The sequence below is a fragment of the Myripristis murdjan genome, chromosome 3, assembly GCF_902150065.1.
Source record: "Myripristis murdjan chromosome 3, fMyrMur1.1, whole genome shotgun sequence".
NCBI lineage: Eukaryota > Metazoa > Chordata > Actinopteri > Holocentriformes > Holocentridae > Myripristis > Myripristis murdjan.
This window is the reverse complement of record NC_043982.1, coordinates 11,253,075-11,323,679: the sequence shown is the minus strand read 5'-3', so window position 1 is coordinate 11,323,679 and position 70,605 is coordinate 11,253,075. Positions and strand designations below refer to the sequence as shown.

The 70,605-nt window shown below is 41.4% G+C and overlaps 5 protein-coding genes across 10 annotated transcripts in view; 2 read left to right on the top strand and 3 right to left on the bottom strand.

Moving 5' to 3' along the window:
• Positions 1–10,754: 10,754 nt before the first annotated feature.
• On the bottom strand, positions 10,755–26,417 carry rbm26 (RNA binding motif protein 26). 4 transcript variants are annotated; one of them, XM_030081529.1, is made up of 22 exons: positions 25,972–26,417; positions 25,614–25,732; positions 25,001–25,137; positions 24,750–24,841; positions 24,269–24,561; positions 23,282–23,563; positions 22,841–23,083; positions 22,055–22,195; positions 21,796–21,936; positions 21,388–21,499; positions 21,097–21,256; positions 19,863–20,072; positions 18,805–18,906; positions 18,190–18,258; positions 17,878–17,976; positions 17,614–17,688; positions 16,388–16,555; positions 13,805–13,909; positions 13,279–13,482; positions 12,906–12,992; positions 12,524–12,637; positions 10,755–12,050 (listed from the first exon to the last, which is right to left on the bottom strand). In XM_030081529.1, the coding sequence occupies exons 1-22, from the start codon at positions 26,028–26,030 to the stop codon at positions 11,961–11,963; spliced, it is 3,102 nt and encodes a 1,033-aa protein (XP_029937389.1). In that variant the 5' UTR covers positions 26,031–26,417; the 3' UTR covers positions 10,755–11,960. The 4 variants fall into 4 exon arrangements, with proteins under 4 accessions (XP_029937389.1, XP_029937399.1, XP_029937407.1 ...); XM_030081539.1 differs by having other exon boundaries at positions 18,805–18,903; XM_030081547.1 differs by lacking the exon at positions 18,190–18,258.
• Positions 26,418–35,038: 8,621 nt separating this feature from the next.
• Positions 35,039–44,807, bottom strand: cyp27c1 (cytochrome P450, family 27, subfamily C, polypeptide 1). The gene is made up of 9 exons (XM_030048559.1): positions 44,341–44,807; positions 42,431–42,621; positions 41,767–41,966; positions 41,055–41,264; positions 40,157–40,320; positions 37,565–37,731; positions 37,223–37,301; positions 36,768–36,971; positions 35,039–36,570 (listed from the first exon to the last, which is right to left on the bottom strand). Exons 1-9 carry the CDS (start codon positions 44,629–44,631, stop codon positions 36,442–36,444), a joined length of 1,635 nt encoding a protein of 544 aa, XP_029904419.1. The 5' UTR covers positions 44,632–44,807; the 3' UTR covers positions 35,039–36,441.
• A 3,800-nt stretch (positions 44,808–48,607) lies between these two features.
• Positions 48,608–58,422, bottom strand: ercc3 (excision repair cross-complementation group 3). The gene is made up of 15 exons (XM_030048340.1): positions 58,224–58,422; positions 57,514–57,713; positions 57,124–57,360; positions 56,965–57,014; positions 55,609–55,744; positions 54,986–55,156; positions 54,615–54,819; positions 53,455–53,769; positions 52,985–53,169; positions 52,050–52,252; positions 51,847–51,943; positions 50,821–50,938; positions 50,554–50,672; positions 49,598–49,747; positions 48,608–49,476 (listed from the first exon to the last, which is right to left on the bottom strand). Exons 1-15 carry the CDS (start codon positions 58,249–58,251, stop codon positions 49,339–49,341), a joined length of 2,352 nt encoding a protein of 783 aa, XP_029904200.1. The 5' UTR covers positions 58,252–58,422; the 3' UTR covers positions 48,608–49,338.
• Positions 58,423–59,284: 862 nt separating this feature from the next.
• gpalpp1 (GPALPP motifs containing 1) lies at positions 59,285–62,921 on the top strand. Its single transcript, XM_030048717.1, has 7 exons — positions 59,285–59,512; positions 59,658–59,790; positions 59,874–59,978; positions 60,061–60,307; positions 61,413–61,577; positions 61,709–61,810; positions 61,947–62,921. Exons 1-7 carry the CDS (start codon positions 59,428–59,430, stop codon positions 62,163–62,165), a joined length of 1,056 nt encoding a protein of 351 aa, XP_029904577.1. The 5' UTR covers positions 59,285–59,427; the 3' UTR covers positions 62,166–62,921.
• Positions 62,922–64,300: 1,379 nt separating this feature from the next.
• The window catches only part of LOC115357019 (general transcription factor IIF subunit 2-like), an 8,707-nt gene continuing 2,402 nt past the window's right edge, over positions 64,301–70,605 (top strand). The window contains exons 1-8 of one of the 3 annotated variants that reach the window (XM_030048343.1): positions 64,301–64,433; positions 65,164–65,237; positions 65,587–65,605; positions 66,915–67,053; positions 67,228–67,239; positions 68,851–68,910; positions 70,344–70,425; positions 70,592–70,605. The exon at positions 70,592–70,605 is cut by the window's right edge and continues 86 nt beyond it. In XM_030048343.1, the coding sequence (XP_029904203.1) occupies positions 64,368–64,433; positions 65,164–65,237; positions 65,587–65,605; positions 66,915–67,053; positions 67,228–67,239; positions 68,851–68,910; positions 70,344–70,425; positions 70,592–70,605 (466 nt within the window). In that variant the 5' untranslated portion in view covers positions 64,301–64,367. The remainder of the gene's footprint in view (positions 64,434–65,163; positions 65,238–65,586; positions 65,606–66,914; positions 67,054–67,227; positions 67,240–68,850; positions 68,911–70,343; positions 70,426–70,591) is intronic. The other 2 variants (XM_030048344.1, XM_030048345.1) reach the window with 2 other exon arrangements.

Below are 70,605 nucleotides of genomic sequence, written 5' to 3'. Positions count from 1 at the left end.
TCTCTCAGCTGACCATTTCAATTTGCCTTTAACATCTCAATATATCTGACACATGAGCAGCTACTGGCCGAGTTGCACTGCACATTAACTGCACTTTCACCCCACATCTCCGTCCAGCCAGCCATAATCCCACATTACTGCACCTCTCAGTGCCCAGTACCTGTTCTATTACTTGATTTTTTTATGTCATGCCTTAAATTACAACGTTAACAGGATGGCGCTGCTTAGTGGTTTAACACAAACCTGCCATTCTAAGAATATTACAGCCGTTTGAGGAGGAGGTTTATGTGTCTAGGTAGCAGGTGCTTCCACACTTTCCTCAGTCACTGTTAGACGTTTAATCTCTTCTTTCCCCTATTTACTGTCCACACACTGTCCAGGCCACAGCGTCTCATAACTATTGACTTTTATCAAAGGACCCTGAATAGACCCACATTGCGAAGAATGATGGTTCAAGTCTTTGTCTTGGGGACAGAGATTCAGTTCAGTTCCCAATTCACTAGTTGACAATTCGATTTCAGAACTTTTATTTATTTTTATTTTTTTTCAATTTGATTCAAGTTTGTAAACCACAATTCAAGTCAACAGTTTGTTTCAGAACTTTTAGCCAAATTTTGAAATCCATTAAATGTACTCAGTGCGATAATATAAGACTGTCCTTTTCTTCTGAGATGTGAAAAAACATCAGAAAAAGGAATTTATTAAACCTTATTTATCATACAAAAAACACTATTGACCAAATTAAAGTTTCAGTTCATAGTAGTTTGTGTTAGATCACAACAGTTGCAATCACCTTTTTTTTTTTTTTCTAAGTATCAAAAATGATTCAATTCAAAGCATTTCATATCAATTCAGGCCAAAATAGGTGGTGTTTTATTTATTAATTTTAACAGACTGATGCAGTTGAATAGTTGGCAGAATTTATAATCAATGCATCAGTGCAATCAATGAATTGTTACACCCCAAGTAATCCAGGATTGTCATATCTAAAGCCCTTTAAAAAATAACAAAGAAAAAAAATGTTATGAAACAGGCTTCTTTCCATTTCACCAACATGTTTAATATTTTTACTATGAGGAGAACTCAGTATTCCCGGAGTACTCAAAATGAATTGCATTCTGGATTATCATGTAATTATGAATCTTTCCAAACTCTGATAGAGGAGGAAAATTGAGCCCTGAATATTTCATAATGCATAGCACCATCTTTGTAGAGGAAATCATTTAGGGATAGCATGCTAATTTGCAGAATGGATAAAGGTTCATTGTGTGGCACCAGAGTGCAGTAATTGGAAATCTCCAGTGATTCAAAGGAGTCGTTCAAAGATGAGCATTTCTACTCTATCAATGTGCATTCAACACATCATTAACTCTCAGTCAGGCACCTACAACCGATCAGCTGTCAGCCAAACCTTTCAAGCTGCTGCCATGTAGGCTATTTGTACCAGATATCAATCACACATGATTGTTCTGACAAATGTGCACTTTGTGTTTTTTTTTTTTTTTTTTTTTTTTCCTGCAGATGAGCCCTGGCACTCCAGCCTCCAGCTTCTGCTCATGCACCCCAACGGCCAAGCAATGGTAACTCCTCAGTAGACTACCTCATGATTTTGTTTTCAAAGGCAAAACTGAAACATTTATTAAAGCAATTATGGGTTTGTCACAAATATTTTGGCAATGTATGTCATAAAAATGATATTCAAAAACTATCAGACAGTGCAGTCATAACAGTCTTAGCGCACACCGGTATATAACATCAGGATAACAAAGGACAACAAAACAACCAAACAACTTAAGGCTGGATAAATTAGATACTTATAAGCACACTCTGACTGAGTATGCTTATAGAGACTATTCTTACCGCTCCAAGAAAACATATGAAGAAATGCCAGTTTTGAAAAATGTCATCTTTAAAAGGCAAATCTAAATGTCAGAGAGACAGATACTTTACACATAGAGAGCGCTGCCTTCTGGGCGTAACACAAAAGGCGTGAGAATAGCATTTTTCCCAGTTGAAATGAACTGCAATTACCAAGCATCAAACACACAAAGAAGTATACTTGTGTTTACCATAGCCTGGAGTGCAGCGTGGCCGCTGTGTTCACAATATTACTCAGGAAATCAGAAATAAAAGAAAAAAAGGAACCACAACAAAAGCAAAAAACGCATTAATTCAATGGTGCTCGGGGAAAAAAGGAAGATTTTTGATGCTCTGTATAGTACAATCTGAAATCCATCTATAAACACAGCTAAGTGTAATGGACCTAACACCAATAGAGTAAATCCTGACTTACCATAATAAGACATAATAAGACAATTCATAGTCTATGACAGTGTCAGTACTCATCACTGGGTGGGTGAACTCAGTGTAGTGAAAGTTATGAAACTATAAAAATGTCTCTTTCTTCACAGGAAAAAATGGGTAAGATAAGACATCGATTAGACCTTTCCTATCATTTCAAGCTGCAGTTTGGTGAACTCAACACAACTGGGCAAGTGTGAGAGCCTGTGACCACCTATTTTAGTGTGCGCATTTGTTTGTGTGCTCCTCTGTTTATTTGTGTATGGATGAGGGAGTTGCATTGGCAGGGGTCACAGCTCTTGCCCAGAAGACAACAGGGATAAAGCAAGTGGAGCAGCAAGCCCAGGAAAGGTCTAAATTTTGCATGCTGGTGAATGTCAATCTCATGAATAAGCAAAGGAGAAATAAAGGTTTCCTCGGTCCTTGGCCTGTTTTCAAGTTTGTCTGTATAGGGAATGCCTGCACTTCTCAGTGGGGAATAGGAGCCAAACCTTGAGTGGCTGGTTTAGCCCTTTTTTCAATCACCTGTGAGCCAGCTGCAGGTAAGTAGCAGAACATAATGGAAAATAAGAAGGGGATAAAGGAAGACAGGGAAGATGGGGACCAAGCAGAGATGAAGGAAGAAGGTGAGATGGGGTTAAGTAAAAAAAAAAATACACACACACACACACACACACACACACACACATACATAGTGAGAAGATGTTGAAAGAGACAGACTTGCCTGTCTGCTTTCCATTACACTTGTCCCAGGCAGGTGTTTCTATATTGATGGTTGAGGTCATGTGTCAGGTCAGGGAGAGCTAATCTGAGCTCCGTGGCTGGAGGACACCTTCACCCCACAGGGCATTTAGGTCTCACTTCAACCAAAACCGAGAACCACCGGGCTCTTCTCTTAGCATGCAAATGAGACAGGAACAAATGTCCCGTCACTTCTGGGGCTCCATGTCCCAAAGTGCTTAACACTCTTCTTGTCAACCCCCCCGACTCCAGCTGCTTCAGCTCTGCACCCCCTTTCACCTCCCTTACTCTTTTTCTCCCTCTTATGTTCTTTAAATGAGCTTTCCAACTCCACTTCTTTCTCGCAATTCAATTTTACAAGGCCATTATCCCGGGTGTAATGTGGAGGTTAAATATATCGGGGCAGACGTTATGTGAAAATAATTAGTGCTAATGAATAATGCACTCATTCAGCTGATGAGGGATGGTTGTCAGGGTAATGGAGTGCAAGGGAGGGGCCCCTCTGACAAATGAAATTAAAATATTTAAACACTGTTTTACGATATTACCGGGCCCTCACACTATTTCCCCATTACCTACAATGTGTGCTACATGGAGCAGGCTGGCCTCGGTATGACATGACAGTCATGCCATTAGTCATGGGCAACATCTATCTCGCCAAAGACAGAACTCAGATACGAGGGAGAAATGTCACACCCTGCCACACTTTTTCCACTGTCATACACCACAGCCAATAATCCCCACCCTGGTAATCACTTTGAGGACATCAGAGACACCGATGCTATCGACAGCCTCTGTCTGTCCGCCAGACAGAGGCTGGCGTTCCCTTTATTTATTATCACTACACTCATTCAGCATCTTACGATCTAATTCTGCAGCCATCATGTGACAATGAAGGATGCAGGTTATAAATCCACTGGTTTACGGTGCCCTCCCAGCCAATTGGCCCTCTTGAATCAATAATGGTGGACCAAGCTCTCTGTGACTGATAAACGGTGCAGCATCAACACCAATTCATTAGATATGATGGCCAGAGGAGGGTGGGGGAAAGTGCCTTTGACATGGAGCAAAAAATCAACTCATCAACTCATTTTGTCCCACACAAACACTCCATAAGGTTTGACGAATCTGAACTAAGTGGAGCAAAAGATAAAACACGTCCTATTGAATCAGTGGGAAGCGATGCACAGGTACAAAAATGTCATATTCGCTCTCAAAATGTTAGAAATCATGTGAAGGTTTAAGTCGGGGTTATGACCAGTTTTCAGAGGACAATGGGAAACCATCATCAAAAAGTGACATCTTAAGCTCTCACCCTGGAGCTTAGCGGAGACAGCCAACATACTGTACTCAGTTATGTCTGACAACTTTTATTAGTCTCATATTTTGTAGACTGCTGCCATACACATTTCACTTGTAAAACAGACCTAATTATGGGGCCCAAAGTATGAAATCCACACATCAAACAGTAACTTACAGTAAAAGCTTCTCCATGCTCACTCTCTCTCCACGTCCTCTCTCTCTCTCTCTCTTCCCTCCCCTTCCCCTCCACACCAGAAACACTGATTATAACAGGGACATTAAAAGGGAATTACAGCGAAACAATTTACACTTAATGTAGCAGTCATATGAGCAGGGAAGAAGGATGGACAAAGATATAGCTGTATTAATAATACATGCTTTAATTAAGCGACTGGGAATGCATAGAGCGGGATCAAGGCACAAGGAGAGACAGGGAAAGAGCGAAAGAAAAGTGGTGAGGAGAAAAAGGATGGAGAGAGAGAGAGAGAGAGGGGGAGAGAGAGAGAGAGAGAACAAGAGTTGGAGTAAAAGAAAAGGGAATGACAAGCCAAATGACAAAGAAAGGCTAGAACAGAGTGGAGGGGAAACGTGAGGAGGGGAAGGCTTGGAATATGTTGCTGTGAGTTTTCTGTGCACCATGATTCATGGGCAGTAAATATGCAAAGCCTGATGGCCATAAGGCAATCAGAGGAGCGCCACTCATCTACATGTTGCACAGTGGGCCATAATCCATCTGAGGGGCAAGGAATAATGATACCAGGAAGCAGGAATAAGAGCAGGGTCTGTTTATTACAACCTCAGACAGATCCATAATGCATACAGATGTGAGGGAGGCATGCAGCAGCCTCTGGCCAGAGGACTCCACAGAACGCTGCAGATAGCAATATTGTCTGAGTATAATGAAAGACAATCTGATTTAAGCACCTATTAAGGCATAATTCTGGAGAATGCTGTGTTATAAAGTTTTAAAACCAGTGCTCACACTAAGGATGACTATCAGAGAGGGGACAGGAAAGGCAACTGCAGGGAGCTGGAGGTACAAGGAAGAGAGGAAGAGCTAATCTGACAGCCCAAGGCAACAACAAGGTCATCTGTATAATGATGGGAATATGGGAATATTCTTGCGTCTAGCAACATGTAAGGTTAAGAATAGGCCCAACCTCTACATAACAGGATATTGGTCATTTTTAAGATTAGCTTGAGCATTTGATGTTTTATGTGGCACTGGGTATGTTGTATATATGGTTTTGATTGATTTATGTTTATAGTCTATTGTAAAGCACTTTGCCACAACTCTGTTTGTATTTAAATGTGATATGGTATGGTAAATAAATGTGGTATGGTATGGTATGGTAGATTTGAGTATACATATAAAGCACCAAGCAAATAATAATAATAATTTCATGCCTTGTGTCATTGTGTTAACTTTCCATTATTTTCTGAGACACAATCAAGTATATATATATATATATATATATACACACACACACACACACACACACACACACAAAAGCACCCCCCTCCTCTTACTTTGCTGTCTCCTCACAGAGGACATTAACACCAGGAGCCTACTGGTACTGGTGTAAGTAATAAATTGTGTTGAACATTGATAAACTAATGCAATTACCTGCAGGGCAACCAAGTCAGCTAATTTAGAGATACCAGGTTTGTGTATGGGGTGTGTGGGGGGGCTCTGAATAGGCCCCAAGGGTGAAAGATGGCGCCTTTATTACATCTGAGAGGTCAGCTTGGTAGCACTGTATTAGGATTGATCTTTTGATCCCTGCCTGGAACCCCCCGTACTGTACCAACCCCATCTGGCCAAGAAAAAACAGCTTATCTGGCGTAAAGGGTTAACTCTGCCAGCCAGGCAGCCTAATTGAGCACCACACATCTAAACTACACAGCAGAAACAGGAACCTAGAGGGTCGTAACAAGCCAGGCGTGACTTATTCACATAATAAACCAAGCAGATATCTAAATGAGCCATTGAGCTAGCCAGAGGGAGGGAGGCCATTAGGCCGTGTGGACCGTGGGTACATATTTGTATATCTACAATTGCCCTATCATTTGCATATGTGGCTGGCTATAGAAATGTTAGTCGGTGCTTGTACCCAGGGGCCTAATGACAGAGCAGAACAACTTTGCACTTATTCACACAGTCGTAAACAAGTCAAAGTCACATTTGTTTTCTCAAAAAAAAAAAAAAAGTCTGAAAACAAACAGGCTACAAGTCAACAACGTCCCTCATACACACACCCACAAAAAACCCTAGGCTGTCGCAACTCCTACTGGCGAAAAAATCTGCCATGAATTTTAATTTTTGAAGTGAAGGTCATGGGTTCGTTCAAAGTACCTTTACTCATATCTACCTGTCTGTCAAAAACAGCTCACTGCTCATCCAGTGTGGTGCACTTCAGTCACTCTGTTGCTCAATCTTCAAGTGCCAAAACCAAGAATGTACAGCACATGTCCAAATTCATGACATTTAATTGAGAAATAAGCATTTCCTATTGGTTCAAACTAAAATGCCCTGAAAACATGGAGTTATATTAATAATTATGACTGGCCGTTGACCTCTGTAAAACACTCATCTATGGAAATTCCAACGTACAGACTAAGAATGGGTTCATTTTGCCAAACCACTTACTATAAAGTCAGTCGATTTGAGTTCTGCACTTCTTTTTCTCAATTGGACGCTTAGATTCCCACCTCAGAGCGTCTAGAAAAGCACTGAAACTGCATTTAGTGGTGTCCGTATTGAATTCTACAACTGGACCGATTGCTTATTGGTCCGCTCCCTGATACTGTTGAGCTCAAACAATAACAGAGGGCTGTCACTAATAAGCAGAGTCCTCTGGTAATGGGTCAAGGGTCAGTCTTTAATGTGACCTCTGACACATAATTAAATTGCCATCTTTAACCTCAGTTACAGCCTGTCACAGAGCATTGGATTACATGCTACAAATCACTGCACCAATCAATGGTGGGAGATAAGGTGGAGGGAGGGGCTTCGAGTGTCAAGCAATGTCTGCTGCTCCACTGTGCGGGGAGATTATCTTTAATGAAGCTGAACTGTACAGCGATCATGTTAAAGTATAGCCTAATCACATTTTGAATGACTTACTGCAGTAAGAAACTCATCCTAACAGGGGGACGGAGACTGCGCCGGGGCTACAGATAAGGCAATAAAGGTAACATCTCAAAAACCAACACACATACATCAGTGGGTTTATGTGAATTATGTGAGCAGGGACATTACTGATGCATGTGAAATTAAAGCTATCTTTTGGCATCCTGATTGGTCAGCTGGCTAGGCCTTAGACCATGTGCTCGTACCCCTTATGGGCAGAGTGTGAGCTGCAACATTTCTCATGCTCTCTCTCTCACTCTCTCTCCCCCTCACATCCTTTGTCTCACTAATCCAGTGTTTCTCAATCATTTTGCTGTCACTAATCCCCAAATAGATACACGCTAAAGCCACAAATGTCTCCAGACTGCACTTTTCCGAACCACAGCCCTACATTAAAGGCAGAAATATCCCAAACAAATTGCAAAATTCTGAATATATGACATAATAATTGAATCAGCATCCACCATCTCCAAGTGACCCCCGTGTTTACAGCTGTAAACAGAGTTAGTTTCAGACTAGCTGCAGCTCTCATGGCTGCATCATGACATGAGGGAGATTTATTGGGATCTGCTGGTCCTGGGAAGGCATGTCTTGGTTTATTGATAGCATCGCCGTGCTCGCTGTGTTACCTGGGTTCTGTGGTCCAGCAGAGGCCAGCAGGGTAGGTTAAAGGGCTGCATGAAGCATAACACAGCAGCATTTCTTTTCAACGCGCCCACTGAGCAGACAAACCAAGTATGATGAAGATGGCTTTAGAACAAACAAGAGCGGTTTCATCTTGCAGCAGAGCAATAACAGAGATTCCTTTTAAATAACACTAAATTTGACTGGTGAGGCTAACAACTGAGACTACATTCCTCACACAGCCACTGATTCCTCACCAAAACTGCAGCTGGTGTTACACAGGAAAAAAAAAAATGTGTCCCCAAACTCAAATGATCCTGAATGACTATGTTGATTATGATTTAGGGGCTGCTACTTTTGTTTCAAACTGTGCCTTGCTTTGTGGCCGGGGGCCTTGTGTTGTTTAAAGGGTTGTCGGGGTATAAATACTAAATTAATCATGCTTTGGCTCAACTTGCTAGGGACTGAAATTTGCTTATGGAGGCCCATGATCACATAAAATATTAATGGCTATACAGCGTACTGGCATTGTTGCGATGGGGGCAAGGCGTGTGAAACCACCGAGTGTTGGGAGGGGTCACTGTTTATTGGAGATTAGCGTAGCCTTACTTAGATCTCCACCATTAAACAGTAAATGGCAAAAGTGACCAAAAATTTGTGTAACCACTCTTTCCATCAATAGTGGAAGCACTTATGTTGCATGTCTTATATGACAAAACTGGTTAATTGGTACTTGGCTTTAATTGATATTCAGCAATGTTTTCATGTTGTGAACATATAATGATATTCAAATGGATATGAATAAATACATAAGAAGTGTGTAATGTTATGCCTTGTCCCAGTTTTTGCATGTCCATATGATTCACTTCTAGAGCCCTGGAGGGCTCCCAAAAAATAAATAAAAATAATTTTAAAATTAAAAAAAAACCACAACAATCACAATTATTGACAGATATTTTAGTGTTACTTGATTTTTTGAGAGATCACTCAAGATATTCTGTCAGATTCTTTTTTCTAACCCTAACATTTCAAAATAAACCAGCATTATTAAAGCTCGTTCCAAAATTTCACATCATTTGTCTCCCTGACACAAATCAGAATGCAAAGATCTACATAACAGATGACAGAGATGTCGTAAACTCATTAGCCCATATTCTCTGAGCTCACACAGCGTATATAAACATCCTCTCCCCACTGAGACACAAAGGGAGGCAGTCAGAGCGCTTGCAGAGACGTGGCAGTATGCTGGTCACATCGCCAGTCAAAGTGGCTGTGGCCTGCATGGGGTACGATCCCGGAGCCGTGTTCTCTGAACCACATTTATTAGTGCAGCTGTTCCAAGTGGTGCTATTAAACAATTGTCAGGAAACGGGGCTCTTGCATCAGTCAAAGCGGCGACATGACAGATGAAAGCTGCAGTAATGAAAGCTACAGGTTCACGTTCACGTCTGCCACGCCATTGTGCCGGTACGACTGCGAGGGCCCAGCTAGTTAGATCACAAATTATTCTCTCGTCCCCCTTTCTCTGGTGTGTTGAGTTTGATGAAGCCCCAGTAGGTAAATGACATAGCAGGATGGGGCATTTAACACTCCCATTGTGAGGGACGGAGGGATGTGAGAGGAGGTGTTTGGGTGGAAGGGCAGAAGAAAGGGGCTAAAATGATAAACAGCGGAGAGTTCACAACGGCAAATCTGATTTCTCACAATTATCCCTGTAAGCCTGACAAGCACCAGGGGTGGCCCCGCAACACTGAACTGGTGGACACTCTGATTGGGTTATTTGTCCTCTGTTATTCAAGACTGAGGAATTGTGGGAGCTGTGCTGTGGAGAGCCTCTCTGCAGGAGTACAGCAACCCCTTACAGCAAGTAACCCTCTTTTCAGCAGCACCTAAATACCACTACCCAAATGCACTTTTGGTTTGCAGAAACATGCACAGTTTGGTCAGTTTTACACAGTTTTATCCTATCTTAGGTAAGTAAGTAGGCAGTGGGAAGTCAAAATTCACTGAAGGAATTTTATCATTTTTTTTTTTTTTTTATAGTGCTTATTAGGCCGTACAATAAAAACAACATATTTAGCTTATTAGGCCGTACAATAAAAACAACATATTTAAAAAGTAAGATTTGCAGTGATGGTTCTGTCAAAGTGCACAACTGAGAACCAATTGCACAGATTCAAGCACGCCTTCAAGCAAGTCTGTTTGAATGAAATGTTTAAAAAGTTTTCATTTGAGAGTTCAATAGTTCAGTGAGTGCTAAGCACACAGTAAAAGGTAAGCCAAGCTGATACTGCTGTCTTGTTGAAATCACATCAAGTTCTCCCAATAAACTGACAAGCCCACTATGATGTAACAAGTTCACACACGTCTTGAAACTAATATTTCAAGGACTTAATACACAAGAAAATAAATGGCTAACTTCCCCAAATTCTACAGTGATCATTAATGTTTAATTTATATTTAATTGTAGACTTTGAGAAAGGCATCAAGAGGAGACTGTCTACCATGTCACACAGTGCAACAGAAAGGCTCGGCTTTCTATGGCTTGAATCCTCAAGGTTTTTTTTGTTTGGTTTTTTTTTGCAGACAATCTGTCGAGCCATTTGTTTGAGAACTGACAGGAAGCAAATAATTGTCAAGAGTGAAGCTGCAGTTCAGATCAATATTTTAATTTAAGTTACATGTAACTCATAAAAAAAACTTTGTATATTTGAAACAGGAGATTCAGACCAAAAAGCAGTTACATTGTTACAGCAATTAAAACATAATTACATTTCAATATCTAATGAAAGTCGTGGTTGTTTGAAGCTTGGTACAGGAGGAGGTGCTGTCACTGGATCCTGCTGACTTCTGGCTCCTGCAGCAGAATGAACAAAAACAAAAGTTTTACCTTTCATGACCTCCTTCAGTATGAAAATCAATATCAAGACTTTTCCTCATGCATGAGCTCTGGGCCTGTCATGGAAATTAAGTTGAATTTATTTAACATAATTTAACTTCAAGTCTTGCCAGTAATGCTAAATGGTTTTCTTACCTTCGCAAGGAAATCAATACTGAATAATACCTTAACTTACCGATCCACAAATGTGTGTGAGTGGGAATGTGTGTAAGGAATTTCGCTCTTTTGGTGAACAAGTAAAGGTTTTTTTTTTTTTTTTTGAAATGGTCTTTTTCAACTGTTTTGGATTGTTCTTTTTTAATTGCCACAACTTTTGTTACTTTTTTTGCAGCATTACCTTTTTTAAAGACCATTTCAATTCTTTATTTTTTTTTTTTTTTTACAATTCAAAGTAAAGCCAAGAATCGAGAAGCAAAGCCATCATACAAATCATTAAAACCCATACATAAAATATTTACACATGAGCAACAATCCATTCAATCTAATACTAATCAGCAAAACCTAAAGTCTTTACTTCAGTAATGTTACAACACAGGTTCTGTCATTTTATGTCAACTTAAATCAAGAGTTTGACATGTGTCATAAACTGATCAGTTGTCATGCGGCCAAGAAAAAAAAAACTGTTCTGTGAAACAAAACAACAAGATACAAGGTCTAGAACTATTTCTACAGTTTGAGAGCATTACAAAAAAAAAATAATAAATCACCATTGTTGAAATTGGAATTCACATTAAACTTAGTCAAACTTACACATGGTACTTTTGCCAGTACATATTTCTGCCAACAAAAAAATAAAAATAAAATAAAAATGGAAAAAATAACAACTGTTTAGTCTAGCCAAAGTGAAATGCTCCTAATCCTTTTAGATACACGCATTGAACTGAAAACATGTGACGTTGTTGCAACAGCTGCATGTTTTCCACACCAGCGCAGCCCAGGGAGGGGGGGTCTGACTGATCTTCATCTACGCCAGGAGCGAGACTCATTGTCATCTTCCTCCTCATCGTCATCCTGAAGCAAGGCATCATCACTGAGCGACTCGTCCTGGAACTGAAAACAGAGAAAAACAGAGACGGGGACACGGCTCTGAGTAAACAAGTGGCAACATAAATGATGCGACCTCTTCCTTTTGACTGTCATCTCCACTCAACTTGCACTACGGGGGAAATATGAACACACAAAACAGAAACGTGTTTGACTGAAACAACTAGGACTCGTGATTCTGTTGTTTTTGTCTTTTGTCTTACGCACGCGCCTTTTCTTTCTAAGAATCTCATCAATTAAGATCTCATCATCTGATGTTATGGGATGGTTGGCTGCGAGCTGGTTCGCACAAGCTAGTCCCAGTTAAGGATGCTAGTTTGAGCAGGAACCCAGAACAGATGTAAGTGTAAACCCCCTTTTTTTTGTGAGGTTATCGTGTCTGCGCAGAAACTGAGGCAGTATCAAGAGCACCGGTCAGCTATCAAAGTGTTTGTATTAAGTCAGCTTCAGTGCATTCAAAGTGAGAAAGCCCCACTCACCTCATCCTCCTCTGGTTCTGCTTCATCGGCATCCGCAGTGCTGAGGTTTATCACAGGCTTATGCCAGGCCAGACGCAAATTCTGGTTGTTCAACCTCACTCCATGAACTGCCGCCTAGAGGCAAATGAAACACAAAGAGCAAGATTTAGAAGAATTAAAATTTGAGAGGAAAAACTGATACAAAAATGTGTAGCTTTGTGGAATGCGTATACTGATGATAAAAAGGTCTTAAGGGCTACAATAGATTATATGGCTTTGTGCTGCTTTGAAAACAGGGCCTTATACTATTAGTGGCCAAACACACTGCACTATTTGATTCTTTTGAAGGTCAAGAAAAGCATTTAGTGTGTGTGTGTGTGTGTCTCTCAGGTGGAAAGCCCACCTGCTCTGCTTCAGCTCTGGTCCTGTAAGTGATGACTGCAGACAGGGCGGTTTCATCGATCTGGCAATCGTCAATCTCTCCAAATTGCTTCAAGATGAGGGAAACACAAACATTTTGGTCACCTTTTAATGTACCAGCAATGATCCAGCGGAGTTCAGTATAAAATGTCAGTCTTGCATCGCTGCTCTCAAGTCAAGGTAACTTTATTATCCCCAATGGGGCAATTTGTTGTGCTCTCACTTCTGATTTTATGATTTAGTTACTATACAACTATCCCACATACAAATACTAGCCAGAATTACCATCACCATATTGGTTCATATCAAGATATCAAAACTTTGCTTCCCAGTACGTCAGTTTGAAGGTGACTTACAGCAAAGTGTGGCAGCAAGTCTACGCGGTCTGCTTCAGTGAAACCAGAGATCTCCAGCGCTCGCGGTCGATGGTCCACGACTGCATGCAGCGGCACACCTCTTCCTCGCCCTCTGGAGCCCCGTCCCCGTGCTCTGAGGGAACCCCGGCCCCGGCTGTGGACTCCCCGGCCTCGTCCCGGTGTCAGCAGACCCCGTTTAGCAGCCTGAGTAAAAACAAACAGGGCGATGGATAGGGGTCCAAGATGGCACAAAGCTATGCAATTGTAATAATCACCGTCAACTTGCAATCATGCAGCACATTTCACTGTCTTCAAACACAATAAAAGAGGAAGATGTGAGCTTCTGAAAGCCCCTGTGCTGTAGCGAGTGTAACAGATTGTGCTACATCACCACAGCAGGAGTGCCACCAAGTGGCTGCTGTGTGTGTAGCAGGTAGAGCAGGTGGATTTTGAGTTTCAAGGCCCAATGTCACCAAATATGTTCAAAATGAGCAACTCCAACCCCTCTGTAACATCATGTCCATACCTCAATCTGCAGTTGGGTATACTTTATCTTCAGCAAAGCAGTGTCTTCCCCAGCCTGAGTCTTCTTGTACAGGTCCAGCTCTGTATCCAGGAGCTCCTTCTGCGCCTGAACACAGCAGTGTACAGCGGGGAAGATGAATCATGGGCCTGACACGTCTAATGCTTGTTATTTTATCTTTTTTTTTTGTTTTCCAATTACTGTAAATTTAGCAACTCAATTTGCTACCATTACAGCTCCTCTCAATCAGATTCCAGCAAATATATACAAGCTATAACTTTAATCAAAATGTGCTTAACCAAGACATCTGCCTCTACATAAGCCTCACCAAATGTAAAAGTAGTAAAATGTAAGTAATTAGGTTTTCAATTATAAAACTCTCAACAAGGTGACTTACTATGAAATGCAATATAACACAAAATAAGATCAAAACACACAGTACACAGGTATCAACAAAATCTATCAAAGACAGAATAAAAGCAGTGAAATCCAGAGAGCATGAGGTGAGTAAAATAAAGTTAATGATGAAACTACACATCATGAGTAAAGCAAGGGACTGCAAACTCACAAGCAGTTTCTTTGTAAGGTGGGTTAGTAGTTTACACTGGCATACGAGAAGACAAAAAACACAAGCCTTTGTTTCACCTCTCCTCAGCTTTTACTACTGTGGCAAATCAATAACCTCTTTAAACCCCATTTACCCTAATAAAGGCTTTTACTGAACAATGAACATGTGAATCAAAATTTAGACAATATAGTGAGTGTGGCAGAGTGAACATAGCGACATACAACTCATACTTTCATGATTTCAAAGCCCTACAAGACCTCAAATGCGTTTAATCGTCCCACTTTTCATGATGTAAATTAAAATGAATGGAGGCGAATGGCTGCTCTGTTGATTCACTCTGAAACATTAAAGCAATGATGAGAAAAAAATAACTCGATCCATCCATCGACTTTCTGTCGCTTATCTGGGAAATATTCCACCCAGCATGTCCTGGATTTGCCTGGGGGTCTTCTGCCAGTTGGTTGAGCCTGGAACACCTCCACAGGGAGGCGCCCAAAAAATAACTCAGCCATGGGACAAGTTTTGTGTAGCTAGAGGTAATACAGTGTCTGTGATCAAGATATCTCAAAACATTCTGAATGGGTTTACATGAAACTTTGCTGAAAGGTTGGTGGAGATAATTAAAATTTCAACCAATCAATCAAAAGATAACACAAGGACAAACAAACGCAGCTATGAACGTGTCCCAAGTATTGCATGAAATGACATACAGATCACACTTTCATTCATTCTAACAGCAAAACTATACCGGATCTGTTAAGCACTACAACACTGATAAGATAATAATAGCTCATCCATGTGGGATGTGTTATTGTAGATACTGAGATCATTTCCAACCGTCACTGATTAATGCTACTCTTGAAAAACTATTTTTATATCAGAGTTTTAACACTAGCGCCTATGGCACTTGCACATTTAATCCCCCTCCTCATGACGTGGTTAACAAAACATGGCAGCAAAGTGAATAAAGTGAATAGGGCTTCCCACAGCAGCTCAGAGCCACGCGGGTAAACACAGTGTGCATGACTGCAGAACAGTTTGCAGGGTAGTGCAGGGACGTCCAAGCCACTCTACTGTCACCACTCCTTTACAAAAAGCTTTTGATTGTAGATTAAACTCTGGCTCACACCACCTTGATACGAGAGGAGGTGCATTAGCACACAAAAACATCATATACTTATGCATCTACCAATTTCCCTACAATTATTTATTTGCTTACTTATTTATATGCTCATATTTTATTTCTATAAATCTATATTTAAGCAAGCAATTAAGGCTAATGTAAAATTCATGCTAAGTAAATCCATGCTAGTATTCTACTCCTTCCCATACCTCACACTCTGCAGTGTAAGTGTTGAAACTGTCAGGATACTTTTATACAAAACCCCATGGCCCAAAATAGTTTATATTCAATTTCATTGCTTTTATTGTTTCATTTTTATGTTTTTACTGTTTCTGCTTTTTATTGCCTATTATGTATTCTATTTGCATGCTTTTTATTGTGGTTTTCATTTTTCCCAGATGAATGCTTCTGCTGCACCAAACTATTTTCGCACGGGGAACAATAAAGTTTCCCCTTATCTAAAAGGCCTGCATTTGTTTTTTAAGGTAATGTCAAACGCATCTGAACAGAGATGTCAACTGTCCCAAAAGGAGTAACAAGACAAGAGTTATAGTTCATTAAAGAAAAACCTACAACTGTAGACCAAATACTAGCTCCGTCTCCCCGGCTCAGAGGGAGTGTTACACCATGTGCTTGTGTATTCAAGCATCTTTTACAAGGATTCGAGACTTCAAAGCAAAGCTGGGGAATGGATGCTGGCTATGTTTGCTTGGTGAGAATAGAGACTAGTGCACAGCAAGAGTGAGGTACAATCAATTTCTGTTGCAAGCCAGCTGAAACATCGAAAATGAGAGAGCCAATGTTACAAAATTAACAAGCGCACACACACACAAATGCTCACTGAGAAACTGTGATTGTGTGCAGGATGCATGCGCTGGCTGGGAGAATACAATACCTGGGCCTTGCTCTTGGCTGTACGCAGTGGGTTGTTGCTACTTGAGATTCCCTTGATCTCCTCCTGCAGTTTGGTTATGCTCTTGGTTAAAGTGGCCAGAGTATCCATAATCTTGGCTTTGTCCTCTCCTTTTATTGCTTTGTTCTTCTCAAGCTTGGAGATCAGCAGCTGTGGAGGCCAGAGGAGGAGCAGAGGTTTAGTCTAATTGCTTTTGCACTCTGAGACTTTTTCACGCACTCCTTCAAACAGATATGGGATGCCCTAACATGGGTGTGCCAAAACCCACGTTCCACAGGTTCAACTGGGAACATGAGGCCAGAGGCATTAAACAATGTTATGTCACAGGACGGCTCCCATTTGCCAATAAATACAAAAACAATTCCAAAGACAACTACTTTGGGACGTGGAAATGGCACAGTTGATTAGAATTATTATAACTGAGACAGTTTCCGTAATAAAAAGTTGTATTATGCCCACTGTATTTGTCTGTTCATCTGTCTGCTTTGCAGTCAACAGTGTGTTGTCACATCTTGCTGCAAACTAACTGTTCAGTGTGATAAATTGGCTCATTGTACCCACGGATTTTACGAGAGCAGAGACAAAAATTGACATTTCACACAATGCAACTGTTTTTTGAGTGTGACTGTCTATCAGCTGATGAAAATAAAGCTCATTTCATTCTCAATATTCATACAGCCTTTCTAGAAGTTCCTTTAATATAATTTTAAATCTAGGAGACAGTTTGTTGACAGGTGAAGCAAAGACTGAGGATCACAAAACAAAGGACCCACATTGCAAACACAGTGCTGAAACAGTTGGTGAATCTAGTATACACAAAAATAAAAACAAAGAAGGGGGAACTAACTATTTGACTTAGGAACTCTGCCCTCATATTGCCTAAGTGGTGACATCCAGCCTCTCTTAAAGCTGACTGGTGCTGCTGACCTGCATTCAAGCAGCTGAAACCTGTTGCCCATCTAGTCACCTTTGTAATTTCCTGCGGTGTTTGCTTTGTTAGCTCAGACTAGCACAGGCTCTTATTATTATGATTTACTCCAGAGAGTCAAACTGTGTAATAACAGTTAAAACACGCAATGTGGCCCCACACTGCACCGCTGGGAACACACAGAGTCACAGACACTCGTGGAGTCTTTTCTTGTGAGTATGCCATGAAAATGAGTATTTGCTCTGACATGTTTTGAGTCCTGTCTTCCTGAAGAGCTCACCTTCTGTGTCTCAATGTGCTTCTCCAGGATTTCCTGCTTCTTCTTTCTTACATCCTGTTGTAGTCTGAGGGCTTCCTGTGAGAAAAAGATATGAGAAAACTTCAGGCACTTGCTTCTCTCTTTCATCATGTGAGAACGACAGATGGCAGCTTGGCCCATTTTATATGATATCCCTTTAAGAAATTCTCCATTTCACCTGTGGCCTTCCTACTGAGTCCTTTAACTTCTCCCTTTCCCCACCAACTCCTCATCATCTGATCTCACCTGTTTCTTCTTCAGGGCCTCCTCTGTGGTCTTCTGGACTGCCTTCAGAGCAGCAGGATTGTATACAGTCTTGGTGAGGCCTGTGGAAGTCGAAAACACCTGAAGAGGAGAAGATCGTACAAGAGTCATCAAAAACGTAACATTTCCAACAAGTGACCCTGTTTAAATATACAGTTTCAGATGTGTTTACAGACGGAGCTGGGAGGAATATGGTCAAAAAAACGAAACAGTTAAGAAAAAGACAGAGGGAAGGAGAAGCCCTAGGCACTGTATGAATGTAAGAGAAGTGCTGCCATGTGAGCAGACACTTGCCTTCTCAACAGGGACTGCTGGTTTGGGAGAAAAACCCAGACGCTCCTTCACTGACATTTTGGCAGTATTCTGCACCAAAATACAAAACAAACCAAAAAACAACACATATTTACAGATTATATGCACTGTATATTCTGCAGATTCTTACAAACGCATCCTCAATCACTATCACCGAGACCAAGACTGACCACTAGTGGGAACAATGCTGATATTGGTATTTGGAAATCAAAAAAACGTCCCTGAACAAGGTATTGGCAGATAGTTTTCATTCATAAAAACACAAATCTGTGGCAAGAAATCACTACATTTGGTAACCAAATAGTTGTAAAAAGATGAACTCGAGGCTTTGTATCTTACAGCTGAACAACACCACTATCAACTTCTAATCAAGTTTACCTCCATCTGCTCAGCTGTGCTATCCTACCCTCCAACTCCAATTCATCTGCTGTGCAAAGTATGGTAATGAATGAAGTCTGTTGGAAAATTTAATCACAATTTTTTTACTTGATCTCAAGTGCAATACGCACTGTGTTTTTTGCGCGTCAGCCAAAATATACACCAATACAAATAAATCTGTGATGAGCTGATGTTGGCCGGCCGGTACGAGACACACACCTGAGTGGCTACGCTGGAATCCTGGGATGGCTCTGAGTTCCCGGGGAGCAGGGGTCCGAGTCGATCTTTGACAGACTGCTTCAGAGTTGTGGCTGAGGGCTGCTAAATGTCAAAACAGACATACACTTTAATTTCGATAATAAAAATTCAACTGCAAACCACTGAATATCTATGCAAACTGCAAAACTACTACTTTGTAACATTTCAATGGAGAAGACGCTATCTCTGTCTCTTCTATGATGGATTTGTGCCTGTATGACTGTTCAATGTCACGCAAAATTGTGAGCCTTAAAAGAGTTCTTTGACACCGAGTCACTAATAACAAAACCATCATTTACTTATGTTCAAGACAGAAGAAATGCTTTTGGTCAGACGCAGACTTTCTCTGTGGCCAGTTATCAACACCAGCAAGCAGCAAAATCTGCCCAAAAATGCAAGATACATTTCCAGCAGCAATGTTTTGTGTTGATTTTTCCTTAAACACATTTCTAGTCAATTAATTTTCATAGGATCAGCTCACTTCACTTACAAAACAAATCGCCATTTCAAGAACTCTTCCTTGAATCGAGTGCCACATTTCTGATACTGCAGGAGTGATCTATCTCAATCGCAAACCTGTCTTCCAAGTTTTTGTTCCAGCTGCTCCAATTAGGGGGGCCGCTCACTGTAGAATTGTTTCTTGTATCTGTGTCAGGTGGGTGCCTCGGCCCTTTAGCAGGATATCACACCCATTTAGGGGACTGGAGGTGTATACCACTTGATACGCTGGGTACAGCTTGTACTGCGATATCTTGTATATAGAGCATCTTTGTTTTCACCACCTGTTCAGGTAGATTTGTAGATCAGGTGTGCAATAGAGAGAAGCACTGGAACAAAAAATTGAGGACAGATTCAGGAACCACTGATTGATCTTACTTAAAGAGAGACGTTTTTTTCTGTCCACCTGCCTTGGTATTACCTCACCCCAGCAGCAGAACTCTGAAACTGAATATTTTAGGACTGAAATATGGCACTCAATGACTTATTAAGGTCAAAGTTATTCATGGTGTAACTTTTACCATGACTGGCTGTGCCTGAGGCTGTTGCTGTGAGTGCGTTTGGCTCTGCCCCTGTCCTTGACCCTGTACTTCACCCCCGTCCTCTCGGTACCAGTGGACCCTGATGAAGCGATTGTTGAGTACTGCCTCGGTGCTCTGCATAGCCCGCTTGGCCTCTTCTGGGCACGCAAACTGGATCAGCGCCCCCTCGGGGTCACTCTGGTAGGCCACCTGTCAGGAAGGGAAGAAGGATTTACTGTGAGCTATCAATATCTAATTTTTTTCAGTGATATCAGCTGTGGCTTGAATAAACTCTGGTGTTGATGCTGCAATTATCTTGCAAGATCATTAATTTTTAACAAGACTGGCGTAAAATTTGTAATAGGTAATGCGGTGGAGCCAAAAGCAAATGATTAGCTTCTATAGAGCCATCAGAGAGCAAGGCAATAAAAGAATTCCCTAAGACTTATGATTAGCTATGTTTAAAATAAGCTATGGCCCCAAATTTGGAACCCTTACTGATATTCAATATAACAAGCATAAATGTAAAGACTTAATTCTCATCTTTAATTTGAACTTTGCCAACTCAGTGTCAGATGAACACAACAGGAACTCGTAAAAATGTTTTTCAGTTTCTCTGACTTGTCACATTGATCGTGTATACTTTCAGGGTTTTACAGTGAGGTGTCAATAAAATAAAGTTGTATTGTTGCATCCTTACAGGACCATGAAGCTTAAATGCAGGTAGACAAAGACAACTAAACTTTCACTGACATTTTTTCCTGTTTCCTGCTTTTTGTCCTTTAATCACCTTCCTTTAGTTCAGGTTATAGTATAACTACACATCAAGAACACTTTTAACCATTTCTGCCCATTTCAAATAAGGCATTACTCAACAGTGTCAGGGGGAAACAATAGTTCAACATATATTGCTAAAAGATTCAGTCACTTATTCTGCATGCAAATTACTTTTCTTCACACACAATTGCTAACACAAGGGTAAAGCGTAATCTGAAAGGTCCTTTTCAACAAAAAAGTGCCAGATTTCAGCAGTCATCCTGTATGAGAGCATGTATAATGTCCATGCATTACATTACATTACATTAATCACTGCATCACACATGTGGGTTTCACATTTTAATAGCATGTGCTCAGCTTTAAGTCCCCTTGTAGTGACCAAGTATTTTTATTGATTTTAAGCCCCTATGAAATCAGCAAACTGTGAGTCTATACAGCATCACGTGGAGAAGCTGACCTGCAGGTTCACGATGGTGCCGAACTTGCTGAAGTGCTCATTGAGCTTGCTGATGTTGTTGAGCTCGGGGGGGATTAGCCGGACCAGCAGCTTGGTGTTGAGGGAGTTGAACGGGGCTCTCTTGTGGTAGCCCTGGTGGTTGGGTTTGCTGAAGTTGGGTCTGACAAGATAAGATTAATCATTAAAGCCTGCTAACCGAAACTACTCTTAAACATGTTTTGTCCAGTTTGCTTCAACTCCATGCTTTCTTCAACAAGAAATTCATTGGCGACAAATTACAATGCTTCTCACTTGTCAAACCAGGGTTTCTTTGCAGGCATACTTCCATCATGGGAGACAGCTGGTCTCTTCCTGGAGTCAGACTCCATAACAATCCTCATATTGCTGCTGTTTGAAATCTTATCTGCAATGGCAAAACATCATAACATCAGACTGACAACAGCTGCAACAGCCATCCAGAGCTGGAAGGGAGAAAGCAAAACACTAGAAACAAATAATTATGTGCATTCCACACCCAGCAGAAATTAGATTAGCATATAGTGAGAAACCACACTGTGACTACATAATGCATGACTGGTGTCTTGCATTTTCTTTCTTTGCTCACTCAGAGGTTAATAATGGACAGGGCAAGAGGGAAAGGGGACACCACAGCCTCCAGGGGTTCAGTTCTTTACTCTGAGGTGTGTGGTGATACGATACCTCTAGGCGGCTGGTCCACCTCCCCCATGGTGAGTCCTATTAGGTTGGGTCTCTGAGCATTGACCCGGTGGCGGTAGATCGGCCTGGAGGTACTGGTGATGCTGGGAGCCTCTGGATTGTACACATCTGTGTCGTAGGTGTCTGGTGAGCAGAGAGAGGATAGAGTAACTGTAGGGCGGAAAGACTGCTGAACCTGATTGTCACATTAAGGCAACGTGCGTTCATACAGCGGACCCACACAAAACCAAACAGCCATTACCGGAGGTGAAGAGCGGTGCTGAGGCCTGGGGGAGTGAGGAGCGCATCCCAGAGGTGACAATGGTGGGAACAGAGCTGGTGATGGAGTTGGGAGGAGCGTCCATGCCTGAGGCTTGCAAAGGAGGAAGAGGAGGAGGGGGACCTGGGTTCAGTGGAGAACAACACAACACAAAATGTTATACACTGGACAATTTCAGTCATGCACTCTGGTTGGTAAAACAAATGTTATACCTGTACTTTATAGAACTGGCTGTTATCCGAGCCAGCTGAGTTTTCATGATGTCTGTTCTTGTAACTGTTATTTATGAACACTATTTTAAAAAAAAAAAATAAAAATCCATGCGCGACACAATCTTTTTATTTTGCCCATGCAATTTGGATCAGTGGTTCTTCCCTTACGCAAACATAACCAAAATGCTGTCATAACCTTATCACAGCAAAAACAAAAGCTCATATATTATTGCTATATTAAGTCCAACATTATGGAAGCCAAAGCAACAGAACATTTTACAAATTCAATGCTGAAAAACTTACTCTAAACCCGTCTTTATTTGTTTATTTTTTGGGGGGCGGGGGTTCAGGCAGGGCAGAGAGGAGATGACATGCAGCAAAAGGCCGGATCCAAATTCGATCCAAGGCCTCTGCAGCTGAATTAGTCTCAGTAGCGCATGTTACACACTCTATGCTGTAAGGCGACCGCAATTTGGACTATGTGCGGCAGGAAAGATAAAGCAACGTATTTGGGGAAAAAAATTTTTAAAAAGAGCTAACATTTCTACATTCGTACCTGCAACAGGTGGAAGGCTGGGTGGCAAGGTGCCTGGTGGGGGCACAGGTGGGCGCAGGTTCACAGGAGGGGGGTTCATGAGAGGTGGTGGTGGTGGGAGGCCTGGGGGCGGCTGTGGGTCCACACCCGGGATGGGCGGAGGTTGGAAGGGGAGCATACTGGGCAGATTGACTTCTTCCACCACAACAGGGTCACTTCCATGGTCAAAAGGACACATATCCCCTCGCATGCAGAAACCCTTCTCTGGAAAAGATAGAAGAGGTGTGTACCACAAAACTGACATAAAAAATAAGTCTAAAGAACTGTTTATGTTCAACACAGTCAATAAAAAGATTTAAAAATCATTTTTAGATTAGCTTTTACAAAGTAGATATATAGAGTACAGGATGCACAAACAGCCATTACATTAAGAAACAATAAAGTTTGATCAATTTTACTTACCATCGTAGTCGCGGCAACGCTTCCTCTGCGGAGGAGGTGGTCCCCTACTAAAGGGCCCGCGATCCACAGGGTGTTCAGGGCGGAAATCCGACCAGCTCTCTGTGGTATTGCTGTTGCTGTGATGATGTGTGGGTGCGATGACTGTAATGGTGCTGCTCAGTGTTGGCACGGGAAAGTGTGAAGTGGCTGCAGTGGAGACCAGGGTTGCCGGGGTGTAGACTTCACCGCTGTCAGACCTGTCCACTCGGTCATGGTCATATTTGGACTTGCCAGAATCACGCTCTGTAAACAGAAGAGACAAACAAAATGTCTGTGTGAGAAAACAGAGTTGTCAGCTTTATGGAACAATCATACCATCATTTTAGCTTTACTCTAGGTCAAGTAACTAATAAGTCACACACTTATGGGTATTTTATTACTGTGGCAATATCACCATCGCTCAAATACTCTCTTGAGCGTTTTACACAATTTGATTTCAGACACTGCATGTCTGATCCTAATTACTGAAATGGGGTTAGTTATTCTTTGCCCACCAAGGCAATTCATGCAGCTAAATGCGGATTCAAATGCAAAATGTTTTCTCTTCAACTACAACACAAGCAGATAAGAAACCTTGCTGTAAAACACCGCCAAAGCACTTGCAGTGAAGGATTAAGGATTAAGGAATGCCCAACCATGCAGGTATAAACTCTGTCTTTGGATGCCCTTTTGGACTGTCTTCAGATGTGCTGGCGCCATGAGAAAGGCACAATTCAATTTTAAAATACACACTAGCAAGGCAGACTTAGCTGGTAGGGAGATGTGGTTGACAAGAGGAAAATAACTATGTTGGTATGGCATGAACACCTGTGAGAATGAAACGTGCAAGAACTACATTCTTGCCAGATAATATCATATTTTGTTTTACTGAATTTGTCATGGGTTGAGCTGCTAAGTGATCTGCTTGTAAGGCTTCGGCCATTTAATAGCCATCAGTCAGATTCTCACCTCGACTCCTGCTTCTGGACCGACTCCTGCTGTGGGACCTGCTTCTGCTGCGGTCTCGATGATCCCTTTCCCTGTCTCTGTCTCTATCCCTGTCTCTGTCTCTGTCTCTGTCCCTATCTCTGTCCCTGTCTCGGACGCGGTCCTTGCTCCAGCTGCGGCTGCGGCTGCGGCTGTAACTGCGACTGCGGCCCCTCCTGCGGTTATAGCGATCCCGATATGAGTCTCTCCTTGGTGGGTTGCGGTCATAATCCCTCTTCCTGGAGCGGTCATCCCTCTTCCGGTCATCCCCTCTCCTAATGGTTCAGTAAGAGAAGACATGAATAACTTTATAGCAAAAGTTAAGTTTGACACAAGTACAAAATAATAAAAAGGCACAGATAATTCTCAACATGCTGTTATTAACAGTGAAGGCATGCAAGTGCCCCACACACACACACACACACACACACACACACACACAGGAACTGGTTCACACACGCACCTGCTATCTCGGCTGTAGCGAGAGCTTGACTGTGGAGGGCTGTGATTTACTCTTCGAGAAAATTTCTTCTCTCGCTCTTCTTCCCGATTTGTCTGGATAAGGGGAAAAAAGTAATTTCAGATCCACGGTAATGATGAAATAAATGGCAGATTACTAATGAGCTGAGAGCTAACCGATGTTGTGTTGTGCTGCTTGGTATTTTACCTAGAGGAAAAATTTCCAATTCATTCTCAGCATTATCAGCACATTACCTCATCTTTCTTCTGCTCATCTTTCTCTAGTTTCTGGTGAATTTCAACTTTGACCACAGAGGACGCCTGGTCCGGCTGCGGGAGGTAGCTTTTGTTGTTTACAGCTTCAAACAACTTATCCACAAATGTCTGGGTCTCTGGAAGAGTGCCAAACACACAAAACATTTAACACATAGCCACAAACACATCAGTGGACCTGAGCAATACATGGATATTATATCAACACTGTGACACTGATATAAATAAGACCAGATATTGTCTGGCAGTAGATATTGTCTGGGATATTAGATGCCATAATATTGTGATTTGGCATAAGAGTTGTGTCTTCCTGGTTTTAAAGGCTGCATTACAGTAGAGGAATGCAGTTTTCCAGCTGTTCTAATGTTTGCTTCTACCTACTTGGTTAACACATCATCATATATAAACACCAATAGTCTTCCCTGCAAAATCATCACAATATCAACACTGAGGTATTCAGTGCCAAATATTTTGATGATTAATTTTATCCACACCGCCCAACACATCAGAGGAACCTGCATCAAAGTGGCTGGTAAACTTATGTACGAGTATGAAAAAATCATGATAGCTCTCACATAGTAAAAGGAGCCATTACCTTTCTGAAGAAATACATCCAGCTGGTCAATGCACAGGGCTTTAAGTTCCTTCTCACTTTTGTCCTTTTTCACCAGAGCAACCACATACTTTGCGAGGGCAGATGGATCTGCATCACAGCTGGAAAGCGAAGTACAGAATTATATTTAAGCGACTTTACTGGCAAGCTCCACATTTTGAATAAGACCTGAATCAGTCGCACAGGAGGGTGATGGAGGTGATAGGTAGCCTTGTGTTGCGATGAAATCCGTGTTCCTGATTAAAGGCAGGTGTGAGGCTAGCTAGCGTTAGCTGTGTTGGTACGTCTGGACTGAATGGCTAAAAGCTAGGCTCGTATCACAGGTTAGCTCTTTACTTACATGGGCTCCAGGGTTTTAGAAAGCCATGTTTTCAAGGCATCGAGGTTTTCAATAATCATCTTAGACTCCGCCGGACGTCCCCCCACAGCGGCCACAGATAACGTTAGCAGGCGTAACGTTACTTATCTGTCTGAGATGATAGCCGACATTAGCTGGTGAGCTAGCCACTTCAGTGGTCTGTGGCCAGGCTGAGGGGCTAAATGCAGCGCTAGCTTAGCCGCGTCTGCTAGCTAGCATATGTCTTCAAGGCCCAAACGAGCTGCACGACTCCCAGACCGCTACGATTTATTTACTGCAGAGAGGAAGAGGGAGAGAGCCTGTTTGCTTCACCTGCACCCCGATTAATCCCAAAAGGTGCGTATGGTCCTTGTCAATATGCTAATTTTAGGAGCATCCACTCTTAACTTGCTACTTTATCTCCTCCTTAGCTAACATGCATGGCGACTATTTACTTCCGCATTTGAACGGAAGTAAATAGTCGTGACGTGTCAAATAGTACAATCAATAGTGAATAATTGTACAACGTATTAGGTTTGTGGAACATCAGGCGATTCTTCCACAATATGATCAACTCAAAATATACTTTAAATTTATATGCACCTAACAATTCATGTTATGATTTGGTAAAAAAAAAAAAAAAAAAAAAAAAAAACTTTGCAAGACATTTAACATTACTGTGAGTCATTTCTTTAAACTCCTGCAGTGAAGCCTGATTTGGATGTCTATTTATTTGTTAATATTCATCTTTTTTTTAACCTTAGAGTCACACTGAGGTGAAGCAGGGTCTAATCATTAGATTTTGCTTCTACCAAGGTCCATCACAAGGCATCATGAGTCACATAACAAAACACCAAAATACACCAACAAAATAAATTAGGGATCCCAAATGTACAAAAACATCATGACAACAATAGTTACATTTACAAGAGTGTAAATGTGAGGTTTTACATTCGAGGCCCTCCACAGTACAGCACGTGTTTTGTTTTGTGCCCCATTCGTTTAGTTTGCCAGGTAAGCTCGTGCTGGCCCTGACCACAGGCGGGGTCAGGGGAAGTTGAAATACTCCCCTTATAGGCCACAGGTTTTCTCAGCCATGGGCAAATGCAAATCAACTGAAGTACCCCGTCAGCCCACATCTGATAGACTCTCTCTTCCCCTCACTACTTACCTGACTGTGCAATATTCGTTTGCTGTTAGTCTTATTGTTTCACATAAATGTGGTGTGTTTTTGTATTTTGTTTATTATTGTATTCGATTATGTACTGTATCATATTTTAATGACCACAAGCCAAATTTCCCTATAACAGATAACAAAACCCTGAACTTGAGCAAAAGCAATTACGTATAATTATGGTAAGATATATATCTATATCTATATCTATATCTATATATCTATATCTGTATATATCTATATCTATAGATATATATCTATAGATATAGATATAGATATAGATATATAGATATAGATATCTATATACACTATATTGCCAAAAGTATTCGCTCAGCTGCCTTCACACACATATGAACATGAGTGACATCCCATTCTTAAACCATAGGATTTAATATGATGTGGGCCCATCCTTTGCAGCTATAACAGCTTCAACTCTTCTAGGAAGGCTTTCCACAAGGTTTAGGAGTGTGTTTATGGGAATTTTTGACCATTCTTCCAGAAGTGCATTTGTGAGGTCAAACACTGATGTTGGTCGAGAAGGCCTGGCTCGCAGTCTCCGCTCTAATTCATCCCAAAGGTGTTCTCTCGGGTTGAGGTCAGGACTCTGTGCAGGCCAGTCAAGTTCATCCACACCAGACTCTGTCATCCATGTCTTTATGGACCTTGCTTTGTGCACTGGTGCGCAGTCGTGTTGGAACAGGAAGGGCCATCTCCAAACTGTTCCCACAAAGTTGGGAGCATGAAATTGTCCAAAATGTCTTTGTATGCTGAAGCATTAAGAGTTCCTTTCACTGGAACTAAGGGGCCGAGCCCAACGTCCGAAAAACAACCCCACACCATAATCCCCCCTCCACCAAACTTTACACTTGGCACAATGCAGTCAGACAAGTACTGTTCTCTTGGCAACCACCAAACCCAGACTTATCCATCAGATTGCCAGACGGAGAAGCGTGACTCGTCACTGCAGAGAACACGTCTCCACTGCTCTAGAGTCCAGTGGCGGTGTGCTTTACACCGCTGCATCCGATGCTTTGCATTGTGCTTGGTGATGTAAGGCTTGGATGCAGCTGCTCGGCCATGGAAACCCATTCCATGAAGCTCTCTACGCACTGCTCTTGAGCTAATCTGAAGATCACATGAAGTTTAAAGGTCTCAAGCTATTGACTCTGCAGAAAGTTGGCGACCTCTTTGCACTATGCGTCTCAGCATCCGCTGACCCCGCTCTGTGATTTTACGTGGCCTACCACTCCGTGGCTGAGTTGCTGTCGTTCCCAATCGCTTCTACTTTGTTATAGTACCACTAACAGTTGATTGTGGAATATTTAGTAGCGAGGAAGTTTCACAACTGGACTTACTGCACAGGTGGCATCCTATTACATTACTATTACAGCACCATGCTGGAATTCACTGAGCTCCTGAGAGCGACCCATTCTTTCACAAATGTTTGTAGAAGTAGTCTGCATGCCTAGGTGCTTGATTTTATACACCTGTGGCCATGGAAGTGATTGGAACACCTGAATTCAATGATTTGGATAGATGAGCGAATACTTTTGGCAATATAGTGTATATCTCTATAGAGATATATCTATAGAGATATATCTATATATCTCTATAGATATATCTATAGAGATATATCTATAGAGATCTCTATAGATATATCTCTATAGAGATAGAGATATATCTCTATAGATATATCTATAGATATATATAGATATATCTCTATAGATATATATATACATATATAAGAGACTAAAAAAAAAGTTTCAAAATGCACTGGAGGTCATAGCTCCATAATCCAGGATTAAAGAAAAGCTGACTGCACAACCCTGTTCCTAGAAAACACACATAAGTAAGGTTTATTTCAGTTCAAGTAACTTTCTGTTCAAGTAAGTTCCACACACTTTCCACACTTACACATGTATTTACTTGTATTTTGCACAGGTCATAGGTTTATAAGGGTTTTCTGAAGGCACTAGATGCATACTATGCAAAGTCAGTAGCTGCCAAGCACATAATTAGTACAACGATACAGAACTTTTACAGCTTTACAGAACTTCATCCATATAAAGACTGACATTACTTTCTTATTCTTGATCAGTGTTATAAAAACTAAAATCTGGTCCTAATATCACACCCTGGGGTACACCTTATCAATGTCTGAAAAATTATGCTATAATCCAATTTACAGAATCGGAGTCGAGACCAATGTGTGACAGGCTGATATATTTAAAAGCAAGAGCCTTTGAAAAATGAATACACTGAGTGTTTACCACTATGCAGGGCTGGAGGGTCAGTGACTGACAATGACACAACCTCAGGTGTTTTTGTCCCAGGTCCAGGCCTAGAGGAATCACAGTTTTAAAGAAGTCATTGTTGTTGTTTTGAAATGAAATTATTCTTTATATTCACCTCACTTGCCGCTGCCAAGCGATTTAACACTCGGTCACATCACCATGTGTTATGAAAAGGTAGGGCTAACTTTCTGTGTTGTTAAGCCACGTTTCACGTTGTTCACACTGCTGCCGTGTCTGAAATACTGAGAATTCAGAGGCCATTAATATTCAGTAATCACGTCAATCATAATCCTGTACAGTAGACACCAAGGGTTACCTCTCAACAATGGCCCTCTATACACTTATATTTTTACACTTTTAATCTATACTTTGTCTTAAACTTTGAATCTTAAAAAGTGAATGAATGACATAGACCATCTTTGCTCCATATTTGAAATTCCTCATTTTCTTTGCAAGGTTATGACTACAGTATTATGGATCTATAGCCTGTATGCTTATAGCCGTTTGGTTATGCTCTACATTTGATGTATTGCTCATACTGACTTTTTGAAAATATTATGAATTTGTAACACCATTCAGTGTTGAATGAATGACATACACCATTTAAAAGAATCAAAAAATAATTTTTATTAGCTTCCAATTTTGCTGGAACTACAGTAGACATGAACAGGTTACAAAAACTAAAGTACAGAAAGACACAAGAGTGGATAAATAGACAGGAGACTTGCAAATGTTTCGGTTTCCTCTACTATGCAAACCAGTGTGAGCGCCCAAAATAGCCAACTCCTACATCCCATTTCCCTCTCCAAAAACTGCTCAAGACCATACAATTTCTCTCTCGAATGCCATTTCATCTGACTCTGCTGTACGTGGCATGTATTCACATAAAAACAATATATAACCCAAAACTTTTCTTTCTGTGTTTCATTTCATTATTGAAGCAACAAAATGTCTTCCTACTGCCACCAAGCTTTGTGTTAATAATGGCTCATTCATCAACACTAATTTGCAAGGCTAATCATCCTTTTGAGTTCATTAAAAACATTCGCTCGATTTATGTGCTGTGATGAACAATCCATTGTCTTTTTTTTTTTTTTTGAACGATGTAAAAACAAATAAAAAATTAACAAATGCTAATGTAACATAAATTTTAAGATGAATTTCCAATTGCTAATCTTTAGTGATTTTCAAGTGGAAATATAAGATGTTCGATACCATTTTTACTTCTGTACATGCAGAGGTTTGGTTCCTGTGGGTAGCATTTTGTGTAAGGCCGCTTCAGAGTTGCTGTAAGGTTTATTTTTTCACTTTGACAGAGCCAGGTTAATGAGTCCAATAGACCTCAAGTCTTTATGCTGAGCTAACACCAATTACCCATAGAGACTGAACCTCTGGACGTACAGAGGTAAACATGGTATCGAGCATGTTGTCTCAGTCTGGGTAAATCAGAAAAAGGGTATTTTGACCAAAATATTGGAGTATTCCTTTAATATAGTATTTATGCAAATGCAGTTTTTTGTCTTGAATACATTTTATTAGTGCAACGGTCAAACCTGTTGTTGCAGCCTGGCAGATGCCATCTTGCACGTCACAAATGAAATATCTGTGCCCTCACACCTGCACCCCGAATAAGGTGCGTATGGTCCTTGTCAATATGCTAATTTTAAGAGCATCCACTCTTAACTTGCTATTTTATCTCTTCCTTAGCTAACATGCATGCCGATTATTTAGTTCCGCATTTGAATGGAAGTAAATAGTCGTGACGTGTCAAATAGTTAGTACAATCAATAGTGAATAGTTGTACAACGTATTAGGTTTGTGGAGCATCAGGCGATTCTTCCACAATATGATCAACTCAAAATATACTTTAAATTTATATGCACCTAACAACTCATGTTATGATTTGGCAAAGTATATAAAAAAAGAAATTTTGCAAGACATTTAACATTACTGTGAGTCATTTATTTAAACTCCTACAGTGAAGCCTGATTTGGATGTCTATTTATTTGTTAATATTCATCTTTTTTTAACCTTAGAGTCACACTGAGGTGAAGCAGGGTCTAATCATTAGATTTTGCTTCTACCAAGGTCCATCACAAGGCATCATGAGTCACATAACAAAACACCCAAATACACCAATAAAATAAATTAGGGATCCCAAATGTACAAAAACATCATGACAACAATAGTTACATTTACAAGAGTGTAAATGTGAGGTTTTACATTCGAGGCCCTCCACAGTACAGCACGTGTTTTGTTTTGTGCCCCATTCGTTTAGTTTGCCAGGTAAGCTCGTGCTGGCCCTGACCACAGGCGGGGTCGGGGGAAGTTGAAATACTCCCCTTATAGGCCACAGGTTTTCTCAGCCATGGGCAAATGCAAATCAACTGAAGTACCCCGTCAGCCCACATCTGATAGACTCTCTCTTCCCCTCACTACTTACCTGACTGTGCAATATTCGTTTGCTGTTAGTCTTATTGTTTCACATAAATGTGGTGTGTTTTTGTATTTTGTTTATTATTGTATTCGATTATGTACTGTATCATATTTTAATGACCACAAGCCAAATTTCCCTATAACAGATAACAAAACCCTGAACTTGAGCAAAAACAATTACATATAATTATGGTAAGATATATATCTATATAGGCGGCACGGTGGTGCAGTGGTTAGCACTGTCGCCTCACAGTGAGAAGGTCCTGGTGTTTTGTTATGTGACTCTATCAGATTTTAGCAGAACTGACCTAAAATATTTCTTGTCATTTGCATCCTCACTTTATTCAATCAGGATCATAGTTTAACCAGATAAAACACAAAACTGTGTCTGATTTAAAATCACCAGTGTGTTTTGTTTAAAAAAAAAAAAAAAAAAAAATTCTTGAATTTACTTCATTGTTTATATATTTTTTTCTTTGTGCACTTCAATTTTGTGTTTACACATTTGCTGTTAATCATTCTCGACTTGTCAGTGGTCTTTGTTTGTAAAGTTCTATCTATATCTGATATAGATATAGATCAGAGACTTAAAAAAAAGTTTCAAAATGCACTGGAGATCATCCCAGGTTTTTGCAGCACAGTATCTAAAGGCAATGTTTCTCAGACGATGACTCTAAATAAGGGGGCAATTTTGGATAAAAGATTCGCAAATTAACAAATCACCAGTGCTGATCCCTTCTAACACAATACAGAGATGGTCAGACAACTTTTCCACATAAGACGTGATGAGTGAAATAGCTAGTAATTATAGATCTGAGTGCCAAGTGCTTGATAGCAGCAGAGGGTTTCAGAGTGGATGCAGCTGAATGCCTGTAGGTCATAGCTCCATAATCCTGGATTAAAGAAAAGATGACTGCACAACCCTGTTCCTCGAAAACACACATAAGTAAGGTTTATTTCAGTTCAAGTAACTTTGTTCCACACACTTTCCACACTTACACATGTATTTACTTGTATTTTGCACAGGTCATAGGTTTATAAGGGTTTTCTGAAGGCACTAGATGCATACTATACAAAGTCAGTAGCTGCCAAGCACATAATTAGTACAACAATACAGAACTTTTACAGCTTTACAGAACTTCATCCATATAAAGACTGACATTACTTTCTTATTCTTGATCAGTGTTATAAAAACTAAAATCTGGTCCTCTGTGTGGCATTTATCTGGTCTCTGATCTGAGCTGCTGCTAACTTGCGATTTCTGAGGCTGGTGACTCGGATGAACTTGTCCTTAGAAGCAGAGGTGACTCTTGGTCTTCCTTTCCTGGGTCGGTCCTCATGTGTGCCAGTTTTGTTGTAGCGCTTGATGGTTTTTGCGACTCCACTTGGGGACACATTTAAAATTTTTGCAATTTTCCGGACTGACTGACCTTCATTTCTTAAAGTAATGATGGCCACTCGTTTTACTTTAGTTAGCTGATTGGTTCTTGCCATAATATGAATTTTAACAGTTGTCCAATAGGGCTGTCGGCTGTGTAGTAACCTGACTTCTGCACAACACAACTGATGGTCCCAACCCCATTGATAAAGCAAGAAATTCCACTAATTAACCCTGATAAGGCACACCTGTGAAGTGAAAACCATTTCAGGTGACTACCTTTTGAAGCTCATCGAGAGAATGCCAAGAGTGTGCAAAGCAGTAATCAGAGCAAAGGGTGGTTATTTTGAAGAAACTAGAATATAAAACATGTTTTCAGTTATTTCACCTTTTTTTGTTAAGTACATAACTCCACATGTGTTCATTCATAGTTTTGATTCCTTGAGTGAGAATCTACAATGTAAATAGTCATGAAAATAAAGAAAACGCATTGAATGAGAAGGTGTGTCCAAACTTTTGGCCTGTACTGTATCTCCATATCGACTGTCCCATCACATCTGATGTCAGATCAAAGGAGATTGGCACCGTTTGGCAGCGTAATGAAAACCCAACTTGATCACCTGTCAGCCAAACAATGTGTCCAGTACGGTGATGTCTTTTTTCCAGTCATGGTGTCTGGCGCTGCTCGTGTTAACTACACAGTTCTACTTCCATATATATAAATATTCCACACTAATCGAAAATGTAAAAGGCATCAGTTCCTTGCCAGACTCTGGGCGTTTAGAACAGCAAATGTAAAAGCTTTCATGAACCGGATTTTGTTTTAATCTCTAGTGTGTTGTTGCATCAGTAAGTGATGGAGTCGAAAGTTGCAAAACAAGCATGTACTGTATTTATATGAAGATGGCGAGGATTATCCTTTGAGGTAAAAACATTCATTAAAAATGGGCGCTTCAAAGTTAAATTTATATTTGCTCATAAAAATCAATAACTTTAACAGACGGTGACAGAGCTGGAAAAAGAGAGATGTGAGGCAGGTAGGTAATGGAAAGACAGGGGAATGAGGAAGACGAATGTAAGGATAGATGCATGGATGGATGGATGGATGGATGGATGGATGGATGGATAGATGAATGGCAGGTAGCTCCAGCAACATTCCCGCAGCCAAGATTGGCCTCATTGTCCTGAGTGTGTGATGCTGCTGCTGCTCTCTTCCTCCATGTCAATTGTATAAACTTTCATGACGCCTTCGCGCAGCGCATTTTAACTCCCTACCTAAATTTATTTACAATCATCTACACAAATAAATGGTTTGTGTTTTTGCCAAGCAGATGCTAAATTACTGGTGGTAGAGTGCTTCCAATACAATTCTTGGTATGTGTGAAATATGCATCAACAGCATCTGTGTGATACATACACCAGCTCGGCTGCATTAAGACTGGATGTGGTTTGAGGTGAATTTGCGACAATAGTCTACAAGGGGGTAAGGTGAGGACAGGGGCTTATTTGATTGGTTTAAAGTGAATCGGCTGTGTCAAACCCACTCCACGCCTTCTCTCCTCCCTTCCGCCGGTAGGAGGGACATCAGAGTAGGCAACTTGCGCCAGTGTGCACGGTGTGCCAAACTTGCAAAATCCAACTGGGTGTTGGTAGTCGTTTGGGGTGTTGGTAGTCGTTTGGTTATGCTCTACATTTGATGCATTGCTGATGCTGACTTTTTGAAAATATTATGAATTTGTAACACCTTTCAGTGTTGAATGAATAACATACACCATTTAAAAGAATCATTAAATCATTTTTATTGGCTTCCAATTTTGCTGGAACTACAGTAGACATGAACAGGTTACAAAAACTAAAGTACAGAAAGACACAAGAGTGGATAAATAGACAGGAGACTTGCAAATGTTTCGGTTTCCTCTACTATGCAAACCAGTGTGAGCGCCCAAAATAGCCAACTCCTACATCCCATTTCCCCCTCCAAAAACTGCTCAAGACCATACAATTTCTCTCTCGAATGCCGTTTCATCTGACTCTGCTGTACGTGGCATGTATTCACATAAAAACAATATATAACCCAAAACTTTTCTTTTTGTGTTTCATTTCATTATTGAAGCAACAAAATGTCTTCCTACTGCCACCAAGCTTTGTGTTAATAATGGCTCATTCATCAACACTAATTTGCAAGGCTAATCATCCTTTTGAGTTCATTAAGAACGTTAGCTGGATTTATGTGCTGTGATGAACAACCCATTACCAGTATGAAGCGTGCCAGCAGTTGGATGGATGATGGTTGTGGCCTACTTTGATGTCAGACAAATTACAGACCAACCATATATCCCACACTTTCAGCTAAATTTGGTCTAAATTAACTCCCACCAACGCAGGTTAATTTACTTTGCCAGGCTGTTATTTATTTTACTTCATTTTTGAAAAAAATGTCCTTTTTTTGGAAAGGTGTAAAAACAAATAAAAAATGAACAAATATGTTGAAACCTGTCTCGCCACTAACTGCATTCTTATTGTAAAATGAGTAAACTCTGATTGAAAACATGTAATAAATTTAAATGACTGAATTTGATTTTTTCTCAATCTCAGATCTCTGGAAATTTGGTGGTGCTAAATCAAAGCAATGTGGGGAAAAATGTTTTGCAATGTGCAGACAACATGATCGCCACTGTAAGATGACTGTACACGTACGTAGTAAAAAAGCAAGTCTTCATTACATTCAGTGTCGTCCTTCATCATTCCAACCACTTTCTCAATCTTAGGGAGGAAACAACATAAACTGATTAAATAATTATCATTGTCTGTGTGTGTGTGTGTGTGTGTGTGTGTGTGTGTAGAGATACAGTGTAAAATAGAATTTAGTACATTTTTTCCACTCACTATTTTAAATAGGATGAGTGGAAGGAGGTGTGGGTTTCAGTAACTACAAACAACAACAAACAAATAAAGAACAGCTTTTGTTTTTACATTATTGGTCCAGAGCTACTTTTTTGTGTCCTCTTTACTATCAACACAGTAGAATATGAAACACATCTCACATTTCTTGCCTGAGTAAAACCTCAGTCACAGATCAGCACAGGTGACCTGTGATCGCACAGGAAAGGAGAAGTGTACTAAAAAGCAGTGTGTTCAAACCTGCTGCTAGTGATTCTGATCTTCAACAAAAGTAAAATACACAGTAGGCCTTAAGGAGACCAGCTTTCCCTGCTGGTGAACTGCAGGTTGATGGGGGCAGAAGGGCAGAGCAGGCCGTGGGTTTTAGCCTTCACCTCGGTGCTGAGCGGGGACACGCCGATGTGGAACCTCTGAATGAGCTGTAACAGGAAAACAACAAACAGCTGCGTGTGAGCAGTGCTAATGGATCATAGTCATAAACAAGGCAACAGTGGGAACGGCCCTCAAGTTCTCTACAACTATAAGACCTCCACAGATTTGTGCTTTTGTGTGAAGTTGTGCATGTGTGAGTTGTGTGCGCATAATCATGCATGTGCAGGTAGATGTAATCCATTACCCTTGTGAGTGCTAGGTGCATCTCTAACTCTGCTATTCTCCTGCCGATGCAGCTTCTGATGCCATAGCCAAAGGGGATTGAGCCAAAGTTGTCGACGCGATCTGTGGTGTCTTTCCGTATCCAGCGGTCAGGTCTGAAGTCGGCAGCACTGAGGAAATTGTCCTCATCCCATGATGTCGAGTAGTGACACAGGGCCAGCTGAGTCTAACACAGCAAGAAGAGAGAAAAATGTTGTGTAGTGAGAACAACTGGCCATTGCGCATGTGTTTGTATGAGAGAGACAAAAAAAGAAGGAGGAACAGAGAGATGCGTGAGTAATACAGCATCATGTTACATCTGGTTCCTCTGTAATGTTTTTGGCTGACTGGGACAGTTTTTTTCTTTCCTTTTTTGAACACATGCAAACTCCAGATTCACATCTATTATGCTGCCCAGCAGCTCCATATCAGTCTTACCCCTTTGGGGATGAAGTATCCGCCCACCACCAAGTCATCCTGGGTAATCCGTCCGTTGCCAGGGAGAACTGGAAAAAGCCTGCTCCCAGGGAGGAGCACACAAAGACTGTTATTCAACAGCCCTATACATTACTGTTCTCACCAATTTTAACTTGGATGTAAAAGAAAGAAACTACCCGAGAGGAACGTATCAGGCAAAGGCAAATGCTGGTCCATTATACAATGTATTGATAGACTGTTTCTCACATTTCAAGTGGAAGCAAACAAGAAATGTGACATAGAGAGATAAAGAGAGATAAAGACAACAAGTTGGGAGACTTGAGAGGTTCATGCAGTCTGTACCTGAGTGTCTCTTTGACCAGGCCTCTGATGAGAGGCAGACGAGGGACATCGTCAGCTGTGGGGACCGCTTCCTGTCCCAGAGTCCTTGTCACCTCCTCATAGATTTGCTGCTGCACTTGAGGGTGACACGCCAACAGGTAGGTGGCCCATGACATGGTGAAAGATGTCTGGGAGCGGGAAAGTGGTGAGAGAAATATATAAACATATAAACTGCTTTTTGCATTTAGGTTGAAAATGATTCTTTCATTATGGTTTTCTCATTCCTTATCAAAGAGCATCACTGAAACTTAGAGATGTTTCCTTGTTTTGCAAGGAGTTTGACTATTAAGTGATACAAGAGTTTGTATGAAGTTGCATAAGTGTTAGGAAACAGAGAAGGGGTGGGATTTGAGGGTGGATGGGTGGGTGAGTTGGATGCCTGAAGCACGTGCTGAGGAGACACTAAAGTCCACAGCACCCGCTGCACTCATTAGCCCAATCTTACATCACTCATGGCCTCTTCACTCCCCCATTCTTATCTGTGTATTCTGTGACTGTGGTCACATGTGCCCCTCTAAACAGCTTTCCACAATGTAACAGAGTTGAATGGATTTTTAAAATACCACAAAATGTAATTCATCATCAATAGTTTAGGATCACGAATGTCCATTGGCACATGAGCTTGAATCTCCCTCTATCTGTAAATTTCCCCTGCACTGGCCAATCTGCTCCACATGCTGGCCACAGCACGCTCTAATCGGCTTCTGTGTCAGTCGTCACATCCCACTCATTTCACGCTTTTCCTTCCTCTCACACGAACCCTGATAGCTTTAATTTCCTCCTTCCTTTATTCAAACCGCCTCTCCCACTCTGGCAACTTTTTCAGTCACCCAGCGCACTGTCCCTGATTGTTCCTCCCCTCTTCCTTCTCTGACTCATTGAGAAGACATGTGCCAGCACGTCAGCGCCATTCAAATTCTACTGAAGCCATGTGGGCGAATGAGCAAGTGAGAACATGCCATCCTTCCGGGACTCATGCTATACCATTACTCCTCCGCGTTATTACAACACAGCACTGCCTCATTTTGGCTCTTACAGTGGCTCTTTCTTGTCATCGTCTCGGCTACCCTTTTTCCAGCCTCCTCAATGGTCCACCTGGTGTTTTCATGAAATCTATATAGTGATAGGAAGCCTTGTCACCGCTAACATCACACTTATTAGACACCAAGTTCAGTCTGGGGTCAGCGTCGCCCAGAGGAACCGCCAAAGGATGAAAAGGGTATCTGACCAAGCGCCTCCCCCATGTTTTTGCGCCCCTTGTCCTTTCCACGTCCCTAACTCCTCTGCCATTCCAGTTTCGTTCTCCTTCTCTGCCGTCACCCGCTCCCCAGCCACCCCATTGGTTCCTAATCAAGCCCAGCTGGCACAGACTATGGCAACACCTCAGACAAAGCCACAGAGGAATCATATTACAAAAACTCATCCGAACACAGCTGCACAAGGCTTTTCTATCTCTTCTCCATCTCCCCTGTCTTCTCCTCTTTTACTAAAACCTGTCTCGCACTCCACTTCCCTCCTCTTTACCGTGTTTCTCTTCGCTCTCTCCGTGGGCCCACCCCCTCCTCTCTCACCTCTGCCCAGCCGGTGCTATAATTCTGGCTGTGTCTAACGCGTCTTGACAGCTCCTGTGTGTGCTGAGTAAAGGCAAATGCACCATGAGGTCAGGTAATGGCTCAGCTAAGTCCACCCCCTGCCAGGATGTGACCGTTGCAACAAGTTCAACAAAAACACACACACCCTTTTATCCCTCGGCCCCCGCTCAGTGCAGAAACCCCCTGCACTGATAACTCCGATTAATCTGACAGTATCCAAAACAAATCAGGCCACATACCTCTGCCTCCCTCATTTGTGCACACATGTATCAGACAATGGTCAAACAGCATGAAAATTCCTTTTCTTTAACAGGTTTGGAGGAGAAGATGGCAGAGATGTATCGTATCAGGGCAATTCAGATGGCGTAAGGTCAGTTCTCAATCACGGAGAAGTATTTGGAACCAATTTCGGCTGATCGTCTTTAATTTTTCCGTCACTCTTTTGATTTTGAAACCATGCCCAAGCAGACTGGAACCAACGCAGATAGTTATTTGCATGTAGTATTTCACTCAGGTCTGATGTGGAGACACCCCCCTCCCTCCCACACACACACACACACACATATCCCCAACACAGATGCCTGACACAGATGTCTGGTGGAGGAAAAAAGACAAAAGCCCCCCTGTGTAGATCTAACAGGCAGAGACAAATGAGAAGAAACTAAATCTGAGTGAGAACAACTTTGTCAGTGGGACACTCTGTAACCCCCCAATTCACTGCGCTGACCTGACGCTGGCACAGCTACACAGGCAAAGATGTGGCGCCAGAAACCCAAGCTTTGAAACTCAACACTGACACACACACACACACACACCACAGCCTCCATACCAGCCGCAAAAGACTGTACCTCCGCGCTCCTCCACTGCACATGCACTCCCTGCTAAACCCTCCCCTCTACAAACATATGCACTGACACTTCTCCCTGCACACACACACACACACACAATCTCACACACAAACCGTGTCAACCCCCGCCAGCAGCATCTCCGTCATGTTGGCGTAGATCTCCTCCAGGTTCATCTCCTTGGTAACTAGCATGTGTGTGAGCAGTCCCCCCTTCACTTCCTCTCCCCGCTCCAGCTGGGCCTTGATCTCCCCCAGCCTGTTATCGACATGGATCTGGCCTGGGACCAGACAGAAGAAAAAGAGAGGGTGGGATGAATGAAGAGGGGGAAGAATGGAGCGGAGATGGGAGAGGGTAGTGAAGGGAAGGATTGGTTATGTAACAGAGGGACCCCATACTCCCACTGCAGTATAGATTTACATTCAAGTCTACATTCCATTCTGCTGATGCTACGCTATTCAGAATTCAGCTCATTCTCATGCAAATCTAAGTTTTCTGTTTGTTTGTTTGTTTGTTTTTTATGTAATCCCTTCCACTCTTGATTTCTCCTTGAATTTTCTCATCAAAGTTAGAAAAAAAGAAAAATCCATGTGGAATGACAATGGCACGCACAAATTCTGTATTTGCTGGTTGCAGCGTTTCAATGAAGCTACATCACACTTACGATTGGTGAAATTTTAAAATCCCAGCTGCCATTGATTTATTGCTTAAATATATTGAAAATATCCACAGTCTGGTGCATCATTTTATCCACATTTCCCAGCAATTCAGCAGGACATAGGTGGTATCTTTGACACCTCAGGAGTTCCACTAGAATTCAATACATTTCTCGAAGTTTGAACAAAGCTCGGCCATGCAGCATGCCTTTGTAATGATGAACCCGCTGATGGGACCCCACAGAGTTTAAAAAAGACTGGTATTAGCATTACTAGTGTTGCTATGTTTACACAGTGGCAGTATTGGAAGGATTTATACACCGCCGGTTGTCAAAGAAGACAAGCAGCAAACGCTTACTGAATTTGAAAAGGCCGTCCCAAGATTTGCAGAACTCCTCCCATGGTTTGGGGATGATGGGCCGCAGCCATTTAGGGATTGCCCCGGCGTACATGGTGGTCTTGAAGGAGCTGAACATGAGGTGCAGGGCAGTGATGTACTCTTGGGTGTCCTGGGGAATCACATTCTCCAGACAGCCAAGCCGACACTCGTACAAAATGGCTGCCACAGCTGCAAAGAGAAAGGGTGGTTTGGTGGTGAGCTGAATAGAAAGTTTACTCTCGGAAAAGGAGCTGCGACAATCATTTCTTCCCCGTGGAGCCCTGCTGCAATTATTTCTTCCCCAGCTTGGAGAGGAAGTTTTTTTTTTTTTTTTTTTTTTCAGCATGAATAATACAGCACAGTGGCAATTTTAGCAGTCGTCTATGGAATGTCAGTGCTTGGCAAGTATGTGACAATCCCAAGTCTAGAAGTATTACAACATTAGCCTCAGCACTAAATGTCATGATATACGAACACACTCTTGTTCTTTCTTTCCCATGTATTTTTATATATTTTTTTCACTTTCTTCACCTCTTCCTGCCTGCCTTCTCTCCTCACTGGCTCCCACACCCTCCCACACCGTCCTTCTTCCTTCATCTATATCACACCTGTCTTCCTCCTCCTCCCCCTCAAGTTATCCCACCCGGCCCATTCATTTTCCTCACAACCAACCCCTTTGATCTTTACAGACCCTCCATGGCATATTTGAAGAAGAGGTCGTTCACATTGAGGACAGTTGTTCCACCGGGTCCCTGGCTGCGCAGCTCGCAAACCCTCCTCACCAGGTCATCTACGACTTTGTTCACGTCATCAGAGAAAACGGCAACATCACGTGGGCGCAGGATGAGCTGCCTGAGCACGCTGCGCATCTTCAGCCAGTCCTCTCCCTCGCTGGGAAACAGGAAACAGAAGACAAGATGACGTGTGAGCTTTCTTAGATGCTGTCTTACTTTTATGCAAGACATTAATGAACTAAAGAAAATGATTACGATTTGAGGAATCAAAGTATTGACACTATTATCAAAGAACTGATGTCGAACAAGGACGGTACAGTTTTTCAAAGATCATAGGTGTACAAAAGGTAATTACTACAAGGTAAGAGAGTAGAAGTAAAAGGCCCATGGGTACTGTTGTTGGTCAAGGTTGCAACTACGCACAGGACAGTGAAATGAAAAAAAAAAAAAAGCTAGATATTTTCTTAGCACCCTGAACTTGAAAATGTTGCATGGATGCTGAGTTAGTTCAAGAATTTGGTTCAATACCCACTGACAAAATCCTCCAGTCTGGCTCTTTGAGTATTTTATTTTGGGAGGAAGGTGTAAGGATTCAAAGGTCTAAAGTTGAAAGGAACTCACGCTGAGATAAGGCCAGTGGATCGGCCCCTCAGGTCTCTGTACTCCTTCCAGGACTCCATGTTGGCTCTCTGAGGGGCGACACCCTCCGCCCTCAGCACCTGAGCCACCAGATCACGATCGGCCACGGACACCACCAGCTGGGGTCCGAAACGGGATTTGAAAATTTTTCCATACTTCTGCGTGTGCTCCATCTGTAAAGCAGTAGAGACCACAACACAATCACTCTTGCTGCTATAGGCGCACATGGATAAGCAGCCATGTTTCTTATGTCCGACACACATTCAAACAGAAAGCATTAGGAGCTGGTGGAAACTCGCCTCTGGAAAACTATATTTTCATCAAGCTTTCACATTTCAGTCTCATTGCTCTGCTATATATCTTAAGCCACATCTCAAAATCAAACTTTAGGCATCCTAATTGGGTGTTAGGTTGACAACACAATATGTCCTTCAGGTCAGTAGTGTATTTTATTATGTTTATTTTGATGGTAAAAGTGACGTAACATGTATGTTCCTCTGACTTGTGTATCAATGCTTAACTCATCATGCTGGTGAACTTTTTAGCAACAAAGCATTACAGTCAATGTACTGATGTATTTATTTATCAGAGTGATGTTTTAATTTGGTAAATCATTTTACGTTCATCAGAATCACAATCAGACATACTTTTTTGATCCCCGAGGGGAAATTCTGCAATACATCAAAAGTGGCTGCTCATTCTTGTAACTTTCTTATTTGCATTTTGAAAAACAAGTCTAACAAATGCAGATGAGCACTGGATCTACAAAGAAGGAAAATATGTCTTTTGCACTTATGAGTTTTGAGTTTTGAGAACTTAGGAGGAAGGCACAAGAAGTCAAAGGAACTTTAAATGTTGTTCTTTTAGCCAGAACATTATTTGTTATCAAGCTTACATTTTGTTCTATCCTTTTACTGTCGTTTGGCCCAAATTTCTACATCAAATGGAGAAACGTGTCTTATGCAAGAGTAACTTATGCTAAAATGGAAAATCGGAATGTTTTGCTGATACAATTACGGAAAGTACCAGTAAGCAGAAAACGATATAGATAGATTTCCGTCTGTGGAGATTCTCGGTCAGTCAAGTCGACTGTAGATTTCAGAAATTTCTGAAATCTACTATCAAGTCCAGTCGATTTTGCTCTAACCCTACTTGCATAGATAGATTTCCCATTTAATTGGACTGAAAAATGTTGTGATAACGCGCAGCAACATGCAACGGAGAAATAAAGTAGCGATGATGAGAGTTAATTGGCAAAACCAGTGATTAGTTGTTGTTTTTAAGAATTTAGTTTTACTACAAATAGCGATCGTTCGTTGGGATTTCCATTTCGGAAACAAACGAGACTGATGAGTTGACATAAAAACGGCTCCATGTAGAAAAGCAGATTCGTGCATTGCCCCCCACTGACTGACCGACACAGTGCTTACACTGTAATGAAGACTATTGTCTACTTAAGTGTCGTGCGCTCACTATGAAGCAGTGGGCAGCAGCCTGGTTTTGTCATGTTGACTAAAACCTAATTTGCACATTTCCCTACTTGGAGCGTTTAGATCGCGATCAAAGAGAGCTTTAAGCCTACCTGCTGCAGCTGTGAAGCGGGAAATGCCCTTTCAGTGCTGCACTTAACTCCCTAACATACAAAACTCTCGTGGGTAAAAACACCTTGAAGGGGAGCTGCTGACCGCTGGCCAAACTCCTGGTGCGCTTTTACGCAACAGACTGTGCCATTTTACGCATAGGTGGCAGAAACAGCTGGTGATGAGGCAGAGACTAATATCAGATGTTTCTAGGGGGAAGATGCCAAAAATACTAGTTAACCCCTGAACATTTCCATCTGCACTTAGTCCCTTATGGATTAGTGGGCAGCGAGAAATGCAACTGATGATTACCTGGATTTCATGAATTCTGCTGAACCCGTCTCGATAGAAGAATTCAATGAGGTTGCCAACGGTGCTGGGTCCGGGCATCTCCTTCAGGCTCTTGATCCTAGCTGTCTTGTTAGCGGCCGCTGGTGGGATCAAATCTTCAGATATAGCCTCTTGTCCAGCCGCAGAGATCCGCAACGCTTCGCTAGCCGCCGACTTGTGCAGGGCGCGCAAAATTAGGGACATCTGCTTATTTAGCGGGTGGCTTTGAAAATTCTTGCAGCACACGTTCATAATGGGATTCAGAATTGCCATTGTCTGAATGTTTTGTGGTTGACGCAGCTGCAGATGTTGTTGTCCTCTTGCTTGAAACAAAGTTTGGATTAGGCCTCTTGCAAAAGTCTGAAACCGCGGAGTTCACATCTGCAGATGCATGTCCCTGGCACGTGAGGAGCAAGTCCTGTGTGTGGGGGTACTGTAGTGTCAGATTGGATTTATACTTTTAAAGAGCTGCTTGTGCAACTCAAGGAGTGGAACAGGATTGGATATTCGCTCCAAAAGAAGGGAGGGATAACTCTTTTTTCGGATGTGGGCGTTTCCCCGAAAATGCTGTTGGGTTCATTCTTCCATAGAGGAGGAGTGGATTACAACGTGCCAAAACACAGTTACATCACCTGTCAATCAACCTGTGTGTGTGATGGCTCCCCCTCCACTTTCTGCACGAGAAAAGGATTACAATTACATAGAGCCAAATCATAAGTTTCTATTTAGTTTATATCTTCTGTCATAAGACGTTGAGAAAGCTCAATCTCTCCCTCTCCCTCACACACTCTCTAAAAGGATAAAGGAAGATTTACAGTAATGTATTCTGCACAGTGTCACAATGCACAGACTATGTACAATAAAGTGTATCTTAAAGTATATTAAAGTAATGTAGAGTTCATATGTTATGAAACACTGGAGTTGAAGAATGGGGTGAAAGAGTAAGATGCATGACTGGATGTATGGATGTGTTGGAGGGGATGTGTTTGGTGTCACCCTCTGTCTCTCATAACACACACACAGCTGCCAGCCTGCAGCAGAGGGCATTTTGTCTTCATCTGAAAGCTTCATAAAGTTTGCAAAGGTAGCTGTAGAAGCCTCAAATCTGAAAAAGTATTTCTCTTGTAGGTATTTATATTTCTCACATTAAGTAAGGAGCTGCAGCTCTGTTTCTGGTACATTTGTTTTACAGCGGTTACATATGCTCTCCTCACGTGGTAGATACGGCATGCTTTTCGGTGCCTGCCCTTTACAATGGCAAAGCTGTGGCCACTGAGTCTGTGAGGTTAATATCCTCAGTTACAGTGGTTAAGTAGTCTGAAGTTGTTTGTTTAGAGCAAGGTAATCCTGAAGTTTGTTTTGGGATTTGTTTTTTTTGTTTTTTTTCACAGCATTTAAATAGGGTTCCTTTTTGCTTGTTTATAATATGGTTGGGCCGGATTGATTAAATGTTGTCATGTGAGGTTGATTTTGTCAACCTAGAGAATAGATCAGTGGTCTTGTTTTAGTCATTTCTTGGCATTTGAGCTAGAGTGAGTTGATTTGATTTAACATGCATGTAGGTTTCAATTGTTTTTGGATGCTGATTAACTGTGGGTACTGTTCCGGTTCAGCTCAACAAGCTTACAAGGGATCTTCCTTTGTACTCCAAGAATGCTCTTGCAGAACTCCATGTGCATGCATTCAACTGGATGTTTTTGCCCTTTTTCCAAAATCTTGGCTGTTCAGTGGTCCCCACATCTCTCTACCATACAGTGCAACTTGTTTGATGGTTGATTTGAATATTTTAGGCCAGTTTCTGATTGGAATATTACTCTGAAATTGTTTAACTGTATAATAACGCTTCTGTAGCTTTTTCTTTCAGTTCATTCACAGCAGATTTGAAATTTCCAGTGGAGGTCATTTAGCCCTAGATATTAGTAACTTTTTGTATTCCCTAGACTGTGTGGGCATAGTATGAGTGTGTTGTGCTAAAGTGTCTCTTTTGGAAGATCATATGTTTGGTCGTCTTGGGGTTCACTTTTAAGAGACTTTATATGACAAAACTGATGCAGGATGTCTAGGTATTGCAGTAGGCCCTCTATAGATGTTGATCGAAATAGAAGGTTATCTGTATACATAAAAAATGGTATCTGTGTCACATATCTTAAGATGAGGGGTAAGAGAATGCTCTTCTTGGCAAATTAATTTATATGTTAAATTAAACAGGTTGGTAGCTTAAGCTGCACCCTAGGCAGACTCCACAACACTTTTGATGTTTATTTGAATGGCACATCTTTTTTTGTGATGATTAAATCAAATGTGCTTTCAAAACCAATAAAGCAAGAATAGATTTTGTTGTTGTGGTTCACATTTACATCAATTAAAGCGCTTACGGTGTACATGTGATCATATGTCTGGTGATTTAAAAAAAAAAAAAAAAAAAAAAACAGTTTGGCTTTTCCTTAGGCTGTCGTCTTCTGTAAGGAAATCTATGATCCTTGTGTTGATGCTGCTACAAAATAATTTCCCTACTCGTCACATTTGTGCCTCTGTAACTGTTTCTGTAAGACATATCTCAGATTTTGGATGTTATAAGCCCTTCATTCCAAATTTCATAGCGGTGGACAATCATAAATATGGAATGGCCAGCTGAAATTTTTAGAGCTGTATTTGATCATTTCTTTTCATGCAGGATGCCGTCTGGACCACATGCCTTTTTATCTTTGATATGCTCAAGTTTTGGTACTCGGTGATCAGGAAATCTAGGGGGTTTTGGTTGTCCACATGTTTTATAAATTCCTTTCTGAATTTTAAGATTCGCTACCTGATCATCTTGTTTTGGAACCTGTTACAGTTCTTTTAACTATATAGCAACAGCAAGGTTGATTCCCTCAGTATTGTGAGAAAATGTTTTTGCCAGGGATGTGGCCAATAGTGGTTGCATTTCTTCACTGCCAATAGCTCTCTGATTCTTTTCTGAGCTGTCGTGGGACCATCAGTGGTGTCTTGGGAGATTACGTAGTGTACTAGGCTATGAAAGTTGGCCAGTACTTGTAGACTTTGTTATTTTCAGATATGCTGTGATTTGACTGTGGTCAGACGGGGGCTCAGAGGTTTGACTGTGAACGAACTGAATCAGGAAGGGTCCAGGCCAGTAAATCTAACTGTCTCTCTTCCGTGTGAGTGAAAAAAAAGATAAGATAAGATAAGATAAGATATTCCATTATTAGTCCCACGGTGGGGAAATTTCACGCATCACAGCAGCAAAGTGGATAGCAAAGGTGAAAAGGTGAGTAATAAAGATGGTGATGGCATAAGTATAACCTGGACAAAGAGATCTGAATGGTAAACATCACAGTATAAATAAAACAACACAAAGACAACTTGTAAGGTAAAGATAATATTTCTAATACTAATATATAATAGTAAAAAAGGAAAATAAAATGTCTCAGATTTTAATATATAATATAGGCTCTTGAATTATGTAGCTATATGGAAAGCTTACTTTTCAGTTGTTTCTGTCTTACAGTACTAAGTAGATTACACAGTCAGGGGTGTTTCTTTGTATTTCTTCAGCTTTGTTGAGCTCAAATTGTTCAATCTCTTTCTCACACATACATTCACACACACACATGCATGCAAACGCACGCACGCACGCACGCACGCACACATACACACACACAGAAGGTGATTCCACGTCATCTAATTGCTTATGCCTAGACATCATAACTAATTGATATTGCAAAAGATTATTATTGAATGTTAACCTACTAACTATAAAAAAGGTTTGATATGCAGTATATGGGCTATTAATTTTAAGCATTGAGATATTGTAAGGAACTGCCAAACTAGAAGATCTCATGGTGTCATTTAGAGATATAACAACATTTGAGACTGGCCACGATGATAGCTGTGGAGTAGGAAGAGTCCATCATGAGCAGTGACGTGACTGTAAAAGTTTTTTTGTTTTACTTGTATAATTGCATTGTATTAAGAAAATGAAATCATTTATTGATTCAGTAACACTGAATAAATAGTTTGAGGTACAATGAAAGGATTGGGTTGCTTGAGCTGTATAGTGTACTGTATTGTATATTGTACAACAATTCAGTGATTTTAAGATGTTTTAGGATTTATTCCACCATAGCAGAAAAGACCAGTTTGCCTCTGAACCCATAGTTTGCTTTTATTGCCTACTGTGTCCAAAACAGTCCTCTATTTTGGGACTGATTCTGTCTCCTCCAATAAGCAATAAGCACACTTGAGAAAAGCTTACACCAGAACCAATGGGATTTTAGTAAATGTCCTAGACAAAAAAAACAAACAAACAAACAAACAAAAAAAAAGCGGGGTTGGGGGGTTTTACACAGAAGGGTCCGGCTGCAGAGGGGCTCTTCAAGGGGTGGGAGGGGATCTTGTTCTCCTCGTGTCACACTGTGCCTCAGAGACGGGTGGCTGGGCAGAGGTGGGCATGTTCCCACGCCCACCATTTTGGCAGCTGGCACAATGCACCAGGCTGCATAGTATCTTAAAGTCTTCAAGACGTGGGGTTAGTGGATCCCATCTTGCCTCCCCTTCCCTGGTTTGTACCAAATCCAAATAAAGCTCCGGAACCCTCCTTCCTGCATTCCTCCATTAAACCATGAAAAATACATCTTCTGCATAATTGTACAATGTCTTTTCTCAGCCAAATAAAAAGAAAGAATTTATCAGAAAAAAAAGTGTACCAGAAAAAAATTTTAATCAGTAAAGACAAAATCTATCAATTGCTGGCAATAACAGAAGTCATTTATACAACTTTACAAGACATAAAATCTTGTAGTACTTTACTCACTGATCAACAGTAGATGGCTTTAATGACAGCACTGTTAGAAAGTTTTGAAAGGTCTTATCCTGACCAGCTGGACCATCTTAGCTGCGACTGTAAGCCCGGTCCTTAGCCTCAGTGCAGCTCACTGCTCCTTCCATTAGTCCCATTGCCATGGAGCTACTGAGCATCTACTTTCGGAAGCGCTTGAAGAGTGGGTGGACGCTTTTGCCTGCCACGGAGGATTTGCTGCTTCGACTCTGGTACTCCATGTAGACGGTGTCATCTGCACCTGACATGGAGCTCATGGTGCCTGCTCGCCTTGAGAACTGAGTGCGACGAAGGGAGAGAGAAAAAGAAATAAGATGAGAAAATAAAAATAAGAAATCAAAAATGTGAGCAATCAGAAATAGCTGTGTTTGCTTTCTGAATTAGAGGGAGAAGTCTCACCTGCGGTCGTGCGCCCACTTCCCCTGTCACGACTTCCTCCTCAGCATCAAGATCTGAAGCAGCCAAGACCTTCTGGAGCAGCTGATGCTGCTCATCTTTGGTGGAGAACATCAGGTTCTCTTCCTCCATACCTGCCATCTTGGTGATCACCTGAGAGGAGAAGACATGGTAAAGAGAGAATTGGACAGTACATGTGAGCGATGATTGTATTATAAAATGAAAAAAGGGGAAAAAAGTCTTTCAATGTTTCATGGTTGAATTAGTCATTAGAGTTTTCCTCAGTGTGAATATGCCAAACTGTAAACCTGAGCAGGAAATGTGCTGAATGTGTGAACTGCAGCACAGACCACAAGACTGTTCAAATCTTGCCCTGTGAGTACAGTGCAGACTCAACAATATGCCATCCCATCAGGAAGCTGGGCACACAATGCAATGGAGCAAAGGTGGAGCCTCACAAAGTTTTTGATTTTGTATTTCAAAAACCTTCTCCTATTTCTCCAGAAGAATCCACTGTAAATACCATTATAATGCACAGGTGGATGACAAATGAAAGAAATAACCAACATTAGTAAGGTGTTGGACCAACACAAGCCACCAGCAGCAGTGCCATCACACCTTGACATAGATTCTACAAATCTCTGAACGCTGCTGGAGGGACAGAACAGTGTGACTTTACCAAACTGCAGAGTTAAACAGGGAATGTGCTGATTGTGGAGATCAACAAGAAATGGGGAGGGTGTGGGTCACACAGAGCTCCATGAAAGCAAGGTGTGAACTGGAATGTGAAGTGGATGAGATTAGAGGTGTAAATTTCTGTGTGGGGAGACACAAAAGCTGTGAAAGTGTGTGGAGTTGATAAGGTGAAATGTGTGAACTGCTGAGGGGTAGCTGGAGAAACAGGGATTGTGTTATGCTAGAAGGAGCGACCCAGAATGACATTACAGGGGTGAACACACCTTGAAGCTGTAGCCCTGGTCCACCAGGAACCTCTGCCTCTTGGTAGAGTATGCCATCTCTTGGGTGTCCTGGGACACCAGTGAATAGAAGTAGGCATTGTACTCCTCTGCTATCATTCCTAAACAGGGGAAAGGAGTGAGAGTGTCTTTCTGTATGGGTGTAGGTACACAAGATAAGGGACCGAGTGGGACACACATGCAAAAAACTGAGAACATAACCATGTGTTCTTTTTCTCATAGCTGTTTGGATAGATATAAGAGACTGACCTTTCTTGGCTCGTAACACTCTGCCAAGCCTCTGGGCCTCTTGTCTGCGTGACCCGCCATGAGAGGAGATCTGGATCAGAACATTGGCCTCTGGCAAGTCAAATGAGGTGTCTCCAACCTGGGTGGTGAAAGTAATACAAACACACAGGAATGCAGTATTACCACTGTGATTTCCCATTCAGTCATTAATTCATTCAATTTCCATAGCCCCTAATCAGCGTATGGAAGGCTGGAGCCGATCCCAGCCTGCACTGGGTGGAAGACAGGGAAACCCCTTGGATAGGTTGCCAGTTCTTCATATGGCGACAACACACATACCTATTGGCAATTTAGAGTAATCTGTTCAGATGACAGGTACCATGGGAGGAAGGTGGGACACCCAGAAAGAAACCCACACAAATACAGAGAGAACATGCCACCATGCCACCTCACTACCATTTTCAGAGATACAAAAACTATTCTAAAAATATGCAAACGTAGCACATGTTCAAGTCAAGGAGGACAAAATACTCATATTTCACAGGGTTATTTCACCTGAGCGAGAAAGCACTCTGATGAAGGTGTGAATCTGATGTGAGCCAAATAAACAGCTGAAATGTGACTATTTTATCCAACCTGATTTGAAAATTTTGGTTGTGCTACTTGATCACATTTTTTGAATATGCATATTGAATAGCACTCCACTGAGAATCATTTTGTTGAAGCACAACCTTCTCTTCCAACACACAACCACTGTTTTGTGAGAAGAAACAATGCTCCAGATGTCCCCCTAAACAACGCTCCCTATCCATAACCTTGAAATTAAGGTGTGCATCATAGAAAATCTTTAATTATATTCATTCCAACCCAATCCTAAGCTTCAGAGAGCTCTAAACCTCAACTCTTGCTGAAAAAATGTCAATATGTGAGAGCACTGACATTGACAAAAAAGAAATGCAGAGGGGCATTATGATGCAGTAGTATTATGATCCAGAAGGACGGCTAACAAAACACAGGGAAAAGACCACACAATGCTGATGGGTTTACCTTGGAGATGAAAATGGTGTTGATCTTGGGGTTGTGTTTGAAGTTCTGTAAAATCTGCATACGTTCTCCCTGGGATGTAGGACCATAGATGTAAGGCCTTGGGAAGACAGCGAGGGAGAAGAATTGATTGTGTAAAGCAAATTTGCACAAATATGCCAGATAATTTGCTGCAGCAATGAGTGCTCGCACTGTAAATGGCTTACTTGTTGAGGCGAATGGCGTATTCCTTCAGTGCAAAGACATTGTCGGCAAAGACAATGATCTTGTCATTGCGTCGCTCGTGGAAGCGAATGAGAAACTGGCAAGCGCGGAACTTATTAGGGTTCATGGTGTAAAGCAAGATGCGCTTCTTGGTCTTAATGGCCACATACTCTCTGTAAAACTCAGGAGACATCGGACACCACACCTGAAGGACAGAGACGTGTAGTGTTCATCGCATGTAGTTAAATAAACAGTATTCTAAGATCACTTTATCTAGATAAGCCATAACAGGGTGTTTCCTTGCATTTTTCAGTGTGTACCTGAATCAGTATAGCCATTAAATAAAAGTAAGTGTATTTAAGAAATATTTTAATAACAGTAACAATGTAGTAGCTACATTAACTGTGAAAAATAAAAAAAAATAGGTGAAGCAATCTGATAAATCCTTAGGAATTTTGTAAAAGTGTGTTTTACCAAACACACAACAGATGATGCTGACTCAGTGGCCAAAGTGGCTAAAGCCAATATTTATTTTCCAGTCTAGACTGTAGCTGCAGTCAAAAGCCCCTGGGATGAATCACTGGCCCACATGATAACAAAAAGTATGCAAGGCAGTAATTTTAGGGTGAGTCAGTAGATTTGCCCACCTCTCCCTCATAGATTTGTGGCCATATCTCTGCTTCTAACTCTGATGAGTGTGACACACTAGCCCTGTGTTAGTATTTACAAATCTCCTATTTGCACGTTGGTCTGCATGCTCAATGAGTTCAATGAAATGAAAATCTGGAAAAACCTCTCAGGTCAGCATCTATATCATGATTCCAGAATACTTAATAACAGCAGGAAAAAACAAGGAATAGAAATAAGCACAGCCATAAGATTGTCATATAGCCTTTCTCACATTCTAACTCAGGTACAGATCTAAAGCAGGACTCACCTCAGCACACTGGACCTTGGCAATGTAGCCATTGTTCTGCAACTCCATCCAGTTGGCCTCATACAGCTTAGGCCCGATTAGGAAGTTGAGGTCAACAATTTTGTCATCTTCTCTGACCAGCGTGGCTGTGAGCCCAAGCTTGCAGTGTGCCTGGACAATGGTCAGAACACGACGAAACATCTTGGCTGCAGAAAACACACAGAAATGTCACATTACAATGGTGTGCATGTAGCATTACACCAGTAAATCTCCCCATGTGTCCACATTCAACTAGTTGTATCCAAACCAGGATCTGTTTGGTTTAGAGTTTTCCATAAACCCAACCTGAACCACATTACTCATATAAACAACATCAGGACATGTGTTAATTAAAAGAATGGCTGAAATAGGCATGAATCTCCAAAATACCTTGAATTACTCAAATATTACTCAAATATTGGGTTGCAACAGCGACTGTTGTAGCAGCTCACCAGGGATCGTGTGCACCTCGTCCAAGATAATTAGTCCCCACTCCTGGCTACGCATCCACTCCATGACCCTCTCTGCCTCCCAGGAGCGCTTGGTGGTGTGGCCCAGCATGGAGTAGGTGCTGATGGCCACCGAGCAGCCAATCGGCTTGTCCTTGGCGTCAGAGGTAAAGCGGCAGATCTGCGAGTCATCAATTGTGGACCACATCTTGAACTGGGCTTTCCACTGCTCCACTGACACTGAGGAGTTCCCCAACACCAGGCAGCGTTTCCGCACTGTGCACGCAGCCGTCACACCCACCAGGGACTTACCCGCACCTGGGAAACAAGAGTGGGGTATAACTATAGTGCTACAAATACTCTGTAAACAACAAGCCTTTTTGGTGTTTGATAAAAACTGAAAAATGAATGTTCAAATTGATCTGAGGTTCTACTTTCTTTCTAACCCTAACATTTGGACCATGATTGAGGTACTGGTAAATACTTGTTCAAAATTTCTAACACATGCTACTCAGATTTTATGTTTAGGTAGCTTTTAAGAAATAATTCCCATTCTGAACTGTTGCAATTCTGTTATTCTGCCTGCACAGCCAAAATTTTTTTTTTTTTTTTTTTTTTTTATTGCACTGAGATGGAATACTGCAGTAGGGTCTTTTTTAGATCTTATGCACAAAAAATGATTAAATTAAATACTAATAAATTAAATTAATTATTTAAATTAATTAATTAAACACCTAAAACCTTAGGGATGCATCGTGTAAGTGTTGAGCACATTTTAGCCAAGAATACTGGGTAAGTGATCTACGACAAGCCAGTTATTATTTTTCATTTGATTATTAACAAAAAAGGTTTTGGGGTTTCCTTCGCATCTAGGGAACATTTGCATCTCAGAGGTAAAGAAATTTTGGCTATCCTTTGTTTTGCAAATAAAACAATAACAAGAATAATGATAATAATAAAAATAAGGTTTAGCTATCCTAAAAATACTATATCAGAATTAGGGCTGGTTTTCATCTTGCTTTCTACCTTTTCACTTTGCTTGTCTAACAGTCTGTGTCGCTGTGTACACAGACATATGTATTCAATCCACACACACACACACACACACACACACACACACACACACAATTCCATCCTCTCTCCGAGCAAACCAGCTGTCTCACCGCAGGGCAGCACAATGACCCCAGAGCGAGCACGGCCGTTTCCAAACATCTTGCGCAGGCTCTTCTCCTGGTAGGGCCGTAACACAGCAGTGGGCTTCAGGTCCATGTTGATGTCTGGGTTGACTGTATCATTGCGAAAGTCATACTCGGCTAGGAGAGGATATTCCAGCTGGATACACCGCTTCTGCAGCTCCTCGATCATCTCCTGTACCAGACCAGGAGAGAACAGAACAGATTAAAAATAACAGACAACATAGTTAAATATGATAGAAGAAACCGCATCCTTGTCGGATTAGTAAGGAAAATAAGTTATAAGAAGTCCACTGATTACTTGTACTTCAACAACAAAACCCATGAAATCAGATACAAACCTGTCTAATCTCAAAAGACACAGTCTGAGTCTCCTCCTCCTCCTCTTCTTCCTTATCCATCTGTTCGTAGTAGCTGAAGATGTCCTCAGGAACCTGTGGGGCTGAACCCTGGCCCTCGCTGGTCTGCTGTGACGTGGACGAGCCGCCCTTGTCCTGAAGGGACTTAGAGATCTGTGGGACGGAGACAGACAGGAGCATAATGTCAAGGGGTGAAGTGCAAGAGTGGAATTCATTTTGTGCTGATAATCTTCAGGTTAGGAGAAGCTGATGCACAGATTGCCACTGATCTAGAAGGCCTGATAGATGTCCCTATATCATAAGAAAAAATAAGATCTGTACATAATCCCAAGATACTTACAGAGGAATCCAGCACTCCAGAATAATGTCTTATTAGATCTACTTTTTCCTTATTGCACGGGGGCAACAGGCAGATACTTCAGACATAATCCCAAGAGAACCAATTGCAATGAATATTGTAAAAAACAATCATATACAGCTTACTTAACACCAAGTGACAACTGAGGGTGACTGTCCTGATGTAAGATTTTGTTGTTATTTATTTGTATGTTTGTGTGAGTGTGTGGCATAAAACAGTGTGACAGAGAAGAGGGGGTGTCACGTACTGCTGACTTGCTGTGGATGACCTCAGTGATGAGTTCAGTGTCTCCTCCCTCTCCTGTACGGAGGCGACATTCACGGATGACACTGTCCTGCAGGAGGCGCTGTATCACGTCAGGGAAGGCACTCTCAACAAAGTACCTGAGATGAAAAAACAGCAAAATGTAATGGCCATTTTCAGCGTAATGGCCTTTTTGTCAAGGAAGAACCTTTTTTCTTGACTACTTGATTAGGTGATTGGCCCAATTATCGATTATCAAAACAGTTGGTGATTCATTTAATGGTTGGCAACTAACCGATTATTCAACAAATTTTTGCAGTTATAGAACTTGCCAGAACCCGTGAAGTTCAGGGGCACTAACCTATTTCACCCTCCGCTTGTTGAAAGATTATATCAGCCTCTGGCATTTTATACAATGCTTTTCTCCTGCAAACACAGGGTAGCTCTCTTCTGTTCTGCCTGGAGGAGAAACGCTGCCTCCACCGGTCACTGTTGCTGCAGTATAGCCGCTGTGAGGAGACTTTTTTCTGTCACATCCTGCTCACTGTCCTGGGACAGAGGCATTCTGATATTTGTTGTGGAATTTCTCTAAAAAGTGAACAGTCAGATTGTCTTCAGGCCTTAAATGCTGTGACAGCAGAAGAATCACACACACCAAAGCGTGGAGGTAGATTGTCGATATGACAGAGGTGACTGGCAGTTTTTTAGGTCTTTTGAGTTCACAAATATTTTGTATGTCTTACATAGTCAGTTAGGTAATAAAGCAATAAAAACTTACAAAAACAGTCCTAGTTACTGAACAGTCCTTGCCATAAATTCCAAACAATAAAGTGACCACCTCTAAATGAGATAAGCAGGCAGAGGGTCTGATCCATCGCAAACACCACCAGCTTAACTCCAAGGTCAGACGAGGGATAAAGCAATACAGGATTCTAATGGTAAATTCCTCCACATGTTACATGTATGTGGCTTGTGAAATGTGAACAGGCATCCAGGGTACATACTTTATTCTCCCAAACACTGTTTTTGCAGTGTGTTTTTCACTGGCTGCTTTGTGTTGTTGTCCTCTAACAGAGCATGTTTACAAAAGTGTTATCACTTCACTGCTTGGACCAATCAACCCTACAGCCCCTCTAGCTCCTCCTAAAAGTTCCTCTAACTTGATTTTAGAATCACCTCCCGAGCAGGGACTGAGTCAGGTTCCAGGGACTTGAAATAGAAACACTTTCAGAACCTATGAAATAGCCTACAAGGCACAGCCTGACTTGATGAGTTCTTGCAGTCGAACAGGGTCATAAGAAAAGTGCTGGAAGGAAAAGAAGTGACACAAACACAGAAATAACAGCTGAAATTACTTTACCTATTATGCTTGAGCACCAGCTTGACTTTACCGTAGCTCACAGTGCAGAGCTGGGAGGAGAGAGGTGAAGTACAATGAGAACATAACCACAGAGGACTAGTTGATAAAGGAAAATGTATTAAAATAAATACACCTGCTAATCTAGCCCCTCACTCAGACCTTAATGAACTGCACGATGCCATCAGGAACGGATGTTTTGCTGAGTTTCTGCAGGTACTCCACGATGTCAGAGGTCTGCAGCCCGACACTGACAGCAGCATAGAGGGAATAGGCTGTCAGCTTGTACTCATGCACATGAATGGGCCTGCATACCGGCTCTGCAATGGCCACCAAGAAATCCTGGGCATACTTATATACAGGTGAGAAGGCCTCTAGAAAAATGTGTCCATCTGGAGCCTGAAGGAGAGCAGCGTAGCAGAGAAAAAAGTGAAGACAAGAGGACAAGAGAGAGACACAGATAAAAAAGAGAAGTCGTTTATAATGTTATGTAAAATCAGGAGGAACATCACTCACTTCAACAAGACATCAATCACAATGCTGCTGTCTTACCACCCAGAGAGGACGCGAGGAGTGATCGTTCTTCAGCAGCATCTGCAGACGGTAGTCCTTGGCACCATACTCATCAAGTTTAGTGCTGGACTCGTCCACCTGCTTCCCGGCAGCTGCAGGTATGGCCTCCTGCGACTCGCTGCCACCCACCTCTTCATCGTCATCATCCTCCTCATAGAAACGCTTTTTGGACTTCTTCTCTGTAGGCAGACAGCATAAGTCAGAAAACATGATCAGCGAACCACTGACATTAACAACCAGTGGCCATGGACAGACACAGGAGGCTGCTGCAGCCAGACTGGACCATTAACATCTTGACTTTGCAAACGCAGTAGTAAAATATGACTGGAAGGAAACAAACAAGAGGTGGTCTTTCAACAGCTGCTCTTTAAAGAGGCACAACATCATCCGTGAAGGTGTTCAATAGCTGTGATTCTTTCAAACGACTGCAGAGCACAGCTTCATGTGTGGACTGAGCTAGTAAGGTGCTGGGATGAACTCACACCTTGAATCACAGCGTTTCCTTTGAAGCTAACTGGTTAAGTAACTTATCTGCCGGCTTGACTTGATTATATTTTCTTTGGACATTAACGTTGCATGTACTGGAAACGACTGTAGGCAGACAGTCCCAAAGTTAAGGCTTATGACGCATTTCAGCCTGCAGCTTGTCACTGGGTTAGCTAGCTAGGCTACAAGGTAACGTCTCTTACCCCGGTCTCCTTTATCTTTCTTCCCCATTTTTGGACACTAACGGATAAACCTCTTACATCTGTCGAAACATGCCAGTCATGTCTAGATGACCAGCGCGGCGTCCAATATAATTTATACAAAAATGAACTGGCATGAAGCAAAAGTTACCACCACAGGGTAACATGTACTAGTGTGAAGGTAGCTGGAATCAGCCACCGACTTCCTGTTATAGTCTACAAAATAAAAGCCTTGTTGACAAACGTCGCCATCAACCCAACGTTTTTGCGTGAGCGTAGTGAAGCGAAAAGAAATGACGTAATGAAGGAGAAATTTGTAATTAATGACATTTTTTTTGGGATTGAAGTTTGACTGATTTTATTTTACTTATTTTTATTTATTTTTATTTATCATTATTATTAAATTCAGAATCCGAAATACTTACAAGCAAGAACAATAAAATAAAATAAAATGAAATAAAATAAACACATGAGGTTAAATATATTTAGGGGGTGTTTCTGACCTAACAAGAGAAGGCCATACTCATCCAGGCATATTAACAGCATCTACACGTACTACTTGTTTTGCTTTAAGATTTGTAAATAACTTGTTTTACAGCAACTCCTATTATGCAATTATGCAGGCTTGCGTCCCAAGCAGTTTGTAAATTACGTGTTTTGTTGTTGTTGTTGTTGTTGTTGTTGTTGTTGTTGTTGTTGTTGTTGTTGCTGTTTTAAAAATTGAAGTAAATTACCAAAGAAGGCAGTAGTATCATTGTTAAGTGGCTCACTTTTAATGTTCAGATGAATTCATTTTCCAATGTACTAAGGGTTCTACGCACAAAAACAGGAGTTATTTTCGATAGAAGCTTTTATTTTTGTGCATAATTATGTCACTTCTGGTCTAAGCCCCACACCTCCACTTACTTTACCAGAGAATCTCTAATATGGGTATATATCAGAGCCCGTCTACTACCATATTAGAGATTCTCTGGTTTATATGTCGTAGACGGGCTCTGACTTTACTTCCGCGGCGATAACCACATGACCTGTATCTGTTCGTTGATTGGACATTGTCACTGTTTACTTCCTGCGGGCAACGGTCAAACCCAGTCTTCGAGGATTTAATGCTTTTCATTAGTATCTCCTGCTATCAGAGGCGCTGTTTTGTGCAGTTTGTGACCAGGCTCATCACTGAATAGGGCGCCTGTCTTACTTGGTGACAAACATGTCCTGTCATAATTTAATAGGACCTGCCTTGCCCCCCATGTTCAAGAAAGCGAGCGGCGAGGACTCTGATAGCGAGGAAGGATGTGAGTGTCAGTCTTACTGCTACCAGCTCTGTTTACCCTGGAGTTCAAGGCTGTATGTCAAATGTATTGGTGTTTTATGACATTGACTATTGGTAGATTGGTAGTTTGAGCTGATATTTTCTCTCGTCTTCCTCCTCTTCATCAGTCGCTGGTCCAGCTCTGCCTCCCGGTTATAAACGGGGGGAGCCGTCCAGCTCTTCGGATGAAGGCGAGCAAGAAGTGGCGAGTAAAAGAGCCAAGACCAGACACACTGCCTGCAGAGGTGGACCCACACAGAGGTATGGCCATTAGTCTGTGCTTCATTAGTCTTATCAGAAAACAAACGTTGACCCAAAAGCTGAACAAAATGTCGTTTATGCAGAGAGGCAGACAGGAGGGCACAAGATGATGATGATGATGATGATGATGGCTTCTTTGGGCCAGCTCTGCCCCCGGGGTTTAAGAAGCAACAGAGTTCACCAGAGAGGTGAGCGAAACAAGCCTACACCCAGTTGTTGTTATATTGTGTGTGAGGGTTAGGTTGGATACAGTCTCGATGTTTCCTCCAGGCCTCCCGTGCTGGGCCCGGCCTTGCCTCCAGGGTTTCGCAGAGCAGCAGATGATGACGATAACGATGGTGAAGATGACGAGGGCCTCCAGGGGCCTGCCTTGCCCCCGGGCTACAAGGCTGAGCTCTCCAGCAGTGAGGATGAGGATGTGATTGGACCCATGCCGGCCAAAGAAGCTGTGCGGGAATCTGTGGCTCTGGACTTTGAACGCAGGGCGCAGAGGATGAAAGAGAAGCTGACAACAAATGTGAGTTCAGTTTTAGTCATCATATGCACAGTCTATATTTAATGTAGCGTAAACATTGTGATGAACTGGTTACATACAGATCTTTTCAACAATAACATTAAACAGACAATAAAAAGTGTGAGTAGTAAACAAAAACATACAGTTTCAGCATTCAAGCAAAAATACCAAGTATGCTCAAGTTTTGGGTTTTTCAGTATAAAAACAGTGGGAAAGCAGAGGTAAACAGGTGTGTGTGTGTGTGTGTGTGTGTGTGTGTGTGTGTGTGTGTGCATAGTGAGTGTCCCTAGTTATTGTTGGGATTTAAACACATGATGTCTCAACAATGCATTAGTTTGAGAAGAAAGGACAACTTGTCACATGGTGGCTAATTGTCTGCAAAGGGCCTCGACTCCCAAACTGTGTTTCAACACTCGAATAGAGAGCTCTTCTTTTCTGGTTGGCTGATAACAACTCACAGCTCATTCATCATTGCATTGATGCATCGATTATGAATCCCGCTGAATCAACTCCATTGATCTTATGAGCAAAGAAAAAAAAACTTCAGTCTGAATCAATATGGAATGCTTTAAATTAAATCATTCATGATTAATGAGTTTATGTACTTCAGATTGATTTTAAAAAAAAAAAAAAAAAAAGGAAAAAAAGAAAATTCTACATTATAATCTTGGATTATTGCACATTTATTCAATGGGTGTAAATTATAACATTGATGACTTGATTCATGGTTAACAAAAACTGGAATCAAATTGAATCACTCCAAAAACAAACAAACAAACAGAAAAAAATCTTGAATTGAATGAGAGAAGCATATGCACCATAGTCCCCTACCAAGGACATGGATGCATCTGAGGAATGTGTACCTCTGTAATCATTCTCACAGAAATCCCAAGAAATACCAGCAGGCTATCTTAAGAATCACCATTTGATATTTAGAGAAGTTTCTGCACACATTCTGTTGCTGTTCAAAAGTTTGTCAAACATCTGCCATTTTATAAATCTTTTTAATGCTTGGAAAACAGAGTCATTTACAGATTTGGTATTTTGTTTTCAAGTATCGCTCCCTGTGTGTGTGTGTGTGTGTGTGTGTGTGTGTCTGTGTTAACAGGAGGGTCCAGAGGTGCTGACCAGAGAAACATGGATGACAGAGCTCCCACCAGAACTGCAGCACATTGGCTTGGGGGCTCGCACGTTCAAGAAGAGGTCGGGTCCAGAGAACAAGGACCGCTCCATTTGGACAGACACCCCTGCAGACAGAGAGCGCAAGGCCAGGGTAGGAAATCTTCAGCCCTCTGATAACTGACTAAAACAGAAAAAAAGACTGTCTCTATACTTGGTGTGGATAATTCTTATTAACAGTGTTATAACTCTCGTCTTCATCATGGTTTCATTCTTGATCAACAGGAGCGCCTTGAAGGAAAGAAGAAGGACGAGGCAGGGAAAGACAGTGTCCCACAAATGTCCCAGAAAGATTTGGAAATGTCACAGAAAGTGTCTCAGTATAATGTAAGTGGTGTCACTGTGCAATATACTGGAATGGTTCCAGTTTATAGCTTGAAATAGCTATTTGTTTGGATTAATATGTCTTGACTTGTCATTGCTTCAAAACTTAAACAAAACTTAAACTTAACCTTTTTGTCAGGATTCAAAGCGTGCCGAGTCTTTGATGAGTTTGCACACAAAGAAGATGAAAGAGAAAGCAAAGGAGAAGGCCGACCAGCCGGTGGAGAGGAGGCCGTTTGATCGGGATTCTGACCTGCAGGTCAACCGCTTTGATGAGGCACAGAAGCAGCGACTGCTGAAGAAGTCTCAAGAGCTGAACACACGGTTCTCCCACAGCAAGGACCGCATGTTCCTGTGAGCACGTCCAGGGTTTGATTAATATGGACAGTGTTTCCATTCACACTGTTTTTTTACAGTAGTTGCTCTTGATCCCAGTGGTCAGGACTCCAAGGTCCTGCTGGTTTTCAATCTAGCTATAATAGTAATCTGTCACTACTTTACACTTGGCACACTAGGTGAATGCAGTTGACTGCAGTGAGCTACCCAGCAGATTAGAAACCAGCAGTACTGTGTGTCCTGGGGACCGGGATTGAAGATCATTGCTTTACACAAAAGAAAGTCTGAGTGAAATATCAAGCTGTGGGCCAAACTGAATTGGAGACTGCATACACATGAATTAATGAAACTGTCACAAATCCTAACATGTTTGAACGTTGGGAAAATCAGCACCTTTTAGTATAAGGTGTTTTGAATTAGAAAAATTAAGAAACATGCCATCATGCCATCATTCCCTCTTTGACTCTCATTCACTTCACTTATTTTGTTAGCCATTTGTGTGTGTGTGTATGACCAGTAAACCAAACCTCGCCTTTCATGTCACGACTGTTTTGAATTTTGAGGCATTAAAGAATGACACTTGTGTAATAAAGCCTTGATGGTAAAATAGCTATATCTTGTTAAAATACATACTGATTAGTGATACATTTGATTTCAGTGAAAACAAGTTGTACAGACCTCTGTAGAACTGCAATGTATGTACCCTCTGTGTCCCCACAATGTTTCTTTTACTACTTTTGTGTTTTTACAAGTTGATAAAATTGTATTTTGAAACATACGCTGTTGTTGGCTGGTTTTATTAATGAATGAATGAATGCCTTTATTGTCATTTATACCAATGGTACAAACGAAATTAAAATGGCAAACCCTGTGTGGTTAAAAGGCTAAAGAAAAAAGTGAAGCACACAAAAACAAACAACAATAAATAGACATGAGGTAATAGTGTACCTCTTTCAAAACCTAATTTTTGTTTGACTCCATAGATTAGCATTACAACAAGTAAAATAAGCTGCTCTGTCTTTGTGAGGACTGGTTCATGATTGACTACTTTTTGATTGATTACTTTTTGATAATACAATTGTAAATTTTACCTTGATCATTTGCTGTATTTTAATCCCTAATTAGTTTTCAAAAATTACTGCCATTTAACTTCACCACTATCATACAGTGGGCAGGTAAATTTACCATGTAACTATAATAGAAGAGACTCTGTATATACTGTGTCTGTCCTTTGATTTTCTTGACAACTGTTCATCTGATCAACTTCAAACTTGGCAGGTGTATTACTGAGGACTCAAGGAAGTGCAGTGTCAACTTTGAAATCAATTGGAAGAAAAAGATTGAAGGACAGAATACACAAATTACTAAAATACAGTACAGACACATGCAAAAGCACTCGTGTACAGCACACACACACACTGGCATCTCTCATTTCACACTTGGTGGGTGTTTTGCTGATGATCAGAAGAAAATCAGTGTCAAGTGTGAAGTTTGGATGAGCAATACCGGAAGCCTAGCCATCAGTCCCACTCCAAACAGGCACATTTTGAACGGGCACTGGACTGGTATTTCAACAAGTGAAGTGCCAGTTTACCTGTTTTGTCAGGGAAGATGAACTATATAACCTGAATAGTTCATCAAAGCCAGGTGTATGAATGTCAGTTTGTAGTAATTTCCAGCATCTGGGGTTCACTGATGAAGTTACAAATAACAAAAAAAAAAAAAAAAAAAGCAATATCCTTAGGGCCCATACTTGCTTCCTTTTCAGAGGGCACAGCACCATCTATTGACTGTATTGGTGGCTGCCACTAGTATGACCAAATTCAAGAAAATGTTAATTCAGTGCAAATGGTAGTCAGTGACCATGATCCTCCAAAGGGACTTGCTCCTTACTGCCAATAGCGCAGCCTATCTTCACTGTCAGGTAAAGACATCCAAATAATCATTTCTTTTTGATTTTATGTTGGAAGATTAAGAAAATCAGACTACAATTTACCTTGGCCACCGTGTAATCTGAGCCACCATGTCTTGCATAACAAGACATAGATGCATACCATCAACAACTACTTAATAAATAAATAACCAAACGGGGAACAGTTGCTATGGTCCTTTAGAGCCACCGTACTTTACCGGTCTCGTACGCCAGCCTTCCCCTTGCGCATGCGCACGGCGGTAATGGTTCCGTTACCTATGAGAAGCTTCAAAGCATCAGTTTAGCCACAACATGTCGGAAAAAGGAGAAGTCGACTTAACTGGTGCCAAGCAGAACACGGGTGTATGGCTGGTCAAAGTGAGTATAACATTTGTTAAGTAAAGCTGTTGTAGTTGTATGAATAAATACTTGAATTAACTCAAAATTCAGTTACGAGGATGCCACGGCTAATGCTAACTGTTAGCCCAGCTTAGCTTGTCACAATAGCAACCCGGGTGCCATGTGTTAGTTAAGAGTTTAAACTAACATTACCAAGTCTAATGTTGGTTACTTGGTCTCATTAAATGTTCATTGAGGTCTCTCAATGATTGTAGTTGAATAGACAATTATCTCGAAGACAGCTTCTGGGCAGAAAACATGTTGACAGCTAAAGAAAACTGTACGTGGTCACTGTATGCTCAGGGCAGATGCACCTCCATTGAGAGCCGTAGGGATATTGTTTAGCTTTGTTAATAACTTCTATCTGTGAAGACTTTATAATGCCTTTCCCAGTTTACAAGCCTATAAGCCATAATGTGGTGGTCAGTCTTTTTCGTGCCAGCATTATCTGGCAAGTTTATTTACAAGTAGACAGTAATATTTGTAGACAACTTTAACATTGTTTTCATCTTGCAGCTTCTCACTAATGTTAGATTGGTCACTGTGATCATTCAAAATAAATTGCCATTAATTCACAGATTTTGTTTGCTCAGTAGGTGTTTATTCCATATAGCGTTACACCAGGAATATTCCAAACACCATCAGCTTTATCAAAATATGATGAGCACCCCCTTGCGTATTAAATGTACCCATGTTTTCTTTCATGCAGGTGCCCAAATACCTCTCTCAGCAATGGGCGAAAGCAACTGGCAGGGGCGAGGTCGGGAAACTCAGAATTTGCAAGTATGTGAAACAGAATTTCAGCATCAGCCAGGCTGTAAAAGCCAGTCCATCAAGCTAACTTTACGTTTGTGTCTCTCAGTACGTACAAGGTAGTTACATGCTCAGTACACACAGAGAGTGAGTACACATTTGGATGAGAAAATGGAAATGTGTACTGAGGAGTATGCTTTCAAAGACTGGCACAAATTATTCTGGTTGGCTAGATATATGGGTTGCGTGTTGTTATCTTGTAAATATTGTACTATTACTCCAGTGCACTTGTCAATGCCACCTGTATTCTTGATAGCAAAGAGTTCATGTTTGATATGATAACAAGCTTTTTAATCATATATGTGTTTATTTCTCTCAGGAACCAAGGCAAAGCAGAGGTAAGTGATATGCTTAACAATCACGATGCATTTAGTCATGCAAATCGTAGATGTATCTCAGAGCTGGGAAACTTTTGTTTATGATGTTGCTGTTGAATTAATCCCAAATCTTTGTTTAGGAATGTAGTCATAGCCAGAGAGGTTCTTCATACTGTATAAATAATAATCCACGATCAGATGGTCTGTTAGAGACATTGATATTGAGATCATTAGGTTTAAAAGAGCACCTTTCGTAGATAAAGTCTTGGTCAGGGCTGTTGTGATAGTTGATGAGGTGAGTATACTTCTAGGTAGGAAGGTGGATGACTGAGAGAGAAGGAAGGTATACTATAAGTATTTCAGTGGCTAATAGACTGATAGGTGGGTACACCCTCCACACCACATCTACTCTTGATGCATTTCAATATGAGATTTGAGGAGGAGGTGCAAATAGGCTAAAACCTCGAGTTCATCAACTTTTCCTCTGATGTGATTGAAGCTACTTTTAAAAATTAAACTGCCTGTTTGTTCTGCTTCTGCATAGACACAAGGACTGAGAAGATATCTTTATCTCCCGATTTGATACTATCACATACTAAAGTGCTGATTTGACATGCATTGTGAACCTTGAGTATTGCAATTTGATATTATGATTAATTGCATTTTTTAAAATCACCCTCTAATTGGTGGATGTAAAATTGTAATTTATGTAAAATCATGAAGGTGTGATTATGCTAAAGGTCAGAGTGGGTTATTTTATACAGTGATAGCATGTTTCAAAAAATAGTGTCACTGAAATGAAATGGCTACTATGGGGCTGAACATCATCACACTTGAATAAAGTTGGGCACATTGAATCCAGGTTTCCAGTCATTACCAATTACCAGTTTCAGCTTTCTAGTCATTACCAACAGACTGTTTAGGCCTCAGTGTGTACAAATACAACATTTTACAATCTTACATCTTAAGGTGAGAGGTCAAGGGACCCCTTTGAAAATATACATGCTCAGTACCAACAGATTCCTTAGGTCATCTGGTTTCATGATACCAATTTCTTTACTTTAAATCAAGTAAATAAAAAAATCAATTAAAAATCCTTTAAAATAATCAATTAAAAGAATCACTTTACTTAAATCGATAATTTTTCCCCCCACCCCTGATAGAATAGCTGATTTTACATCCCAAGTAACAAAAGGCCAAAACATCATGAAAATGTGCCACTGTACACACCACTGCATCCCTTTTTTTAACCTCAGCTCTGGTCACAGGAAAATAACAGTAAGACCATAAATGTGAAAGGTGGCTGATGATGCTTTTTTTTTTTTTACAGGTTTCTTTCACTTTGAATGAGGAGCTGACAGCGATCGACGGTATGGCAGATAAAAAGGTGCAGGCGCCTCGCGAGCACCCGTTCACTATGCAGACAGTGGGAGGTCAGACGTTGGCGGTCTTCACCGAGACTTCATCAGGTGAGCGTCTCCTCACACAGCGCTCTCTGAGCTGGGCTGGAGAGAAAAAGGCTTGGTGTGGGTCGGCTGGATGCCTGTGTTGAACGCCTCTGCTGCAGGATGAGGCTTTCTAATGACCCAAGGATCCATTAAGTGAATTAATGGTTATCTGCGATGTGTGCTATCTATTTGTAGAACAGCCTAGGGGTAAGTTCTCCGTGTGATCAGGTCGTGGAGGTTCTCATCCTGCTACTCTGTGTGCAGCTTGCTCTGTTCATGCACAGTCTTTCCACTGCCCCGCTTGTCTGTGTGCTCTCAACTCTCAACAGCTTCTCCCTACGGTGTGCTGTTGTCGACTGCCATAAAACAATACGCATAAGAGGTGTATGTAGTGGACAGGGAAACACTCAGGGGAGAAAAAGGGGAAGAGAACTGGCAAGTTGGATATTCGTCTTCATCCATTCCACCTGACCTGCTCTTCTCTCTCTCTGCATACACTACATGTTCTCTTACTTTTTCATATCCCCGTTTTACTGATCAGCTAATCTGGTCGACTTTCATCTTAACTCAAGTGCAACACAGACAAGTGACTGTTTATTTATTTTTTGATTTTGTTTGTTTCTTTGGTCTTTGTCAATCATTGGTTTGTGGTTTGATCCTGTGAGTTCACCAATCAGCTCAGCAGAGCGGGTGTATGATCAGAGTCGGTGGTGAAAACCATCAGGGTGTTTTGTGATTTGGAAGTCATTAACACAGCCCTATCAGTCAACACACATCTTGCTGACTGTGGAGTTGTTTTAATTTCTGCATGGATTTGTTTGGTTTGAATCTCACCTCGTCTGCCCCTTGATTGCAAAGTAGACCCTTTGTTTTTGTTACGGGTGCTGGTGAGCTTGTGCTACTGTGCTCTCTCACTGGGATGGCAGTTTAGGGGTGTGTGTGTGTGTGTGTGTGTGTGTGTGTTTGTACATGGTGAAAGTTGTATTTTTTCCCCTTTAACCAGGTAAGTCCCATTATTATTCTAATTTTTATTATTATTATTAAAAAATGTTTCCCCTGAGGAAGACCTGACTAAGACAGCAGAAATTCTGAAATAACAGCATATAATAACGTTAAAGTATAAAATACAGTAGTTGAACAGAAAAGAGAGGACAAGAAACAGAAATGCATTGAGATATTCACTGTTGTTTTTCCAAGTTGCAATAGTGTTAATAGAATAAACCGTGTTTCACATGGCTGTCTAAAACAGCATGTTGCACATAAATTTTGAACCTGCAAAAAATGTTCAGTAATTTAACATATAACAATCAAAGGCATCTAATTGTGCACTATATTTTTAAAATGTCCCAAAAGTATAAGTAATTAAAATTATTATATATTAAATATAGTAATAAAATAGAAAATGTATACTAAAAAGTACATATAGAACAAGAAAAAAATGTGTCCATATGTATCATAAATTATATCATATAGTATTCAGGAGGACAATCAGTATCTCGTTTTTTTCTATATTGTGCATTCGTGTGTGTGTGTGTGTGTGTGTGTGTGTGTGTGTGTGTGTGTATTGGGTGCGTTTGTATCTGTGCTGGCTTGTTGTGTGAGCGCATGCTTGCTTGCTCGCTCATGTGCACGCTTGTGTGCTCACAAGAGATGTCGCAGAGCGCACACACCGAGCCGCTCTCTGTATCAGTCGCCTCGTCTACAACCGAGAGCTAACTAAACCCTGGGTGTGGTTCTTACTGTCCGATCCCCTCCTCCCTCCGTCTTCCACCCCTTTATTTTTTATTTCACCATCCCTCCCTCCCTCCCTTCCTGTAGGCCAGTCAGAAGAGAGATCTGATGGCAGCAGCTCAGGTTCGGGGGCGGGGGCAGGTCCAGGTGAGTCCTCCGTCTCTCTCCCCAGTGAGTCACAGAGCTGCATCTTTGGGAATCGTATAGGACAAGGGTTTTTTTTTTGTTGTTGTTGTCCCAGAGGTTAGTTCTTTGGTATCAAAACTTGTACCAAGAATACGCATCTTGGCAGGTGCTTGTGCTGGCACCTAAACCCCCAGACACAGGTCCACACAGAGTGCAAACTCTGCTGTGAGGCGGAGCCGTGGCCTCCTCTCTGTTTGAGGAAATCTATCTGAATTTCTACAGGAAGCTACAGTACTTGTTGCCACCATGTCTCCAGTGGAGGGTGGAGAGGCTGCGGGACCTTGGTTGAAAAGGGTCTGAGCTTCTCAGAGAGCAGTATGTTGGTGGTGGTGGGTGGAGCGGTCTTCTTTTGGAAGACCAGGACAGCTGTGATGTGTGGGGAAGAAAGCACAGATGCGTTAGTGATAGTCAGCAAACTGACACTGCAGAAATAGTCAGCCTTAAAGCATGTCATTTTTAGATTCTTGAAAGAGCTTGTTTTAGATATATGCACAATATACACAAGGAAGCTTTTCCCAGTGCTGGAAGTAACTGAGCTAATTCTGTGATGTGATCATGTCAAGCAAGTTGGTGGGGTAATACTTAATTTAAATTTTCTCAAGGTAGGTAAATATTCTAGCTAGGAGCTGATAGCACTAATAAAGCTTTTGTGTGTGAGATAGATAAACCTTCTCTGGTCCAAAACCAATTACCATGGTCACTGTCAAACTCATTCATTTTGTTTATTCACAGTGGACTTGCAGCATGGACTGCTGCCACCAGAAGGCTGGAAGCATAATTGACTAATGAGAAGTAATTAACGAAGTGAATGAATCCATAGAAAAATCCCACAAACAGGCCAAGATTGAACATGGAAACAATAGGAAACTGCATGAACAAAATATGATTAATTTATTGGGTGACTTTTGAAAGTCAGCAGCCAGACATATTTAAGTAAAAGAAACAATTTTGTCTGCTAACCAGAGCTACTACATCTGTAATGATATCAGTCATGAGTGTAGTTGCAATTTTTGATTTATATTTTTTTTTCTTTTGAAAAAATGAGACAATTCACCAGAAGACTGTGGAATTATTACAGAATTATCAGTGCAGAAGTGAATCGTTTTCTCAGGTTTCCTGCTTTGGGAGAGAGCTGTATGTTCACAGTATATTTGTTATTCACATGCATATGGATATCAAAAGTAAATTCTGCCGTTGGAGTAGATTTTCTTTGTCCTATAATTAATTGCTCAGTTTTTCACAGGGTGGCAGGTGACGGCTATGTTGCCTTCTCTCTTACACACCTGCAACCATACACAACTTTTTAGCTATGAAATAAGCGTGCAGTGCAAATATATGGGAGCACGTGAACTAATACAGTTTGGACTAAAGTTTTTATTAACTCTCTTCTTTAGATAAAATAGCCTTGGAAGGAGTGGTGGTGCAGAGAGCAGAATGCCGACCCGCCGTTAGTGAGAGCTACATGAAACTGAAGAGGTGAGCACTCGCTGAAACAGTACACACAAACACACACACATATTTTTTTTTATATGTAATGTCAGATATTACGTAGTTTGTCATGTGTGTAGATGTCAGCATGTTTCCTCACCCATGTCACAGTGCTTGGTAGTACCTGGTAGTAAAATGGTTGTGATTATGACAGGATACAAATTGAAG

Excerpts from the sequence above, each read along its gene's own strand:
- cyp27c1 (XM_030048559.1), bottom strand. The coding sequence starts at position 44,631 with ATGGCAATTCTGAATCCCATTATGAACGTGTGCTGCAAGAATTTTCAA. Across the intron at positions 41,967-42,430 it reads TCCACTGGCCTTATCTCAGC|CGAGGGAGAGGACTGGCTGA; the intron begins GTGAGTTCCTTT and ends CCTGTTTCCCAG. Across the intron at positions 36,972-37,222 it reads GATACTTCATCCCCAAAGGG|ACTCAGCTGGCCCTGTGTCA; the intron begins GTAAGACTGATA and ends TTGCTGTGTTAG.
- ercc3 (XM_030048340.1), bottom strand. The coding sequence starts at position 58,251 with ATGGGGAAGAAAGATAAAGGAGACCGGG. Across the intron at positions 55,745-56,964 it reads CTGGTGCTCAAGCATAATAG|GTACTTTGTTGAGAGTGCCT; the intron begins GTAAAGTAATTT and ends TTTTCATCTCAG. Across the intron at positions 50,673-50,820 it reads AGTGTTACGAGCCAAGAAAG|GAATGATAGCAGAGGAGTAC; the intron begins GTCAGTCTCTTA and ends TCCCCTGTTTAG.
- gpalpp1 (XM_030048717.1), top strand. The coding sequence starts at position 59,428 with ATGTCCTGTCATAATTTAATAGGACCTGCCTTGCCCCCCATGTTCAAG. Across the intron at positions 59,513-59,657 it reads CTCTGATAGCGAGGAAGGAT|TCGCTGGTCCAGCTCTGCCT; the intron begins GTGAGTGTCAGT and ends CCTCTTCATCAG. Across the intron at positions 61,578-61,708 it reads ACAGAGAGCGCAAGGCCAGG|GAGCGCCTTGAAGGAAAGAA; the intron begins GTAGGAAATCTT and ends CTTGATCAACAG.
- rbm26 (XM_030081529.1), bottom strand. The coding sequence starts at position 26,030 with ATGATTATTGAAAACCTCGATGCCTTGAAAACATGGCTTTCTAAAACC. Across the intron at positions 18,259-18,804 it reads ATTCCAGCGTAGCCACTCAG|AATACTGCCAAAATGTCAGT; the intron begins GTGTGTGTCTCG and ends ATTTTGGTGCAG. Across the intron at positions 12,638-12,905 it reads CCAGAGCTGAAGCAGAGCAG|GCGGCAGTTCATGGAGTGAG; the intron begins GTGGGCTTTCCA and ends ATTTGCCTCTAG.